Below are 61,991 nucleotides of genomic sequence, written 5' to 3' on the forward strand. Positions count from 1 at the left end.
AGTGCATTATTTTCTTTAGGGAAAGTACAATTTGTCAAAAATGTTAATAATAAAGTACAGATTCCCCAAAAAAACAACTTAAGTAGTACTTTAAAGTATTTTATACTGAAGTACTTAACACAACCTGTAATATACTGGCCTCACCTGAGAGAGAGGAGGTAGATAATATTCTAACTCAATGTTATTGTATATTAATGTCTTAAGTATACTCAATAATAATAATAATAATGTCTGCCATTCTGTATGAACAAGAAGTTTCCAACCAAGCCAATAGCACTGATATTGTCACGTTCCTGACCTGTTTTCTGTTGTTTTGTATGTGTTTAGTTGGTCAGGACGTGAGCTGGGTGGGAATTCTATGTTGTGTGTCTAGTTTGTCTGTTTCTATGTCAGCCTAGTGTGGGTTCTCAATCAGAGACAGATGGTAGTCGTTGTCTCTGATTGAGACTCATATATAGGAGGCTTGTTTTGTGTTGGGATTTTGTGGGTGTTTTTTTTTACCTGTCTCTGTGTTTGTGTTCTGCACCAGATAGGTCTGTGTCGGTTTTGCACTTTTGTTATTTTGTATGTTGTTTGTAGTGTTTCACTTGTTCTTAATTAAACATGTTTAACACTAGCCACGCTGCACTTTGGTCTTCTCCTTCACCCCTGGAAGAAAGCCTTTACAGATATTCGTAGAGATACTCTTGCTCGGTTTGTAATGGGACTGGAGGGACGAGTCTGAGTCTGTGTGTGGGGTTGTTGGCACTGTATGTAAACAGAAGACAAATTGTTATTTCAATAGTACACGATTACAATGCAATGTCGTACTCCTGTATACACCCCACTTGTATCCTGTGTATATGCCAAATAAACATGTATTATTTTTTTAAACATACTATGAATGCAATGTTGTTCATGTAACCAGGGTAACATGCTAATGTAACCATCCCGTGACTTCATGGCCCACCAATATGTCATGCAGATGAGCCATTGTTTACTTGATGAGCCATTGTTTACTTGATGAGCCATTGTTTACTTGATGAGCCATTGTTTACTTGATGAGCCATTGTTTACTTGATGAGCCATTGTTTACTTGATGAGCCATTGGTTACTTGATGAGCCATTGGTTACTTGATGAGCCACTGGTTACTTGATGAGCCACTGGTTACTTGATGAGCCATTGTTTACTTGATGAGCCATTGGTTACTTGATGAGCCATTGGTTACTTGATGAGCCATTGGTGACTTGATGCGCCATTGGTTACTTGAGCCATTGTTTTCTTGATGAGCCATTGTTTACTTGATGAGCCATTGGTTACTTGATGAGCCAGTGGTTCCTTGATGAGCCATTGGTTACTTGATGAGCCAGTGGTTCCTTGATGAGCCATTGGTTACTTGATGAGCCAGTGGTTCCTTGATGAGCCATTGTTTACTTGATGAGCCATTGTTTACTTGATGAGCCATTGTTTACTTGATGAGCCAGTGGTTACTTGATGAGCCAGTGGTTACTTGATGAGCCATTGTTTACGCTGGATATTCCTTCAGTGGATCTGGTGGATAGTTAAAACAAAGTTGGAATCAATGCAATGTGCAAAACAGGCTAAACATAGCTAACTATTTTGGTCGATTTACCAGCAAAATAATGATTGAATCCACCCCCCCAAAACATAACAAAGCTTACCTCTCAATGTCGGGGTTTGTACGACCACAACTAGTAGAGCCTCAGATTCACTCAAACGGTCTCCACCAGTATCACCCTGATAATGACATGTTGACTCTAAAGCAAACGGTCTCCGCCAGTATCAACCTGATAATGACATGTTGACTCTAAAGTAAACGGTCTCCACCATTATCACCCTGATAATGACATGTTGACTAAAGAGTACGGTCTCCACCAGTATCACCCTGATAATGACATGTTGACTCTAAAGCGTACGGTCTCCACCAGTATCTCCCTGATAATGACATGTTGACTCTATAGCATACGGTCTCCACCAGTATCACCCTGATAATGACATGTTGACTCTAAAGCGTACGGTCTCCACCAGTATCACCCTGATAATGACATGTTGACTCTAAAGCGTACGGTCTCCACCAGTATCACCCTGATAATGACATGTTGACTCTAAAGCAAACAGTCTCCACCAGTATCACCCTGATAATGACATGTTGACTCTAAAGCAAACAGTCTCCACCAGTATCACCCTGATAATGACATGTTGACTCTAAAGCGTACGGTCTCCACCAGTATCTCCCTGATAATGACATGTTGACTCTAAAGCGTACGGTCTCCACCAGTATCACCCTGATAATGACATGACATGTTGACTCTAAAGCGTACGGTCTCCACCAGTATCACCCTGATAATGACATGTTGACTCTAAAGCGTACGGTCTCCACCAGTATCACCCTGATAATGACATGTTGACTCTAAAGCGTACGGTCTCCACCAGTATCACCCTGATAATGACATGTTGACTCTAAAGCATACGGTCTCCACCAGTATCACCCTGATAATGACATGTTGACTCTAAAGCGTACGGTCTCCACCAGTATCTCCCTGATAATGACATGTTGACTCTAAAGCAGGGGTGTCAAACTCATTCCACGGAGGGCCTAGTGTCTGCAGGTTTTTGTTTTTTCCTTTCAATAAAGCCCTAGACAACCAGGTGTGGGGAGTTCCTAACTAATTAGTGATGTTAATTCATCAATCAAGTATAAGGGAGGAGCGAAAACCCGCAGACACTCGGCCCTCCGTGGAATGAGTTTGACACCTGTGCTCTAAAGCGTACGGTCTCCACCAGTATCACCCTGATAATGACATTCTTGTGTGATGTTACTGTACTGATTTCTGGGGTGGTCCTGGGACGGGGTGAAAATGCTGTCGACCACCTAGCTAGCATTATCATCAACACAACTTATTTTCCTCTTTTGGGTGGAGATGATTCAGATCCAAGACCAGAGAATGATGCTTGTTGGCTTTGTCTGCTCTGTTTGTTTCTGACAGCTGTAACATGTGACTTTCACTTCCTCTCCAGCTCTGGGGTCAGCAGGGTCATTAGAGTAGGCGGGATTAGAGCAAAGACACACCTAGCCCAGAAGCCCAGCCCAAGGTGGCTCAGGGCTCAACCAAAGACACACCTAACCCAGGAGGCCAGCCCAAGGTCGGCTCAGGGCTCAGCCAAAGGCACACCTAGCCCAGGAGGCCAGCCCAAGGTCGGCTCAGGGCTCAACCAAAGACACACCTAACCCAGGAGGCCAGCCCAAGGCAGCTCAGGGCTCAACCAAAGACACACCTAGCCCAGGAGGCCAGCCCAAGGCCGGTTCAAGGCTCAACCAAAGACACACCTAACCCAGGAGGCCAGCTCAAGGCCGGTTCAAGGCTCAACCTCCTTATTTTAGTTCAAAGTGAAAACACAACACATGAAGTGGGGCGGCATAGGGTCATCCACTACCTGCAGATTCCTGCTTATATGGAGATTCTATAAAGTGAATGAAAGTGAATGAACCAACTGTGATAGACCCCTGAGGTACAGCTGCATAATGAAGCCTAATACATCTGGGACTTACATACACACGTAGATTATCACCAGCAGAGTCCATAGAGGGGCTGTAGATCCAGGAAGGGAGCATAACCAACCAACCTACCAACTGACCAAACGTCATACCTATTGTACCTACCTACCAGTGGAGGCTCCTAAGAGTAGGAGGGGTAGGACCATTCCTCCTCAGTGAATCCTCAAATATAAAAATAGAGAAACATTAAAAAAGTTATCCTTCATAGACAAAACGATACTAAATATATTCACGTCACCAAATAATGGATTAAAACACTGTTTTGCATCGAAGGTCTACAGTAGCCTCAACAGCACTCTGTAGGGTAGCACCATGGTGTAGCCGGAGGACAGCTAGCTCCCGTCCTCCTCTGGGTGCAATGACTTCAATACTAAACCTAGGAGACTCATGGTTCTCATCTCCCTCCATAGACTTACACAGTAATTATGACAACTCCCGGAGGACATGCTCCAACATATCAGAGCTCTTGCAGCATGAACTGACATGATGTTCACCCAATCAAAGGACCAGAGAATGAATCTAGTACTGAAAGCATAAGCTACAGCTAGCTAGCACTGCAGTGTATAACATGTAGTGAGTAGTTGACTCAGAGAGAGAGAAAGACAATAGTTGAACAGTTTTGAACAAATTCATTTATTCCTAAATTAATGAGATTCGAGTGGGAGCAAGTGTCACGCCCTGGCCTTATTATTCTTTGTTTTCTTTATTATTTTAGTTAGGTCAGGGTGTGACATGGGTAATGTTTATGTTTTGTTGGATTTGGGTGTTTATTTGGTAAAGGGGTTATGGGGTGTAATATATGGTTTTGTGTTGAGTGTAGATGTCTAGCGTTGTCTATGTTGGTGAGTGATCTAGGAGAGTCTATGGTTACCTGAATGAGTTCCCAATTAGAGACAGCTGATTTCGGTTGTCTCTGATTGGGAGCCTTATTTAGGGTAGCCATAGGCTCTCATTTGTTGTGGGTAATTGTCTATGTAAGAACGTTTGTAGCCTGTTTGTATGTGCACAACGTTTGTAGCTTCACGGTTGTTTTGTTAAAGTGTTTTTGTGTCGTGTTCATCTTCGTGTTGTTTAATAAAAGAAGATGGCTTATTTTCCAAAAGCTGCATTTTGGTCCGTCAATCCACCACACGATCGTGACAGCAAGCTATGTTTGGTGTATTTTTTTAGTACTTTCACTTAGCTAGTAGCTAGGTAGCTACTTTAGCCTACTCAAACACCCGGCTCAAACAAAGAGGGATGCTATGTTAGCTAGCTGGCTAAGTTGGCTAAGTTTTCAGTTTTTTGTCTTATTTCTTGTTTGTTTCACAACAAAAAATATTTTGCATCTTCAAAGTATATGTGTTCAAAGTGGTCGGCATGTTGTGTAAATCAAATGATACAAACCTCCCAAAAAATACATTTTAATTCCAGGTTGTAAGGAAACAAAATAGGAAAAATGCCAAGAGGGGTGAATACTTTCTCAAGCCACTGTATGAGATCTTCAGTTTCTTGGTAATTCCTCGCATGGAATAGCCTTCATTTCTCAGAACAAGAATAGACTGACGAGTTTCAGAAGGAAGTTATTTGTTTCTGGCCATTTTGAGCCTGTAACCAAACCCACAAATGCTGATGCTCCAGATACTCAACTAGTCTAAAGGCCAGTTTTATTGCTTCTTTAATCAGAACAACAGTTTTCAGCCATGCTAACATAATTGCAAAAGGGTTTTCTAATGATCAATTAGCCTTTTAAAATGATAAACTTGAATTATGTTACGCCCTGACCTTAGAGATCCTTTTTATGTCTCTATTTGGTTTGGTCAGGGTGTGATTTTATTTTCCATGGGACAAAAGATGTAACCCACAAATGTTTGCTTAGGTTTTTTTTTTGCCAAACTAACAATGTCTTACTGTATTTAAATTATTTTATTTGATTTCAACTAACTTATGTTTTAATTCAATTAAGTAATTCAAATTCTACATCAAACAATACACTCACTGGTACAAAATCTTGTCCGCAATATTATCACTTAAGTTAAAGGAAAACACTTGTCGTTCTCATACATTTTGTTTCTGATTCATAATCTTGCAAAAAAGGCAGATGGCCTATTCTATTATTTGTATTTTTATGTAGTGGCCGGGTATGGTTCTCAATCAGGAACAGCTGTCTATCGTTGTCTCTGATTGAGAACCATACTTAGGTATCCCTTTTTCCCACCTTTCAGTGTGGGAAGTTGACTTTGTTTGTGGCACAAAGCCTTAAGCTTCACAGTTTGTTTTGTACTACTTATTGTTTTGTTGGCGTCATTTAAAATGGAAGAAAATGTACGCTCACTACGCTGCACCTTGGTCCACTTCATTCAACAGCCATGAGAGAACTTCCCACCACCAAGGTACCAAGCAGCGTGGTAAGGGGGAGCAGCGCTAACTGGAGAAATGGACATGGGAGGAGATACTGGACGGTAAGGGACCCTGGAGGCAGGCTGGGGAGTATCGCCATCCACGGGAGGAACTGGAGGCAGCGAAAGCAGAGCGGCAGCGTTACGAGAGAACACGGCTAGCAAGGAAGCCCGAGAGGCAGCCCCCCCCCCCAAAATTGGGGAGGGGACACACGGGGAGTTTGGCTGAGTCAGGTTGGAGACCTGAGCCAACTCCCCGTGCTTACTGTGGCGAGCGTCGTACTGGTCAGGCACCGTTTTATGCGGTGGAGCGCACGGTGTCTCCAGTACACGTTCTTAGCCCGGTGCGCTACATTCCAGCTCTCCGCATCTGCCGGGCTAGGGTGAGCATCCAGCCAGGACGGGTTGTGCCAGCCCAGCTCTCCAGACCTCTAGTGCTCCTCCTCGGCCCAGTATATCCTGCGCCGGCTCTGCGCACTGTGTCTCCGGCACGTCTGCACAGCCCAGTGCATCCTGTGCCAGCGCCCCGCATTTGCAGGGTGAAGATAACCACCCAGCAGGTTCCAAGCGCGAGACCTCCAGTGCTCCTCCACGGCCCAGTGTATCCGGTGCCTCTGCCAAGGACAGGGCCTCCTGTATGTCTCTCCAGCCTGGTGAGTCCTGTGCCTGCGCCCAGAACTAAGTCTCCTGCTGCCCTGTGGCAGCTCCACGTACCAGACTGCCCATACGTCTCCTCACTCCAGTGATGATCCATGGCAAGAAGCCTCCACTGATGATCCATGGCAAGAAGCCTCCAGTGATGATCCATGGCAAGAAGCCTCCAGCGATGATCCATGGCAAGAAGCCTCCAGCAACGAGTCATGGCAAGGAGCCTCCAGCGACGTTCTCCAGTCCGGAGCCTCCAGCGACGGTCTCCAGTCCGGAGCCTCCAGCGACGGTCTCCAGTCCGTGGCCCCCAGCGACGGTGCACAGTCCGGGGCCCGCAACGAGGGTGCCCAGTCCGGGGCCCGCTACAAGGGTCCCCGCAGTGGTGGAGCGGGGTCTGAGCCGCCACCGCGGATAGTTGCCCACCCAGACCCTCCGCTATAGGTTCAGGTTTTGCGTCCGGAGTCCGCAACTTTGGGGGGGGGGGGGGGGGGGGGGGAGTGGTACTGTCATGTCCTGACCTTAGAGATGCTTTTTATGTCTCTATTTGGTTTGGTCAGGGTGTGATTTGGGGTGGGTATACTACATTCTGTTGTATTGTTTGTATTTCTATGTTTTGGCCGGGTAGGGTTCTCAATCAGGGACAGCTGTCTGTCGTTGTCTCTGATTGAGAAGTGGGAAGTTGACTTCGTTTGTGGCACATAGCCTTAAGCTTCACGGTTTGTTTTGTATGTATTTAAATGTATTTAAATAAAAATAAATAAATAATCAAATAAAATGTACGCTCACCACGCTGCACCTTGGTCCAACAGCCGTGACAGATTAGCTAACACAACGTGCCATTGGAACACAGGAGTGATGGTAGCTGATAATGGGCCTCTGGACACCTATGTAGATATTCCATAAAAAATCTGACATTTCCAGCTACAATAGTAATTTACAACATTAACAATGTCTACACTGTATTTCTGACAAACTTTATGTACTTTTAATGGACAAAAAATGTGCTTTTCTTTCAAAAACAAGGACATTTCTAAGTGACCCCAAACTTTTGACCGGTAGTGTAAAAATATGGACGAGCAATGTCAGTGGCTTAGACTTAAGATACAGTAAAATAGTATAGACAGTATTGTCACGACTTCCGCCGAAGTCGGCTCCTCTCCTTGTTCGGGCGGTTGACGTCACCGGCTTTCTAGCCATCGCAGCTCCATTTGTCATGTATCCATTTGTTTTGTCTTGTTCCCTGCACACCTGGTGTTCATTCCCCAATCAATCTACATGTATGTATTCCTCTGTTCCCCATCATGTCTTTGTGTGAGATTGTTTGTGTTACGTGTGTATTGTTGACGTGCCAGACTGGTTTGTTTTTTCCGTGTTCTTTTTTCACGAAGATGTTTATTGTTAAACATAATTCTTGTGGCTGCTTTTGCGTGTTTTGCACTTTTGCCTCAATAAAATGTGCGCCTGGTTACAAATCTCTGCTCTCCTGCACCTGACTTCGCTACTGTTACGTTCCCCAGTTTCTGTGTTGTAGTTTGTATTTGAGTGTGTGTGTTTCAGGAGATGGCTTCCTGAAATTCTCCCCAAGCAGCTGATTGGTCGGCCCCAATTGATGATTGGAGAGCTGACCCTGCCCACGGGCTATAAAAGCCCGTGTTCTGTTCAGAAGAGAGAGAGATCATAGGCAGGCTTAGATCATTGTAGGCTGAGATCATTGCTGGAGAGATTGAATGTTATATAGATCATTGCTGAGAGAGGAAGTTGATGGCTGAGGGTTATAGCATGCTGGTCGTTGGTATGTACTGTGTTAGTTGTTGCTGGGAGCAGTTGGTATGTTCTGTGTGAGATTGTTGCTCAGATAGAGCTTATTTGATGTTCTTGGTTTCTTAGTTAGGAATACCTAGGATAGGATAAAGCAATCCTTCTGACACCCCCCCCCTTCCCTTAGAAAGATTTAGATGCACTATTGTAAAGTGGCTGTTCCACTGGAGGTCATAAGGTGAATGCACCAATTTGTAAGTCGCTCTGGATAAGAGCGTCTGCTAAATGACTTAAATGTAAATGTTAGTTTGTTTGAGTATTGTTTGATATTCTGTTTCATTTGTTCCCAGGGGGGAAGGGGAATGCTTAGGGAAGATACCCGCGGGCATACATATACCCGTAGTATATTCACTGTCTAGGCACGCTAGGTAAGACCTGGGCGGACCACCCCCTGTATTTTGGTTAGCGCACCAGGCGGTGCTAAGTTAAGTGGGTAGGCAGGTTAGATAGGAGAGGGGGAAGCTTTGACATTTACTTTCTTTGCTTTGGTTCCGTCCAGCCCCTTTTCCCCATATTACCGTGTAAAGGAAATAAATCCTAGTAACGGTAAATTCTGCCTTTGTCGTCCTTTCTCACACCTACAGTCCCATACCTCTTTCACTTGACGGGGAGTTGAGTTGTAGCAGGGTGTTGCGTTCCCTCTTCTTAGAGGCGTGCGTAACAGCTACCAGTACACACACATCTGACAAGTATATACAAATGAGATGAGTGCAATATATGAAAGATATGTAAAACATTTTAAAGTGACATTATTAAAGTGACTAGTGTTCCATTAATTAAAGTGGCCAATGATTTCAAGTGAGTGTATATAGGCAGCAATATGCTGTAATAAGGCCATACATTTTTTTATCATCCTCCCTCATCTTAAACGTCACCGACCGCTTCTGCCACCTACCTACATACCTTCCGTGCTGTTGCCTAGCAACACATCTGCAAATAATACCACTACAGTATTTAGTTCCTGCTTTGATTTTCCACTCAGTTAATTAAGTAGCTATCCTCTTTCTTGTTGACTAAGGTGAGTCATGAACTCTCTTATAGATGATGTAATTTATCATAATGGATTGTTGTTGTGAAAAACATCCATTGAATAGTTATCAATTATACGATCACAGATAACAACATCAACAACAACAACAACTGTCTTCTATGAATAAATTTCATGGGTAAATAGATTATGCAGTGAAAAATGTAATCTCATTTTCTGTCTCTCTATGAATCCGTCAGTGGTGTATTGAGGACCAGGCAGGCAAGTGGGCTGAGGACGGCTGAGGGATGGCTGAGGCTGGCTGAGGGAGGCTGAGAATGGCTGAGGGAGGCAAAAGGTGGCTGAGGGTGGCTGAGGGAGGCAAAGAGTGGCTAAGGATGGCTGAGGGAGGCTGAGGGTGGCTGAGAATGGCTGAGGGTGTCTGAGGGAGGCAAAGGATGGCTGAGAATGGCTGAGGGAGGCTGAGAGTGGCAAAGGATGGCTGTGGATGGCTGAGGGAGGCTGAGAATGACTGAGGGTGGCTGAGGGAGGCTGAGGATGGCTGAGGATGGCTAAGGGAGGCTGGGGGAGGCTGAGGATGGCTGAGGATGGCTGAGGGAGACTGAGGATGGCTAAGGGAGGCTGCGGATGGTTGAGGATGGCTGAGGGTGGCTAAGGGAGGCTGAGGGAGGATACAGGGGCAGAGAAAGCCTCCTATCTGACCGACTGCCTCCTAACTGACCGACTGCCTCCTACCTGACCGACTGCCTCCTACCTGACCGACTGCCTCCTACCTGACCGACTGCCTCCTACCTGACCGACTGCCTCCTGACCGACTGCTTCCTACCTGACCGACTGCCTCCTGACCGACTGCCTCCTACCTGACCGACTGACTCCTACCTGACCGACTGCCTCCTGACCGACTGATATCTGCTACCTACCTGACCAACTGCTACCTACCTGACCAATTGCTACCTGCTACCTACCTGACCAACTGCTACCTACCTGACCAACTGCTGTCTGCTGCCTACCTGACCAACTGCTATCTGCTACCTACCTGACCAACTGCTGTCTGCTGCCTACCTGACCAACTGCTATCTGCTACCTACCTGACCAACTGCTATCTGATACCTACCTGACCAACTGCTATCTGATACCTACCTGTCCAACTGCTATCTGCTACCTACCTGACCAACTGATATCTGCTACCTACCTGACCAACTGCTGTCTGCTGCCTACCTGACCAACTGCTATCTGCTACCTACCTGACCAACTGCTATCTGCTACCTACCTGACCAACTGCTATCTGATACCTACCTGACCAACTGCTATCTGCTACCTACCTGACCAACTGCTATCTGCTACCTACCTGACCAACTGATATCTGCTACCTACCTGACCAACTGCTATCTGCTACCTACCTGACCAACTGATACCTGCTACCTACCTGACCAACTGATACCTGCTACCTACCTGACCAACTGATATCTGCTACCTACCTGACCAACTGCTACCTACCTGACCAACTGCTACCTACCTGACCAACAGCTACCTGCTGCCTACCTGACCAACTGATACCTGCTACCTACCTGACCAACTGCTATATGCTACCTACCTGACCAACTGCTACCTACCTGACCAACTGCTACCTACCTGACCAACAGCTACCTGCTGCCTACCTGACCAACTGATACCTGCTACCTACCTGACCAACTGCTATCTGCTACCTACCTGACCAACTGCTACCTGCTACCTACCTGACCAACTGATACTTCCTACCTACCTGACCAACTGATATCTGCTACCTACCTGACTAACTGATACCTGCTACCTACCTGACCAACTGATATATGCTACCTACCTGACCAACTGATATCTGCTACCTACCTGACCAACTGATATCTGCTACCTAACTGACCAACATCTACCTCCTACCTACCTGACCAACTGCTATCTGCTACCTACCTGACCAACTGATATCTGCTACCTACCTGACCAACATCTACCTGCTACCTACCTGACCAACTGCTACCTGCTACCTACCTGACCAACATCTACCTGCTACCTACCTGACCAACTGCTATCTGCTACCTACCTGACCAACTGATATTGGCTACCTACCTGACTAACTGCTATCTGCTACCTACCTGACCAACTGCTACCTACCTGACCAACTGCTACCTGCCTGACCAACTGCTACCTGCTACCCACCTGACCAACTGATATCTGCTACCTACCTGACCAACTGATATCTGCTACCTACCTGACCAACTGCTACCTACCTGACCAACTGCTACCTGCTACCTACCTGACCAACTGATATCTGCTACCTACCTGACCAACTGATATCTGCTACCTACCTGACCAACTGCTTCCTACCTGACCAACTGCTACCTGCTACCTACCTGACCAACTGCTACCTGCTACCTACCTGACCAACTGATATCTGCTACCTACCTGACCAACTGCTACCTACCTGACCAACTGCTACCTGCTACCTACCTGACCAACTGATATCTGCTACCTACCTGACCAACTGCTATCTGCTACCTACCTGACCAACTGCTACCTGCTACCTACCTGACCAACTGATATCTGCTACCTACCTGACCAACTGCTATCTGCTACCTACCTGACCAACTGCTATCTGCTATCTACCTGACCAACTGCTACCTGCTATCTACCTGACCAACATCTACCTGCTACCTACCTGACCAACTGCTATCTGATACCTACCTGACCAACATCTACCTGCTACCTACCTGACCAACTGATATCTGCTGCCTACCTGACCAACAGCTACCTGGTGACTACCTGAACCAACAGCTACCTGCTGCCTACCTGATCAACAGCTACCTGGTGACTACCTGACCAACAGCTACCTGGTGACTACCTGAACCAACAGCTACCTGCTGCCTACCTGATCAACAGCTACCTGGTGACTACCTGACCAACAGCTACCTGGTGACTACCTGATCAACAGCTACCTGGTGACTACCTGATCAACTACTGCGTTGTTTCGACGTGATGATTACTTGGTGAAATCTTTTGTTGATTTCAAATTGAATTCACGTTAGGTGACAACTCAACAAAAGGTAAGTCAAAACTAAACGTGGAACTGGTGTCTGTGCCGAGTGCAACTACAGGATGACGTTTAGGACACAGCCTGTTAAGTCACGTCAATAGAGCCCAAGCCTGGTCTTAATCACAGCCTGTTATGTCATGTCAATACAGCCCTAGCCTGGACTTAATCACAGCCTGTTATGTCACGTCAATACAGCCCTAGCCTGGTCTTAATCACAGGCTGTTATGTCATGTCAACACAGCCCTAGCCTGGTCTTAATCACAGCCTGTTATGTCATGTCAATACAGCCCTAGCCTGGACTTAATCACAGCCTCTTAAGTCATGTCAATAAAGCCCTAGCCTGGTCATAATCACAGCCTGTTATGTCATGTCAACACAGCCCTAGCCTGGTCTTAATCACAGCCTGTTATGTCATGTCAATACAGCCATAGCCTGGTCTTAATCACAGCCTGTTATGTCATGTCAATACAGCCCTAGTCTGGTCTTAATCACAGCCTGTTATGTCATGTCAATACAGCCATAGCCTGGTCTTAATCACAGCCTGTTATGTCATGTCAATACAGCCTGTTACGTCACGTCAATAGAGCCCTAGCCTGGTCTTAATCACAGCCTGTTATGTCATGTCAATACAGCCTGTTACGTCACGTCAATAGAGCCCTAGCCTGGTCTTAATCACAGCCTGTTATGTCACGTCAATACAGCCCTAGCCTGGTCTTAATCACAGCCTGTTATGTCATGTCAATACAGCCCTGGCCTGGTCTTAATCACAGCCTGTGATGTCATGTCAACACAGCCTGTTACGTCACGTCAATAGAGCCCTAGTCTGGTCTTAATCACAGCCTGTTATGTCATGTCAATACAGCCCTGGCCTGGTCTTAATCAAAGCCTGTTATGTCATGTCAACACAGCCTGTTATGTCACGTCAGTGATGTCATCATGTCTTCCACAATACTTTGCTGAAATGCGTATTCATCCAGACAGTCCTATTGTAATATAAATATACGTATGGAGTATCAAAGGTCTATTTGTGTATTTATATATGTGTATATGTGGATATTTGTCCCAAACCTCTCTCCAAGTTAGTGTGGCTAGCTCATAGGCCCTCCTTCTGAGTTACATTTCCATATATCATCAGTTTTTTTAAACACAGCTGATTTTGTTGCAAACTACTGTCTTCATAGATATGTTAAATGTTAATTATCATTAGGAGTAAATTCTCTCTGCCATTTTCCATCTGCTTGTGTTATGACGGAAAACCCCATTGGTGATTCTACTGGCGTCGACGTGGGATCGTTTTGCACCAACGGTGGGTATAGCTGAATACCAAAAAAGACCTCAGAGAGATGAGATTATCGCCACCTACTGTAATTATATGGTTCAATGCACAGTGGCACTATCACGTGCCCCACCACCAAACGCTTGCCAAACACTTTGAGTCTGTGACATTACGCATCCCAAGTGACAACCTATTCCATACATAGTGCAGTACTTTACACCAAGGCTGGCACTCTATTCCCTATATAGTGCACTACTTTCGACCAGAGCCCTATTCCCTATATAGTGCACTACTTTCGACCAGGGCCCTATTCCCTATATAGAACACTACTATAGACCAGGGCCCTATTCCCTATATAGTGCACTACTTTCGACCAGAGTCCTATTCCCTATATAGTGCACTACTTTTGACCAGAGCCCTATTCCCTATATAGTGCACTACTTTTGACCAGAGCCCTATTCCCTATATAGTGCACTACTTTAGACCAGGGCCCTATTCCCTATATAGTTCACTACTTTAGACCCTAGCCCTATTCCCTATATAGTGCACTACTTTCGACCAGGGCCCTACGCAAGAAATAGGGTTCCATTTAGGACGGCAGCAGATGGGAAGCCAATGAGGGGTGAGCTAACCTACTAATGATACGAAATTAAATGTAGCATTTCTAAACCCCACATGGTTGTTTCTCCCTCTGGGGATGGGGTTAGCAGAGCAGAGCAGAGAGAGAGAGAGAGAGACACCACCGCCACATGCCGGCCCACCTGGTGCCCACCTGCAGCCAGCCAGAGGACGTGTCCCAAACGGAAACCTATTCACATAGGTAGTGCACTGCTTTTGACCAGGGCCCAGAGGGAACTATGTAGGGAATAGGATTGCCAGTACTGGTGTAAAGTAGTGCACTATGTAGGGAATAGGGTGCCAGCCTTGGTGTAAAGTAGTGCCAGCCTAGGGTGTCAATTGGGATTTAGTCTACACTTCTATGCCTTTATAGTGCAGCAGATCAGAAACCACAGCTATTGGCTTCCTACACTACTACACCACGGGAAGAGTCTATTGGCTTCCTACACTACTACACCACGGGAAGAGTCTATTGGCTTCCTACACCACTACACCACGGGAAGGGTCTATTGGCTTCCTACACTACTACACCACAGGAAGGGTCTATTGGCTTCCTACACTACTACACCACAGGGAGGGTCTATTGGCTTCCTACACTACTACACCACAGGGAGGGTCTATTGGCTTCCTACACTACTACACCACAGGGAGGGTCTATTGGCTTCCTACACTACTACACCACGGGGAGGGTCTATTGGCTTCCTACACTACTACACCACAGGGAGGGTCTATTGGCTTCCTACACTACTACACCACAGGGAGGGTCTATTGGCTTCCTACACTACTACACCACAGGGAGGGTCTATTGGATTCCTACACTACTACACCACTACACCACAGGGAGGGTCTATTGGCTTCCTACACTACTACACCACAGGGAGGGTCTATTGGCTTCCTACACTACTACACCACAGGGAGGGTCTATTGGCTTCCTACACTACTACACCACAGGGAGGGTCTATTGGCTTTCTACACTACTACACCATGGGGAGGGTCTATTGGCTTCCTACACCACAGGGAGGGTCTATTGGCTTCCTACACTACTACACCACGGGGAGGGTCTATTGGCTTCCTACACTACTACACCACAGGGAGGGTCTATTGGCTTCCTACACCACTACACAACGGGGAGGGTCTATTGGCTTCCTACACCACAGGGAGGGTCTATTGGCTTCCTACACTACTACACCATGGGGAGGGTCTATTGGCTTCCTACACCACTACACCACGGGGAGGGTCTATTGGCTTCCTACACTACTACACCACAGGGAGGGTCTATTGGCTTCCTACACTACTACACCACGGGGAGGGTCTATTGGCTTCCTACACTACTACACCACAGGGAGGGTCTATTGGCTTCCTACACTACTACACCACAGGGAGGGTCTATTGGCTTCCTACACCACTACACCACAGGGAGGGTCTATTGGCTTCCTACACTACTACACCACAGGGAGGGTCTATTGGCTTCCTACACTACTACACCACAGGGAGGGTCTATTGGCTTCCTACACTACTACACCACGGGGAGGGTCTATTGGCTTCCTACACTACTACACCAAGGGGAGGGTCTATTGGATTCCTACACTACTACACCAAGGGGAGGGTCTATTGGCTTCCTACACTACTACACCACAGGGAGGGTCTATTGGCTTCCTACACTACTACACCATGGGGAGGGTCTATTGGCTTCCTACACTACTACACCACGGGGAGGGTCTACTGGCTTCCTGCACTACTACACCACGGGGAGGGTCTATTGGCTTCCTACACTACTACACCTCGGGGAGGGTCAATAGGCTTCCTACACTACTACACCACGGGGAGGGTCTATTGGCTTCCTACACTACTACACCACAGGGAGGGTCAATTGGCTTCCTACACTACTACACCACGGGAAGGGTGTATTGGCTTCCTACACTACTACACCATGGGGAGGGTCTATTGGCTTCCTACACCACTACACCACGGGGAGGGTCTATTGGCTTCCTACACCAGGAAGTAGGAAACTACATCTCTGTGTTAGGCTGTGAAGGCATCGTGCTACATCACACCGTTCAACCAGGAAACTACATCTCTGTCCCCTTCCTCCCTACCTTATATCTACATTAGTGGGCACCGCTAAACTAACAATGCGTTTAAACCCTCCACCATAAAAAAATATATGTGGAAAAAAGTGAACAAGGATAGAAGCAAGAAAGTAAGTAAGGACAGTGCCCTCCACACAGCCTCCCAACTACAAACACTCCCAGCATGCACTGAGAGAGAGAAGTAGATGTTATAACAGCTGTCGTGGTAGGTTATATCAGCTGTCATGGTATGCTATAACAGCTGTCGTGGTATGTTATAACAGCTGTCGTGGTAGGTTATAACAGCTGTCGTGGTAGGTTATAACAGCTGTCGTGGTATGTTATAACAGCTGTCGTGGTATGTTATAACAGCTGTCGTGGTAGGTTATAACAGCTGTCGTGGTAGGTTATAACAGCTGTCGTGGTAGGTTATAACAGCTGTCGTGGTAGGTTATAACAGCTGTCGTGGTGGTATATAACAGCTGTCGTGGTAGGTTATAACAGCTGTCATGGTAGGTTATAACAGCTGTCATGGTATGTTATAACAGCTGTCATGGTATGTTATAACAGCTGTCGTGGTAGGTTATAACAGCTGTCATGGTATGTTATAACAGCTGTCATGGTATGTTATAACAGCTGTCTTGGTATGTTATAACAGCTGTCATAGTATGTTATAACAGCTGTCGTGGTATGTTATAACAGCTGTCGTGGTAGGTTATAACAGCTGTCATGGTAGGTTATAACAGCTGTCATAGTATGTTATAACAGCTGTCGTGGTAGGTTATAACAGCTGTCATGGTAGGTTATAACAGCTGTCATGGTATGTTATAACAGCTGTCATGGTATGTTATAACAGCTGTCTTGGTATGTTATAACAGCTGTCATAGTATGTTATAACAGCTGTCGTGGTAGGTTATAACAGCTGTCATGGTAGGTTATAACAGCTGTCGTGGTATGTTATAACAGCTTTCATGGTATGTTATAACAGCTGTCGTGGTAGGTTATAACAGCTGTCATGGTAGGTTATAACAGCTGTCATGGTAGGTTATAACAGCTGTCATAGTATGTTATAACAGCTGTCGTGGTAGGTTATAACAGCTGTCGTGGTGGTATATAACAGCTGTCATGGTATGTTATAACAGCTGTCGTGGTAGGTTATAACAGCTGTCGTGGTGGTATATAACAGCTGTCATGGTAGGTTATAACAGCTTTCCTTGTATGTTATGACAGCTGTCTTGGTAGGTTATAACACCTGTCATGGTATGTTATAACAGCTTTCGTGGTAGGTTATAACAGCTGTCATGGTATGTTATAACAGCTGTTGTGGTATGTTATAACAGCTGTCGTGTTTATCTTTCCACATTGGTTTTAAATCTGTGCTTTGTAGTCCAATGAAATGAGTTCCTATCAGAGATGAAGGACCAGAAGCTGTGATAAGGCAGAGAGAGTGGTACATACCTGAATAAGACCTCACAATCCAAATGAGTGGGTGACTGTGGGTAGGAAATTAGAAACATTGTTGGCGCCAGGTGATTTGGGCAATCGGGTCATAGATGAAATCATCTATTCACCATTTGGTATGCATGGACTTCAAGCTTTGAAGAATAGAGAGTGGATAAAACACCTAATCCCCATTCTAGCTGAGTGAGCCAATCAGAATGGAACACAGCAGAGGCCATCTTTCTGTTTTAGCTTTTAATCTCTTCGTCTCTGCACTTTTCCAAGTCTCAAACTCACTGAGGCCCAATCTCCCTGTGAGACACTATAGTGTCTACTAATCAATATATTAATTTGTCTCAACATTTTTGGGGTTCAAATCAGCTTTTAATGTCTGTTTTTCCTCTGTCGCCGGGGATAATATATTTCATGAGACAGCGGATTAAAAAGATTACAGGCGCAGTTTTTTTTCAATTTATCTCCCACCCTCAGACTAGCTTTTATTGACGGGTTCCTCTTATCACAATTTGCCAGCAACCACAGCATGATTGGCATCTGCCTCCATTTCTGCCACTCTGGGAATGGTTGGTTTCTCTGACATAAACAGAGGAAAAACTGTGGACGCACAACCAGGTTTCGAAATTGCACCTGCTGTATTCTACTATTTTAACTCTCAACGGTAAATTGAGACCCCGACTGAATTCATTGGGGGGTGGGGGGGGGGGGGGGGGGGGGGGGATTATGTGCAGGGAGACGCATGTGCCCAACCTGGAATAAGTCCCCAATGTGTAAATATCCCTCCCCCATCAGAAATTACAAAGTAAAGCTTTTCAACATCATAAAACTAATATTTAAAAAAAAATGTAAATCCAAATACCATTCCAAATGAAGTGGATTAATGGAACAATAAAATTGTTTCTGGGAATATCAACACGGTTAAGGGTATGATACCTTTACTATATGTGAGCAATAACGTAAAGCTAACAAAATGTTAAGTCATATAACTGTCTGTGTGTCACCCCATCAATTCGTGTAGAAAAAATAAATCTCCAAGTTGATGAAAAGAGACTATGCAAATTAAACCACGAGACAATAAGATGCTCCTTTCTCAAAACCACAGCGATCTCAGTGGTGGAAATGTTGGACACGGGGAGGGTCGACTTACAGATGACATTGACGCTATGTAGATGAGAACGGGGGATTTGTGCTCCGTGTAACCACCCTGGCCGCTGAAGATAGACGGTGTTACGAGGTGAAGCTGCTGCCTTTTTTTCGTGGTGTTGGTTCTCCGCTCTGCTCTCCTCTGCTTGGCTCTCTCCTTCGGCGTCACCAAGCTAACGGACAGCACCACTCACACCTTATTCCTGCTTTCCTGCAAACTCACCTTTCCCATCAGGATCGTCGTTTAGTTCTGCTTATCTATCTCTAAAAAATATTTTGATTTTGGTCTGCCCGGTTAGAAGCTTCACGAACACAACTTTTAGAAGAACGTACGGAATACTATACCATGTCCCACAATTCTGGTTGTCACAGCAGTTTGATTGTAAGTACAGCATTTACCGTTTAACAGTGTGGGAAAACTTCATTGTGATGGTCAGAACAGTGTGAACCCATTTGGAGATGCGGAGTTGCGTCTCTGTGGGGAAAAACGGTGTTTCAGATGTTTGCGCACTGAGTAGCCGAGATGATTCGCCTACATTTGATAAATCAATGATATATATATATATTTTTTTTTTTTATCCATGCAACTTCAAAGAGAGTGATAAATCACATCCTTCTACATTTGATTCGTTTTTTTGAAGTTCCATAATTCATGGAATATCATCAGCAAATGTGAAAGGAAGCGTCGGAGAGTGACTGACGCGTCAAGCTTGTCGCTTTTGTTTCCGGGCACTTATCCATCTCCATCTCTTTCCATAAATGTCAACTAGCTGATGGGAAAAACGGGGAATATTTCACCATTATACTACAGATATAGAGGCACGGTATTATTCAAACAAATAAATGCCTAAAAACACCAAAAGCATGACGTTGCCTAGCCAATGTTTCCACAATACGCACAATGCGTTTTGACTTGTAACAGGAACGATTTTTTTTTATTTTTAAATCAACCAGTTTACTTTTGTCTCACATTTATTATGAATAATTCAAGAAAACTATATTAAAAGTATTTAACCTCGGATAATTAACAGACAAGCTGATGTATGTTAATATGAATGCTTTGCATTCCGTTTTTATTTATAACGTTACACTCATTTGGAGGCATACATTCTAAGCCATAGCGTGTGCATGAATGTCATTTATCTTATGTTTTTGTCAAATTGATGGTTGAGTTCCGCTACAATTAACCATTCAAATGGTGAATAATTGGACAGCGGTGATGGTCTCCTCCTCTTAACAGTATTAAATAACCTGTCAGCGGAATGTGTGCTGTTTAAAAGTTGTATAAGGGACACATTGAGAGTAACGACGCTGTAAATCAACGGTCCCTGGCTGTTTAAAAAGCACCACAGGGTCCTCGTGTGATCTCTTGTCCCCTGCGCCAACAAAGTGACTCAATTAAAACTCTTCAAAACGGCCCATTTTCAGCGCTATACTTTAATTTGGATAAATCCCGTGTTAATGCAATATTATGTAAATATTTAGTGTCCTATCATTATTTTAAATGTCCTATTTGGTAACATTCTCTTGTTCTTTTTTTCCAGGTTCGCTTTTAACTTCCTCCGTGTTCCCGCTCCTTCACATCCAACGGTCCATCGGTAAAGAACCGCGGAGCTGCTGTCTACGTGGATCAGTGGGGTTAAAATCTTCCAACCGCCTGCCAGCCTTGCCAGGAAATCTAAATCTAATCAGAGAGACATGGCGACTAATGGAACTAAAGCCTCGGATGGACACGTTTTAACGGAGGTGAATGCGGAGCCTAATGACAAACCCAAAACCTTGGTCGTTAAAGTCCAGAAAAAGGAACTTCCCGAAAGAGAAAACTGGAGTGGAAAATTTGACTTTCTCCTGTCTTGCGTCGGGTACGCAATTGGACTCGGAAATGTCTGGAGATTTCCTTATCTATGTGGGAAGAACGGAGGAGGTAATCAAGATGTCGGCGCTTTTCCGTGTTTTCAAAAACAGAAGGAGGCTTAAAACTTGACCCTTCAAACAGGAAATGTATTCTGGGTCACTCATTTAAATAATCTAAATGGTCCTTTTTCTCTCCAGATTGAGCGTAATTATCATTAATTTTAGGCGCAGCAGTGTGATGCAAAAATATTGTCTTAATCTCTTAATCTCTTTGTATGATTTTAAATGTTCCCGGTATATCAATGCAAATGGTCACTTTTATTCACCATTACATTTTTTTGTTTACTTACCTTTTCACCTTCCATTCAGGGGCCTTCTTGATTCCATACTTTTTGACGCTCATATTTGCTGGCATGCCCCTGTTTCTGCTCGAAACGTCCCTCGGTCAGTACACATCGATTGGAGGGCTTGGGGTGTGGAAACTGGCTCCCATGTTTAAAGGTAAATCAAAAGCCTACATTTAGAGGTTCAACTGAAATACTTCTCAATATATACCGACAATTAGCTCTCCTCATCCAATACTCTTTTTGCTGGTTGTCAATAAACAGATACAAATATCTTTAATTTCAGTGCATGTCTCCTCTCCCCGTTGTATTACAAATCAAACCACATATTTAATATAACTAGCTAAAGCTATTTTATGTATTTTTTTTTCTTCCAATTATTCAAGGTGTCACATCATTTCATGTTATATTACCTGACGGTATATTACATTCCTAATTCTACGCTTCCCTGCTGTTCTAGGTGTTGGCCTGGCCGCTGCAGTGCTTTCTTTCTGGCTAAATATTTATTACATTGTCATCATTTCCTGGGCCATATACTATCTCTGGTCATCCTTTACTTCTGTGAGTATGATGGATATTACTGCTTTTCTATGAAAAAGTTATAAAGTACAAAAAATAAAAAATAAAATAAAAAAAACGAATTAATGTGAGGTTATTGCATTTCGTTCACTGGGAGGTTTTAAAAAGGAAAAGCACATTTCCCTGATGAATGTCTTTAAGTAGCATGACTGAGGACTGAACGAGCAGGGGGCATAGGCCCCCTTTTCGGTGTTATCCATTTGAATGCTGAAAAGAAAGAAATACTGTTTCTTTTATGTATAGTGAATTCAAAAGATATCGAATTTGGCCATCAGTACCCTTTCAACAAAAAAAATGTGGTGCATGTCGCCTGGGTGAAAAGAGATGGGCAAAATGACAACACGTGAGAGAAAGAAAAAGAAAAAACTCTGTCTTTGTTATTCCAGGAGCTGCCATGGCAATCGTGTGGAAATTCTTGGAATACAGAGCGTTGTTACACCAACTACAGCATCCCGAACGCAGCCAACCTCACCAGCGCCGTTCAGGAATTCTGGGAGTAAGAACATGTATTTTGTAATATTTATTAAAAGTTTGGTTGTCTTTTTGGCTCTGGTTAGACCAAACCAGTGTAGAAAATAATGAATGGGGTTGATGAAAAAGGATGTATAAACCAATTGTATTGATTGGTCGATTGATTGGTTGGTTGATAGATTGGTTCATTGGTTGATTTGTCCTATAGACGTAACATGCACCAATTGACGGACGGTCTGGAGAAGCCTGGGGAAATCAGAGCGCCTCTCGCCATCACGCTGGCCATCGCCTGGGTCCTGGTTTATTTCTGCATCTGGAAAGGTGTGGCATGGACCGGCAAGGTAAGAGGCTGCCACCGACTAAATCCAGAGAGTAGAGGCTAAACCGCACTGAGGAATCTTGACATTGGATTTTGGCAGCCATATTGGATTTTGGCAGCCATATTAGATTTTGGCAGCCGTATTGTATGTTGGGGGGGGGGGGGGTCCAGCATGTCCCCTGGCTTATTTGCAAAAGTAAGAGACATGGCTTTAGATTCAAAATCGATTTAAGAAACATTTGACTGGAAAAATGGCAGTTAGTCCATGCATGGGTCCTAACTATAGTAATGACGTAAGGTGGGTGCCATAGCTCCATTGTCTTGTATTTTAACAAGTCTCTCCCTCCCTCCCTGTATCAGGTGGTGTACTTCTCAGCCACCTACCCCTACGTCATGCTCTTCATTCTCTTCTGCCGTGGCATCACTCTCCCCGGAGCCATCGATGGAATCCTCTTCTATATCACGCCCAACTTCGAAAAGCTCAAGGAATCAGAGGTAGCTAGTCTTTATCAGTGAGCAGATACAGAGGTAGCTAGCCTTTATCAGGGAACAGATACAGAGGTAGCTAGTCTTTATCAGTGAACAGATACAGAGGTAGCTAGCCTTTATCAGATACAGAGGTAGCTAGTCTTTATCAGATACAGAGGTAGCTAGTCTTTATCAGATACAGAGGTAGCTAGTGTTTATCAGATACAGAGGTAGCTAGCCTTTATCAGGGAACAGATACAGAGGTAGCTAGCCTTTATCAGATACAGAGGTAGCTAGTCTTTATCAGATATAGAGGTAGCTAGTCTTTATCAGATATAGAGGTAGCTAGTCTTTATCAGATACAGAGGTAGCTAGTCTTTATCAGATACAGAGGTAGCTAGTCTTTATCAGATACAGAGGTAGCTCGTCTTTATCAGATACAGAGGTAGCTAGTCTTTATCAGATACAGAGGTAGCTAGTCTTTATCAGATATAGAGGTAGCTAGCCTTTATCAGGGAACAGATACAGAGGTAGCTAGCTTTTATCAGGGAACAGATACAGAGGTAGCTAGCCTTTATCAGATACAGAGGTAGCTAGCCTTTATCAGTGAGCAGATACAGAGGTAGCTAGCTTTTATCAGTGAACAGATACAGAAGTAGCTAGTCTTTATCAGTGAGCAGATACAGAGGTAGCTAGTCTTTATCAGATACAGAGGTAGCTAGTCTTTATCAGGGAACAGATACAGAGGTAGCTAGTCTTTATCAGGGAACAGATACAGAGGTAGCTAGTCTTTATCAGATACAGAGGTAGCTAGCCTTTATCAGCGAACAGATACAGAGGTAGCTAGTCTTTATCAGATACAGAGGTAGCTAGTCTTTATCAGATACAGAGGTAGCTAGTCTTTATCAGATACAGAGGTAGCTAGTCTTTATCAGATACAGAGGTAGCTAGCCTTTATCAGATACAGAGGTAGCTAGTCTTTATCAGATACAGATACAGAGGTAGCTAGTCTTTATCAGATACAGAGGTAGCTAGTCTTTATCAGATACAGAGGTAGCTAGTCTTTATCAGATACAGAGGTAGCTAGTCTTTATCAGATACAGAGGTAGCTAGCCTTTATCAGGGAACAGATACAGAGGTAGCTAGTCTTTATCAGATACAGAGGTAGCTAGTCTTTATCAGATACAGAGGTAGCTAGCCTTTATCAGATACAGAGGTAGCTAGTCTTTATCAGATATAGAGGTAGCTAGTCTTTATCAGATACAGAGGTAGCTAGCCTTTATCAGATATAGAGGTAGCTAGTCTTTATCAGATACAGAGGTAGCTAGCCTTTATCAGTGAACAGATACAGAGGTAGCTAGCCTTTATCAGTGAACAGATACAGAGGTAGCTAGTCTTTATCAGTGAACAGATACAGAGGTAGCTAGTGTTTATCAGATACAGCGGTAGCTAGTCTTTATCAGTGAACAGATACAGAGGTAGCTAGCCGTTATCATATACAGAGGGGACTAGTCTTTATCAGGGAACAGATACAGAGGTAGCTAGTGTTTATCAGATACAGCGGTAGCTAGTCTTTATCAGTGAACAGATACAGAGGTAGCTAGCCGTTATCATATACAGAGGGGGCTAGTCTTTATCAGGGAACAGATACAGAGGTAGCTAGCCTTTATCAGATACAGAGGTGGCTAGTCTTTATCAGATACAGAGGTAGCTAGTCTTTATCAGGGAACAGATACAGAGGTAGCTGGTCTTTATCAGATACAGAGGTAGCTAGTCTTTATCAGATACAGAGGTAGCTAGTCTTTATCAGATACAGAGGTAGCTAGTCTTTATCAGTGAACAGATACAGAGGGAGAATGGATGCTGATTGCTGTATGTGATGCTGTGAGTATCAGTGTGTTTTGACTTGCAGTGAGTTTTGACTTGCAGTGAGTTTTGACTTGCAGTGTGTCTTGACTTGCAGTGTGTTTTGACTTGCAGTGTGTTTTGACTTGCAGTGTGTTTTGACTTGCAGTGTGTTTTGACTTGCAGTGTGTTTTGACTTGCAGTGAGTTTTGACTTGCAGTGTGTTTTGACTTGCAGTGAGTTTTGACTTGCAGTGAGTTTTGACTTGCAGTGAGTTTTGACTTGCACTGCGTCTTGACTTGCAGTGTGTTTTGACTTGCAGTGTGTTTTGACTTGCAGTGTGTTTTGACTTGCAGTGTGTTTTGACTTGCAGTGCGTATTGACTTGCAGTGTGTTTTGACTTGCAGTGAGTTTTGACTTGCAGTGAGTTTTGACTTGCAGTGAGTTTTGACTTGCAGTGCGTTTTGACTCTCTGTCTCTGTTCTCGTCAGGTGTGGTTGGATGCTGCCACTCAGATCTTCTTCTCCTATGGGCTGGGGCTGGGATCACTGATTGCTCTGGGAAGCTACAACCCATTCAATAATAATGTTTACAGGTAGGTTATAATCTACGACACCGTTCAATAATCATATTTACAGGTAGGTTACAATCTACAACACCGTTCCATCCAGCTCTCTGCTATCGGTTTATATTCTGCCTCTGCCAATGAGAGAGCAAGTGAGACAGAAAGCGAGACAGAGAGACAGAGAGAGACAGAGAGAGAGAGCAAGTGAGACAGAGAGAGAGACAGAGAGAGAGACAGAGAGAGAGAGAGACAGAGAGAGAGAGAGAGAGACAGAGAGACAGAGAGAGAGAGACAGAGAGAGAGAGAGAGAGACAGAGAGAGAGAGAGAGCGAGAGAGAGAGAGAGAGAGAGAGAGAGAGAGAGACGGAGACAGAGACGGAGAGGAGAGAGAGACTTTTGAGAGTGTAGTGTTTACTAATGTTTTTCATGTTTGTTTCCCTTTTTCTTATTGTCTATTCTATTTGCTTTGGCAATGTAAACATATGTTCCCCATGCCAATGAAGCCCTTTTGAATTTAATTGAATTGAGAGGGCGGGAGAGAGAGAGAGAGAGAGAGAAAGAGAGAGGGGGTAGGAGAGAGAGAGGGGGTAGGAGAGAGAGGGGGTTTTAGAGAAAAAGAGATAGAAAGGGGGTGGGAGAGAGAGAGAGAGAGAGAGACAAAGAGAAAACACATCTCTCAGCTGTCACATCATCTCTGTCTCTCTCCTATGTTCAACCCTGGCACCGAATGAACAAACACCCCATTTCTGAAATGAATAGGTCAGTCCATTGACATTGCAGTAACACTCGGCTATAGAACGCAAAACACTGCCTCCGTCCTTCCTTCCTTCCTTCCTTCCTTCCTTCCTTCCTTCCTTCCTTCCTTCCTTCCTTCCTTCCTTCCTTCCTTCCTTCCTTCCTTCCTTCCTTCCTTCCTTCCTTCCTTCCTTCCTTCCTTTCTTCCTCCCTCCCTCCCTCCCTCCCTCCCTCCCTCCCTATTTTAAATGTGCTGTGGTTTGATAAGGCCTTCCATATCAGTGTGACAACAGACGTTCCAAAACCCCCATGCTTTTTTGTCTTTCTCTCCATCTCCCTGCAGAGATTCTATCATTGTGTGCTGTATCAACTCGTTCACCAGCATGTTCGCTGGCTTAGTCATCTTCTCCATTGTGGGCTTCATGGCCAACGTGACTAAGAGACCTATAATAGAAGTAGCAGCCTCAGGTAATTACCGTTCACTATTGATATAGATTTTAATGAAACAATACAGGACTTAGCGTCTTAATCAAATGGCCACGTGGACTATTTACATTGACAACCCCCCCCCCCCCCCCCCTTTGTTTTCACACTGCTGCTGCTCACTGTTTATCATCTATGCATTGTCACTTTAACCCTACCTACATGTACAAAATAACTGGACTAACCTGTACACCCCCACATTAAAAATCTGTACCGGTACCCTCTGCATATATCCTCGTTATTGTTATTTTTTAACTTTTTATTTTTTTAGTTGACTATTTCTTACTTTTAGTTTATTTAGTAAATCTTTTCTTAACTATTTCTTGAACTGCGTTGTTGGGTAAGTATGTCTACACTTGTATTCAGGAGCACGTGACAAATAACATTTTGATTTGAGCAAAGAAATAAGAGCAAGTCTTTGAAGAACAGTAGGACTCACTGTGAAACAATGGACATTGAAACACTTCTCTTTATGGGTATTTCAACAGGAATAGGATGTGTTGTCAGATCCCATCTCTAACTGTCTGTCTGTGTTGTCTGATCCCGTCTCTAACTGTTTGTCTGTGTTGTCTGATCCTGTCTCTAACTGTCTGTCTGTGTTGTCTGATCCCGTCTCTAACTGTCTGTCTGTGTTGTCTGATCCCGTCTCTAACTGTCTGTCTGTGTTGTCTGATCCCGTCTCTAACTGTTTGTCTGTGTTGTCTGATCCCGTCTCTAACTGTCTGTCTGTGTTGTCTGATCCCGTCTCTAACTGTCTGTCTGTGTTGTCATATCCTGTCTCTAACTATCTGTGTGGTGTTGTCAGATCCCGTCTCTAACTGTCTGTCTGTGTTGTGTTGTCAGATCCCGTCTCTAACTGTCTCTCTGTGTTGTCTTGTCAGACCCCGTCTCTAACTGTCTGTCTGTGTTGTGTTGTCAGACCCCGTCTCTAACTGTCTGTCTGTGTTGTGTTGTCAGACCCCGTCTCTAACTGTCTGTCTGTGTTGTGTTATCAGATCCCGTCTCTAACTGTCTGTCTGTGTTGTGTTGTCAGATCCCGTCTCTAACTGTCTGTCTGTGTTGTGTTGTCAGACCCCGTCTCTAACTGTCTGTCTGTGTTGTGTTGTCAGATCCCGTCTCTAACTGTCTGTTTGTATTGTCTTGTCAGATCCCGTCTCTAACTGTCTGTCTGTGTTGTGTTGTCAGACCCCGTCTCTAACTGTCTGTCTGTGTTGTGTTGTCAGACCCCGTCTCTAACTGTCTGTCTGTGTTGTGTTATCAGATCCCGTCTCTAACTGTCTGTCTGTGTTGTGTTGTCAGATCCCGCCTCTAACTGTCTGTCTGTGTTGTCAGATCCCGTCTCTAACTGTCTGTCTGTGTTGTCAGACCCCGTCTCTAACTGTCTGTCTGTGTTGTGTTGTCAGATCCCGTCTCTAACTGTCTGTCTGTGTCGTGTTTTCAGATCCCGTCTCTAACTGTCTGTTTGTATTGTCTTGTCAGATCCCGTCTCTAACTGTCTGTGTTGTGTTGTCAGATCCCGTTTCTGTCTGTGTTGTGTTGTCAGATCCCGTCTCTAACTGTCTGTCTGTGTTGTGTTGTCAGATCCCGCCTCTAACTGTCTGTCTGTGTTGTGTTGTCAGATCCCGCCTCTAACTGTCTGTCTGTGTTGTGTTGTCAGATCCCGTCTCTAACTGTCTGTCTGTGTTGTGTTGTCAGATCCCGTCTCTAACTGTCTGTCTGTGTTGTGTTGTCAGATCCCGCCTCTAACTGTCTGTCTGTGTTGTCAGATCCCGTCTCTAACTGTCTGTCTGTGTTGTGTTGTCAGATCCCGTCTCTAACTGTCTGTCTGTGTTGTGTTGTCAGATCCCGCCTCTAACTGTCTGTCTGTGTTGTGTTGTCAGATCCCGTCTCTAACTGTCTCTCTGTGTTGTGTTGTCAGACCCCGTCTCTAACTGTCTGTCTGTGTTGTGTTGTCAGACCCCGTCTCTAACTGTCTGTCTGTGTTGTCTTGTCAGATCCCGTCTCTAACTGTCTGTCTGTGTTGTGTTGTCAGATCCCGTCTCTAACTGTCTGTCTGTGTTGTGTTGTCAGATCCCGTCTCTAACTGTCTGTCTGTGTTGTGTTGTCAGACCCCGTCTCTAACTGTCTGTCTGTGTTGTGTTGTCAGACCCCGTCTCTAACTGTCTGTCTGTGTTGTGTTGTCAGATCCCGTTTCTGTCTGTGTTGTGTTGTCTGATCCCGTCTCTAACTGTCTGTCTGTGTTGTGTTGTCAGATCCCGTCTCTAACTGTCTGTCTGTGTTGTCTCGTCAGATCCCGTCTCTAACTGTCTGTCTGTGTTGTGTTGTCAGATCCCGTCTCTAACTGTCTGTCTGTGTTGTGTTGTCAGATCCCGTCTCTAAGTGTCTGTCTGTGTTGTCAGATCCCGTCTCTAAGTGTCTGTCTGTGTTGTGTTGTCAGATCCTGTTTCTGTCTGTGTTGTCTGATCCCGTCTCTAACTGTCTGTCTGTGTTGTGTTGTCAGATCCCGTCTCTAACTGTCTGTCTGTGTTGTGTTGTCAGATCCCGTCTCTAACTGTCTGTCTGTGTTGTGTTGTCAGATCCCGTCTCTAACTGTCTGTCTGTGTTGTGTTGTCAGATCCCGTCTCTAACTGTCTGTGTTGTGTTGTCAGATCCCGTTTCTGTCTGTGTTGTGTTGTCAGATCCCGTCTCTAACTGTCTGTCTGTGTTGTGTTGTCAGATCCCGCCTCTAACTGTCTGTCTGTGTTGTGTTGTCAGATCCCGCCTCTAACTGTCTGTCTGTGTTGTGTTGTCAGATCCCGTCTCTAACTGTCTGTCTGTGTTGTGTTGTCAGATCGCGCCTCTAACTGTCTGTCTGTGTTGTCAGATCCCGTCTCTAACTGTCTGTCTGTGTTGTCAGATCCCGTCTCTAAGTGTCTGTTTGTGTTGTCAGATCCCGTCTCTAAGTGTCTGTCTGTGTTGTGTTGTCAGATCCTGTTTCTGTCTGTGTTGTCAGATCCCGTCTCTAACTGTCTGTCTGTGTTGTGTTGTCAGATCCCGTCTCCAACTGTCTGCCTGTGATGTGTTGTCAGATCCCGTCTCCAACTGTCTGTCTGTGTTGTGTTGTCAGATCCCGTCTCCAACTGCCTGTCTGTGTTGTGTTGTCAGATCCCGTCTCCAACTGTCTGTCTGTGTTGTGTTGTCAGATCCCGTCTCTAACTGCCTGTCTGTGTTGTGTTGCAGGTCCTGGCTTGGCGTTCTTGGCCTATCCCGAGGCAGTAACCCAGCTGCCTATCTCTCCTCTCTGGGCGATCCTCTTCTTCTCCATGCTGCTCATGCTGGGAATCGACAGTCAGGTGAGGAAACAACAGCTATTTGTTTTTCTTGTTTCTGTTGTTGTTTTGTGTTGTTGTGGTTTTTGTTGTTGTGTTATTGTATGATGTGTTGTGTTGTGTTGTTGTGTTGTTGTGTTGTTGTGTTGTGTATGTTGTTGTGTTGTTGTGTTGTTGTGTTGTTGTGTTGTGTATGTTGTTGTGTATGTTGTTATGTTGTGTGTTGTGTATGTTGTTGTGTTGTTGTGTATGTTGTTGTGTTGTGTGTGTTGTATGTTGTTGTGTTGTGTATGTTGTTGTGTATGTTGTTATGTTGTGTGTTGTGTATGTTGTTGTGTATGTTGTTGTGTATGTTGTTGTGTTGTTGTGTTGTTGTGTTAATTTGTTGAGTTGTTGTTGTGTTGTTCTGTTGTTTTGTTGTGTTGTGTTGTGTTGTTGTGTTGTTGTGTTGTTGTGTTTGTGTTGTGTTTGTGTTGTTGTTTGTGTTGTGTTGTTGTGTTAATTTGTTGAGTTGTTGTTGTGTTGTTGTGTTGTGTTTTGTGTTTGTTGTCTAGTTGTTGTGTTAATTTGTTGTGTATGTTGTTGTGTTGTTGTGTTGTTGTTGTGTTGTTGTGTTGTTGTGTTGTGTTGTTGTGTTGTTGTGTTGTTGTGTTGTTGTGTTGTGTTGTTGTGTTGTTGTGTTGTTGTTTGTGTTGTGTTGTTGTGTATGTTGTCTAGTTGTTGTGTTAATTTGTTGAGTTGTTGTTGTGTTGTGTGTATTTTGTCATGTTGTTGTTGTGTGTTGTGTTGTTGTGTTGTTGTGTATGTTGTTGTGTTGTTGTGTTGTTGTGTTGTTGTGTTGTTGTGTTGTTGTGTATGTTGTTGTGTTGTTGTGTTAATTTGTTGTGTTGTTGTGTTGTTGTGTATGTTGTTGTGTTGTTGTGTTAATTTGTTGAGTTGTTGTTTTGTTGTGTTGTTGTGTTGTGTTGTTGTGTTTGTGTTGTGTTTTGTGTATGTTGTCTAGTTGTTGTGTTGTTGTGTTGTGTTTTGTGTATGTTGTCTAGTTGTTGTGTTAATTTGTTGAGTTGTTGTTGTGTTGTGTGTATTTTGTCATGTTGTTGTTGTGTGTTGTTGTGTTGTTGTGTATGTTGTTGTGTTTTTGTGTTGTTGTGTTAATTTGTTGAGTTGTTGTTGTGTTGTTGTGTTGTGTTTTGTGTTTGTTGTCTAGTTGTTGTGTTAATTTGTTGTGTATGTTGTTGTGTTGTTGTGTTGTTGTTGTGTTGTTGTGTTGTTGTGTTGTTGTGTTTGTGTTGTGTTGTTGTGTATGTTGTCTAGTTGTTGTGTTACTTTGTTGAGTTGTTGTTGTGTTGTGTGTATTTTGTCATGTTGTTGTTGTGTGTTGTTGTGTTGTTGTGTTGGACAATGAATGTAGTATTATCCATCTAATGCAGTGCTTGACTTGGATGAGTTGCGTGATTGCCTGATTGCCTGATATTGCGTGTTTGCCTGATATTCAATAAGCGGTGCAGGAAGTCAGTTTCATCCAACTCTGATCTACTCTATCAAACCTGGTAGTGTTATTGTGTTAATGTGTTGTATAGTATTATATACTGTGTTGTATAGTATTAAATACTGTGTTGTGTAGTATTATATCATGTGTTGTATAGTATCAAATACTGTGGAGGTATAGTATTATATAATGTGTTGTGTAGTATTAAATACTGTGGAGGTATAGTATTATATAATGTGTTGTATAGTATTATATAATGTGTTGTATAGTATTAAATACTGTGTTGTGTAGTATTATATCATGTGTTGTGTAGTATCAAATACTGTGGAGGTATAGTATTATATAATGTGTTGTGTAGTATTAAATACTGTGGAGGTATAGTATTATATAATGTGTTGTGTAGTATTAAATACTGTGGAGGTATAGTATTATATAATGTGTTGTATAGTATTATATAATGTGTTGTGTAGTATTATATAATGTGTTGTATAGTATTATATAATGTGTTGTATAGTATTATATAATGTGTTGTATAGTATTATATAATGTGTTGTATAGTATTATATAATGTGTTGTATAGTATTATATACTGTGTTGTGTAGTATTATATAATGTGTTGTATAGTTTTATATCATGTGTTGTGTAGTATTAAATACTGTGGAGGTATATTATTATATAATGTGTTGTATAGTATTATATACTGTGTTGTATAGTATTATATACTGTGTTGTATAGTATTATATAATGTGTTGTGTAGTATTATATAATGTGTTGTGTAGTATTATATCATGTGTTGTGTAGTATTATATAATGTGTTGTATAGTATTATATAATGTGTTGTATAGTATTATATAATGTGTTGTGTAGTATTATATAATGTGTTGTGTAGTATTATATAATGTGTTGTATAGTATTATATAATGTGTTGTATAGTATTATATAATGTGTTGTGTAGTATTATATAATGTGTTGTATAGTATTATATAATGTGGTGTATAGTATTAAATACTGTGGAGGTATATTATTATATAATGTGTTGTATAGTATTATATAATGTGTTGTATAGTATTATATCATGTGTTGTGTAGTATTAAATACTGTGGAGGTATAGTATTAAATCATGTGTTGTATTGTATTATATAATGTGGTGTATAGTATTATATCATGTGTTGTGTAGTATTATATAATGTGGTGTATAGTATTAAATACTGTGGAGGTATATTATTATATAATGTGTTGTATAGTATTATATAATGTGTTGTATAGTATTATATCATGTGTTGTGTAGTATTAAATACTGTGGAGGTATATTATTATATAATGTGTTGTATAGTATTATATAATGTGTTGTATAGTATTATATCATGTGTTGTGTAGTATTAAATACTGTGGAGGTATAGTATTAAATCATGTGTTGTATTGTATTATATAATGTGGTGTATAGTATTATATCATGTGTTGTGTAGTATTATATAATGTGGTGTATAGTATTAAATACTGTGGAGGTATATTATTATATAATGTGTTGTATAGTATTATATAATGTGTTGTATAGTATTATATCATGTGTTGTGTAGTATTAAATACTGTGGAGGTATAGTATTAAATCATGTGTTGTATTGTATTATATAATGTGGTGTATAGTATTATATCATGTGTTGTATAGTATTATATAATGTGGTGTATAGTATTAAATACTGTGGAGGTATATTATTATATAATGTGTTGTATTGTATTATATAATGTGGTGTATAGTATTATATCATGTGTTGTGTAGTAGTGTACTGTGGAGGTATAGTATTATATAATGCAATTCTACTCATTTTAGTTTGGGGCTGAGAGGAATATGAGTTTTCAATACCCGGGAGGTAATTCCACCATGACTACTAAGTTTAGATAGCTGGCCGCTAGCCTAATTTACCAATCCCCCCCAAAAATGTGGCTGACGTGGGTTAATTGTGGGACTGTCCGTGACTGACATAACATGAGAACAACCTACTGCAGCACAGCCACATTTATTCTACTATTCTACCTAGCAACAGTAAATTGAGACCCCAACTGAGTTCCTGCGGGAAATTGATCCGAGAGCCTTTGAAACGGGAGTGGGGCGGGCCTGATCTAACATGTTGTACGTTCTGGGTAGTTCTGCACGGTGGAGGGCTTCATCACTGCGTTGGTGGATGAGTTCCCCAGGGCTCTGAGAGGAAGAAGAGAACTCTTCATCGCTGCCGTCTGCCTGGTCTCTTATATCATCGGCCTGTCCAACATCACACAGGTACAGCACGCACACACGCACGCACGCACGCACGCACACACGCACGCACGCACGCACACACACACACACGGTCCAGTCCAGTTCACTCACGTCCAGTCCAGTTCAGTCACATCTAGTCCAGTCCAGTCACGTCCAGTCCAGTTCAGTCACATCTAGTCCAGTCACGTCCAGTCCAGTTCAGTCACATCTAGTCCAGTCCAGTGACGTCCAGTCACGTCCAGTCCAGTTCAGTCACATCTAGTCCAGTCACGTCCAGTCCAGTCCGGTCACATCTAGTGAAGTCCAGTCCGGTCACATCTAGTCCAGTCCAGTCACATCTAGTCCAGTCACGTCCAGTCTAGTCCAGTCACATCTAGTCCAGTCCAGTCCGGTCACATCTAGTCCAGTCCAGTCACATCTAATCCAGTCCAGTCCGGTCACATCTAGTCCAGTCCAGTCTGGTCACATCTAGTCCAGTCCAGTCTGGTCACATCTAGTCCAGTCCAGTCTGGTCACATCTAGTCCAGTCCAGTCTGGTCACATCTAGTCCAGTCCAGTCTGGTCACATCTAGTCCAGTCCAGTCCGGTCACATCTAGTCCAGTCCAGTCCAGTCACATCTAGTCCAGTCCAGTCCGGCCACATCTAGTCCAATCCGGTCACATCTAGTCCAGTCCGGTCACATCTAGTCCAGTCCAGTCCGGTCACATCAGGTCCAGTCCGGTCACATCTAGTCCAGTCCGGTCACATCTAGTCCAGTCAAGTCCGGTCACATCTAGTCCAGTCAAGTCCGGTCACATCTAGTCCAGTCCGGTCACATCTAGTCCAGTCCAGTCAGGTAACATCTAGTCCAGTCCGGTCACATCTAGTCCAGTCCGGTCACATCTAGTCCAGTCCAGTCCGGTCACATCTAGTCCAGTCCAGTCCGGTCACATCTAGTCCAGTCCAGTCCGGTCACATCTAGTCCGGTCACATTTTGTCCAGTCCGGTCACATCTAGTCCAGTCCGGTCACATCTAGTCCAGTCTGGTCACATCTAGTCCAGTCACATCTAGTCCAGTCCAGTCCGGTCATATGTAGTCCAGTCCAGTCCGGTCACATCTAGTCCGGTCACATCTAGTCCAGTCCGGTCACATCTAGTCCAGTCCGGTCACATCTAGTCCAGTCAGATCTAGTCCAGTCCAGTCCGGTCACATCTGGTCCAGTCCGGTCACATCTAGTCCAGTCCGGTCACATCTAGTCCAGTCCGGTCACATCTAGTCCAGTCACATCTAGTCCAGTCCAGTCCGGTCATATCTAGTCCAGTCCAGTCCGGTCACATCTAGTCCGGTCACATCTAGTCCAGTCCGGTCACATCTAGTCCAGTCACATCTAGTCCAGTCCGGTCACATCTGGTCCAGTCACATCTAGTCCAGTCCGGTCACATCTAGTCCAGTCCGGTCACATCTAGTCCAGTCACATCTAGTCTAGTCCAGTCCGGTCACATCTGGTCCAGTCCGGTCACATCTGGTCCAGTCCGGTCACATCTAGTCCAGTCCGGTCACATCTAATCCAGTCCAGTCCGGTCACATCTAGTCCAGTCCGGTCACATCTGGTCCAGTCCGGTCACATCTAGTCCAGTCCGGTCACATCTGGTCCAGTCCGGTCACATCTAGTCCAGTCCGGTCACATCTGGTCCAGTCCGGTCACATCTAGTCCAGTCCGGTCACATCTAGTCCAGTCCAGTCCGGTCACATCTAGTCCAGTCCGGTCACATCTAGTCCAGTCCGGTCACATCTAGTCCAGTCCAGTCCGGTCACATCTAGTCCAGTCCGGTCACATCTAGTCCAGTCCGGTCACATCTAGTCCAGTCCAGTCCGGTCACATCTAGTCCAGTCCAGTATTTTCAATGACCAGTTGGCATTTCATTTCATAATTCAAAAAGCCTAATTACACCAGAAAAAAATGTGTAAGAAGTGAAATAATAAAAGAATGTGGAATAACAGTAGTGTTCTTGCTGAGATAAACACATGAATTAGTCTCTACTTTAGTCCACTGTAGGGGATGGGAATTGTTCTAATGACTATCAGCTATTGTGTAAGACCAAATAAATTAAACAGATTAAATCTCCTGAAGACGAGATGACATAGCCTAAATCTGCTCCGCCTTACATCCAACCCAAATTATCTTTCAATGTGTTGTCCACCCCCCACCCCCCCCCCCCTCCACCTGAATCAGTTACACATTTGGGTTCACAATCTGTTTGAGCAAAATAATGTTCATTATTGCAGTGAGAGAAATCAGGTCACCAGAATCCCTGCAGAGCTAGTGACCAAAGGAGGTGAAGAATGTCCTGTGGATCTGGGTTAATGCTACAGGGTTAATGCTACTGGTTAAATCAATAGTATAGCCTATTATCATATGCTGCCATGAGGAAGCATTCAGCGACAGTGCGGTGGCAGAAAGGTGGCAGTCCGGAGGCAGTCGGGTGGCAGAAAGATGGCAGTCCGGTGGCAGTCGGGTGGCAGAAAGATGGCAGTCCGGTGGCAGTCGGGTGGCAGAAAGATGGCAGTCCGGTGGCAGAAAGGTGGCAGTCCGGTGGCAGAAAGGTGGCAGTCCGGTGGCAGAAAGGTGGCAGTCCGGTGGCAGAAAGGTGGCAGTCCGGTGGCAGAAAGGTGGCAGTCCGGTGGCAGAAAGGTGGCAGTCCGGTGGCAGAAAGGTGGCAGTCCGGTGGCAGAAAGGTGGCAGTCCGGTGGCAGAAAGGTGGCAGTCCGGTGGCAGAAAGGTGGCAGTCCATTGGCAGAAAGGTGGCAGAAAGGTGGCAGTCCATTGGCAGAAAGGTGGCAGAAAGGTGGCAGTCCGGTGGCAGAAAGGTGGCAGAAAGGTGGCAGAATGATGGCAGTCCGGTGGCAGAAAGGTGACGGATCTCCCAGGTGAAGCTGGCGCTGTTACAGTGCTCGCGATATAGAACAGCAGATTTTCTAAAAGATTTGGAGGCACAGTTGAAAAATGAACTCACTGACTATTCGCCAGATTAATTAGGAAATAAAAGCAGTATTTTTCAATGAGAAATAAGAGGCGTGCCGTGTGACGAGTGTCCAATCCGTGTGAAGGGGGTCCAATCCGTGTGAAGGGGGTCCAATCCGTGTGAAAAGGGTCCAATCCGTGTGAAAAGGGTCCAATCCGTGTGAAGGGGGTCCAATCCCTGTGAAAAGGGTCCAATCCCTGTGAAGGGGGTCCAATCCCTGTGAAAAGGGTCCAATCCCTGTGAAAAGGGTCCAATCCGTGTGAAGAGGGTCCAATCCCTGTGAAAAGGGTCCAATCCGTGTGAAGGTGGTCCAATCCCTGTGAAAAGGGTCCAATGTGTGTGTCTCATGCCCCATGCATGAGAGTCTAAGGCACTGAGATGCAGTGCCTTAGACCGCCGCGCCACTCAGGAGACCCACAATAGAGGGAGATAAGCAAAAAAGTGCTCTGTCATGGTTCGTTCACCATGAGGGAACTGGGTTGTATCGTTGTATTATGATGTAATGACAGTGTAGTTAACTAGATCTGCTTCGTTACGGTCTACCGATACGTACTTACATACACTATCTTCATCTACTATGTCTGTCTGTTTCTACTAGGTGTAGGCTTTTACAACTGGTGACAATTAGATCATAAACATCGAACCTTTAAGTCCCTTAACATTGAACCTTTAACCTGTTTGGGATAGGAGGCAGCATTTTCACTTTGGATGAATCGCGTGCCCATAGTGAACTGCCTCCTACTCTGTCCCAGATGCTAATATATGCAGTATAATTTCTAATTTCTTTACAGGCTGTGTTGACATCCCTGTATCTGATCAGTTGATGTTATTTAGTCAGTCTACCGCTTCATCCTAACTCCTCGACCGAAAACGATGATGTCTTCTCCAGCTCCACATCCCAAACTCTGAGGTCAATAATTCTCCTCCTAAACCTGTACTGATGTAGCGGGGCCACTGAGACAGCATCACTGAATGCTCCCAGTCAACCCCTCTAGTCCTATGCCTGTATGGAACACTACCCACCACTCTCTACCCTACTGCACCGCTTTTCACAACATTATCACATCTGTCACTGGAGATTCATGTCTCGCATCCCTCTTGGATTGAAACAATCGGCCTAATCAGTTGTTCACCTCGGCTCTGCAGTACCAGTCTAGCGTTGCATCTCTCTCCACCCGTCACTAGCGCTGGGCTCCAGAGCCCTGAACATTCCCAGGGAGACAGACAGGATCAGCAACCCTCCACCAGCTACCACCACTGGTGCTCTCATCCCTTCACATTATTCCACGTCACCAGTTTAATAGGCTACATCTCATCTCAGTCGTTCTATCTCCTGTCCTCTATTCACATCCCCCCCCCCACCCCCCCATGACTCCCCGTCTTGCTGGTCTCGTTCGGCTTCTCTCTCTCTACACTTGGGAACCTGTGTCCAAACACTCTTTTCTCTGTTCTCTTCCTGTTCCAACAGGGTGGGCTGTATGTGTTCAAGCTGTTTGACTACTACTCTGCCAGCGGCATGTGCCTTCTCTTCCTGGTCTTCTTCGAGTGTGTCTCCATATCCTGGTTCTACGGTGAGTCAGTGACATCGCTTCCTGTTAGAGCTACGGTGACATCGCTAACCTGACTGATGTACAAAGATGTTGGGGCCTGCTCATTGTAACAGTCTATGCAAAAAGGTTTGGGTGTTGGGCAGCTCATACCAAATTCCGTATCTGCTTCCGATGAGTGCAGGTTCTTGTCTTACATCACAGGACCTTTGACCTCCTGTCTTGTATATGTTGCAGGTGCTGATAAGTTCCTTGCCAACATCGAGGAGATGATCGGCTTTAGGCCCTGCCTGTGGTGGAAGCTGTGCTGGGTGGTGTTCACTCCTCTCATCGTGGCTGTAAGTACTCTCTCTTCTTCTTCTCTCTCTCTATATATCTCTTCCCCTTTCTCTGTCTTTCAAAAGTCTCAAGCAGAGCATTAAACATCAAATAGATTCAAATGTTATTGTTAGCAGGTGTTATTGTTCACATACAGGTGTTTAGCAGGTGTTATTGTTCACATACAGGTGTTTAGCAGGTGTTATTGTTCACATACAGGTGTTTAGCAGGTGTTATTGTTCACATACAGGTGTTTAGCAGGTGTTATTGGTCACATACACGTGTTTAGCAGATGTTATTGTTCACATACACGTGTTTAGCAGGTGTTATTGGTCACATACACGTGTTTAGCAGGTGTTATTGCGGGTGTAGCGAAATGCTTGTATTTCTAGCTCCATCAGTGCAGTAATATTTAACAAGTAATATTACAATATTACAATATTACAATATTACAATATTATAATTACACACAATACACGTACATCTAAGTAAAGGAATTGTAAGAGGTGCTTAACTGGTGGCAGGGACGTCAAACGCAGGAGAGCAGAATGTGGTGAATAGCCGGAGTATAAAACTAACGACAAAACAACAAACACATGGGCACAAAACCCGTAGCGCACCAGTAACACATGGGCACAAAACCCGTAGCGCACCAGTAACACATAGCACGAGAGTACTTACAAAATAAACAATTCCCGACAAGAACATGGGGGGTAAACAGAGGGAAAATATACAACATGTAATTAGGGAATTGAAACCAGGTGTGTGTGTGAAAACAAGACAAAACAAATGGAATATGAAAAATGGATCGGCGATGGCTAGAAGACCAGTGACGTCGACCGCCGAACACCGCCCGAACAAGGCGAGGAACCGACTTCTACAGAAGTCGTGACAGGAATGGAATTAAGAATATGTAAATATATGAACGAACAAAGTCAGAGCGGCATAGACTGAGATACAGTAGAATAGAATTGAATACAGTATATCCATATGAGATGAGTAATGCAAAACATGTAAACATTATTAAAGTGGCCAGTGATTTCAAGTCTATGTATATAGGACAGCAGCCTTTAATGTGCTAGTGATGGCTATTTAACAGTCTGATAGCCTTGAGATAGAAGCTGTTTTTCAGTCTCTCTGTCCCAGCTTTGATGCACCTGTACTGACCTCGCCTTCTGGATGATAGCGGGGTGAACAGGCAGTGGCTCGGGTGGTTGTTGTCCTTGGTGATCTCTTTGGCCTTCCTTTGACATCAGGTGCTATAGGTGTACTGGAAGGCAGGTAGTTTGCCCCCAGTGATGCGTTGGGCAGACCGCCCCACCCTCTGGAGAGCCCTGCGGTTGCGGGTGGTGCAGTTGCCGTACCAGGTTGGGATACAGCCCGACAGGATGCTGTCAATTTTGCATCTGTAAAAGTTTGTGAGGGGTTTAAGTGCCAAGCCAAATTCTTCAGACTTCTGAGGCTGTCTGTGTGGGTGGACCATTTCAGTTTGTCAGTGATGTATATGCTGAGGAACTTGAAGCTTTCCACCTTCTCCACTTCTCTACTGAAAGTCGATGTGGATAGGGGGGTGCTCCCTCCGCTGTTTCCTGAAGTCCACGATCAGCTCCTTTGGTTTGTTGACGTTGAGTGAGAGGTTAATTTCCTGGCACCACACCTCCAGAGCCCTCACCTCCTCCCTGTAGGCTGTCTCGTCATTGTTGGTAATCAAGCCTACTACTGTTGTGTCGTCTGCAAACTTGATGATTGAGTTAGAAGCGTGCGTGGCCACGCAGTCATGGGTGAACAGGAGTACAGGAATTCCCTAATGACAAGCATACCCATAACATGATGCAGCCAGTAATGTGTTGTGTTGAATTTGCCCCAAACATAACACTTTGTATTCAGGACATAAAGTTAATTTACAAATCAATGTAAAGCATTAAATGAGTTATGAACTCTCAACGTATAGAGAAATGAACTCTCGAGTGTTTTTGTATGGAGAGCTGTAAGATCAAATTATACAACATATTTTTTGGGCATTAATAACCCTCCATATTCCTTCATCCTTGGTGTCTGTGATGTAACAAGGGTTGACTTTGATTAATTGATCACATGTTTTAAACAATGGAAAGTAGTAGTCTTTTCCAGCCAGATACATTACATACATTTAAAAACATTATCCAGGATGAAAAACACAATTGATCCCTAAGGCTTATTTTCCCATTGTGTTGTGACCAGGTTGTTCTTCTGTCTTCTCTTCCAGGGCGTGTTCCTGTTTAGTGCTGTCCAGATGGTTCCTCTCACTATGAACAACTACGTGTTCCCAGCCTGGGGCCAGGGAGTGGGCTGGTGCATGGCCCTATCCTCTATGCTCCTGATACCTGGATACATGGTCTACATGTTCCTCAACCTCAAGGGGGATTACAAAGAGGTAACACCTTCTGTCTTCCTCAGCTGCCTTCACAAAGTCACACCGCTTGGCTTTTGACACATTTTGTTGTGTTTTAAGGTTGGATTAAAATGGATTAAATTGTCATTTTTTGGGGGGGGGGGGTCAAGGATCTACACAAAATACTCTGTATGTCAAAGTGGAAGAAACATTTCTGAAAAATAAAACACTAATATCTCTTGATTACGTAAGTAGTCACACCCCTGAGTCAACACTTGTTAGAAACACCTTTGGCAGCGATTACAGCTGTGAGTCTTTCTGGGTAAGTCTCTAAGAGCTTTGCACACCTTGGTTGTACAGGATTTGCACATTATTCTTTTAGAAATTCTTCAAGCTCTGTCAAGTTAGTTATTGATCATTGCTAGACAGCCATTTTCAAGTCTTGCCATAGATTTTCAAGCCGGTTTAAGTCAAAACTGTAACTTGGCCACTCAGGAACATTCAATTTTGTCTTGTTAAGCAACTCCAGTGTATATTTGGCATTGTGTTTTAGGTTATTGTCCTGCTGAAAGGTGAATTTGTCTTGCGGTGTCTGTTGGAAAGCAAACTGAACCAGGTTTTCCACTAGGATTTTGCCTGTGCTTAGCTCCGTTTCTTTTAATTCTAAAAAAAATCTCCCTTGCCGATGACAAGCATACCCATAACATGATGCAGCCAGTGATGTGTTGCTCCAAACATAACACGTTGTTTTCAGGACATAAAGTTAATTTCTTTGCCACATGTTTTGCAGCAGTATTTAGTGCCTTGTTGCAAACAGGATGCATGTTTAGAATATTTTTATTCTGTACAGGCTTCCTTCTTTTCACTCTGTCATTTAGGTTAGTATTGTGGAGTCACTACAATGTTGTTGATCCACCCTCTCCTATCACAGCCATTAAACTCTGTCACTGTTTGAAAGTCACCGTGGGCCTCATAGTGAAATCCCTGAGCGGTTTCCGTCCTCTCCTGCAACTGAGTTAGGAAGGACGTCTGTATCTTTGTAGTGACTGGGTATATTGATATACCATCCAGTGTAATTATCAACTTCACCATGCTGAAAGGGATCTTCAATGTCTGCTTTTTCTTTTACCCAATATGTCTAAAAACATAATTTCGCTTGGACATTATGGGGTATTGTGTGTAAGCCAGTGAAACAAAATCTAAATTTAATCCATTTTAAATTCAGGCTGGAACACAACAAAATGTGTTAACATTCAAGGGGTGTGAAAACTTCCTGAAGGAGTGTATATGTATATCTCATTTAGCAGACAATTTTATCCAAAGTGACTTACAGTCATGCGTGACTAAATGTTTTACTCATGGGTGGTCCCGGGAATCAACTATCCTGGCAATTCAAGGGCTCTCCTCACATACTGTGTAGACAGAGTCGACCTTAAAGGCGACCATTTTATGTTCAACAACTCCCAACTCTTCCCAAGATTAACCATAGCATGTGTCTCAGAAAGAGATCTGCCTGCAGCAGAGACTTTGTCACAGGCTGTGGGGTTTTGTACACTTTTAAATAGATGGGATGGCACTTAATCCAAAATTAGTTTGGAATATTGCTCTTGGCGATTACTGTTTTTATATTAATCCGCAAAAATAATCGTTGGTTCTCACAGAAATTCGAAGAGAGAGAGAGAGAGAGAGAGAGAGAGAGTTTGAGTTTTTATAAAACCTTTATTTTCTACTCAATTGTTAACATAAATAATGACACACTGCCTTTTCAGAAATGAAACAATGAATGTAATTCCTACACAAAATAAATAAAAATAAAAATACAAAAGAACATATACATTCAACTTATTTCCTCAACAAAAAATAATTTCCCCTCCTCTACAAAACAAAGCGCTCCTTCATATGCCCACTTCTCCTCAAACAATGGGAGATCTTTTACAGCTGAGAAAAACTCAAAATCCACTTTTATTCTTGCTTTCACTAATCCTTTAAAAACACATCTTATATCCTTCTCATATCCCGTGTCTATTTTATGTTTCCTACTCAAAAAAATTGACATCTTAGCTTGTCCCAAAATAAAATTTAACATTTGACATTTTCTTTTCTGTTGCTTACTATATTGAAACCCCAAAATAAAAACATTGTTATTAAAAATCTCACCTACAGCTCTAAACAATGATTCCAGTATTTCCAATAAAGGTTTTATCCTCTCACACTCCATAAAACAGTGAAAAATGGTTTCTCTTATATTACAAAAAGGACATCCATCTCTAACATCTGAATTAATGACAGATACAAAAGCATTAACTGCAATAATGCCATGTAACACCCTCCATTGCATATCACCAGTACCCTTTTGTAACGGTGGTTTGTACAGTGCTCTCCATGCTGGCTTTACCTTGTCATCAATTCCCAATTTTACCCTCCATGGAGTGTCTTTTCTATTTTTCAATTTCTCTTTGTTTAACACCTTAACACACCCCCTATACAAATCCTTCCCATTCACCTCATCCAAACCCACCTCCTCCAACCCTCTCAAATCCAACAATATACCCTTTCTCTCTGACTCTGTGATATTTGGTGTAATCCCTAATCTTGGAAATGAGACGTCTTCATCTTGTTCCTTCTTCTTGTGGCTATTAAGCATTCCCCATTCTTCCGCTGACAGAGCTTTCCTGCAGCTTCCCAGCATTTGTCCAACAATCCTTTCCGACCTCACCCCCAAATGTTCAGCCAACCGTCTTCCATCCATTAAGTCGGGCCCAGCCATTGCCATTAACTGTCTTAAGGTGATTATTTTTCCCTTCACCAGAATCTTGGAGAAATGTGGAACAGCTGCAGTTGTACAATCCAGTCTTGCCCCACACACCAGAGGTTCCTCCAACAGCCAATGCACTGACTCCGCTGAAGTTCGTCTGGACACCTTCATTATGCTCCACACTCTGAGAAGGCCTCTGTAAAACGGAGGTACTCCCTCCCTAGAAATCTGGCTACTATCAACCAGAAATAAAGCCTTCTTTAAACCTAAACCTCCAACCCTCTGTAACACAAGGCCTGCTACCCCCCTCCACACCACATTTTCCTGTCCATAAAGCAACCTTTGAATAAACTGAAAACGGAAAGCAGCAGCCCTACTAGCAAGATGTACCAGACCTTGTCCCCCCTCCTCTTTTGACAAATACAAAACACTTTGTCGAACCCAGTGATATTTATCCCAAAAAAAATCTACCATAATTGCCTGTATCTTAGCCAGAAGACCAGAAGGTGGTTCTAAAACTGCCAACCGATGCCATAATGCAGAGGCAATCACATTGTTAACTATAATAGTTCTCCCCCTATATGACATTCGAGATAACAACCAACGCCATCTCCTCATCCTCCCTTCCACCATTTCAACCACCCCAATCCAATTTCTTTCCATAATCCCCTCATCTCCTAAGTACACTCCAAGATACTTAAACCCTCCCTTACACCATTCCAATCCCCCTGGCAAAGCCATGATCCCTCCAGACCATTCTCCAATCTGTAATGCACAACTCTTTTCCCAATTTACTTTTGCCGAGGATATTCCCCTAAACCGATCAACCATTAGACTCAAACTATCCACCTCCGCTTGATTTTTCACTAAAACAACTACATCATCAGCATAGGCTGAAAGACGAATAGGAGGAATATCCTTGGAAAGGTACACCCCTTCAATGCGACTTCTAATGCTATTTAGTAGTGGCTCTATAGCAATGGCATACAGCATCCCTGATAAAGAACATCCCTGCCTAATACCTCTACACACTTTAAAAGGAGCACTCAAACCACCGTTAACTTTCAATACACTTTCAATGTCACCATATATCACCTTTATCATGTCAATAAAACCAGAGCTGAACCCAAACGCCTCAAGCGTATGCCATAAATATTGATGTTCAACTCGGTCAAATGCCTTTTCCTGATCAATTGAAATTAGACCTGCATCCACCCCAATAGCCCTAGAGATGTCCAAAAAGTCACGAATCAGAGAAATGTTATCCCCTATCTGCCTGCCAGGAACACAGTAGGACTGGTCCGTATGTATGATTTGCCCCATCACCTCCCTCAGCCTGTTGGACAAAGCCTTGGACAGGATCTTATAATCAGTGCACAATAAAGCCACCGGCCTCCAGTTTTTCACCTCCCTAGGGTCTCCCTTTTTGGGCAGTAGGGTGAGGACAGCCCTTCTGCAGCTTAATGGTAGTAACCCTCCGGTTAAACTATCATTAACCACTGCCAGCCAATCTTCTCCCAACATAGTCCAAAAAGACTTAAAAAAGTCAACGGGAAGCCCATCAAAGCCTGGTGCCCTTCCATTTTCCATGCCTTTTAATGCAGAGTATAACTCCTGCAAAGACAATGGTTGCTCAAGCTCAACCTGAGCTTCTGCATCCACCTTTGGGAGCCCATCAAGGAACTTCTGTGTCACTGTTTTATCCTCTTTGTACTCACACTTGTAGAGCTCAGCATAGAACTCTACTGCCCTCTTTCTAATTTCACTAGGGCTAGTGAGCTCTTGTCCAACAGCTGATTTGAGACAATGAATAATTTTTCTTTGTCCATTCTTTTTCTCTAAACCAAAGAAAAATTTGGATGAGGCATCCATTTCAGATATTCCCTGAAACTTACTTCTCACCAATGCCCCCTGTGCTCTGATACCCAGCAGATCTGCCAATTCAACTTTTTTTTTCTTGAGTGCCTGCGTATGGCCCCAATCTCCTGTGGTCTCAACCAACGTCATGAGTTCCACTATTTCAAACTCTAGGGCTTTCATTGATCTGATGATATCCTTGGTGACATTCCTCGTGTATTGATTACAAAATTGTTGAATCTGGATTTTCCCTATATCCCACCACTGTTGAATGGATATAAAACTGTCCTTTTGAGACCTCCACCTCTCCCAGAAAAAACAAAAACATTTCCTGAAGTGAGCATCACTCAATAAAGTTATATTAAAATGCCAGTATGCGCTTTTGGGTTTTACATTATTAATGAACACCACCTCTGTTATTAAACAATGATCAGAAAATCCCACTGGGGTTATCACACTTGATTTACAGACCTGAGATTGATGCTCAAAACAATAAAACCTATCTAACCTTGCCATAGAGATGATGTTCTCTCTCACATGCGCCCAGGTGTACTGCCTTGTGCCTCCATTTTGTCTCCGCCAAATATCACACAATTCATGCGTTACAATGAGGCGTTTTAAAAAGGTCCTTGAGGCTATATGAGGTTCTTGATGATTTCTATCTAAATCACTGACTGTGCAGTTAAAATCCCCAGCAATAAATAAATAATCTTCATTGTTACATTTCTCAATGGTATTTGATAATGTCTCTAAAAAACATACCCTCTCAACTGCCACCACTGGGGCATAGACATTTATCAGACACATAGTGATGTTTTCATACCTTGCTCTAACTTTTAATAACCTCCCCTCAACTACCTCTTCAACCTCATAAGACAAAGGCAAAAACCCCCTTGAGAACAATATAGCCACACCCCCACTTTTAGAATTTTTATGACTACACACCACTGTCCCCCCCCACTCCTTTTTCCACATAACTTCATTTTCCAAATTACTATGTGTTTCTTGTAGAAAATTTATGTCACTTCCCTTTCCCCTAATTAACTCATACACTATCGCTCTTTTTTTAACATCTCTTCCACCATTTATGTTTAAAGAAGAAATCTTAAAACTGCTCATGAATGAAAAAAATATACAGAGGAAAATACAGATATCCCATCTCTTTACAGGGTTAAAACTGCAACTAAACCCTTTCATTTTCTTTAGAATTTACATCACTTATCACTCTCGTGACCACCTTCTTAAGTCTAGCAATTTCAGGGCTTGTCAAACCTCCCCCTGTTATTTTTGACATCAAAAACTTTGCTGATTCAATAAACAATTCACTTTCAGGGAAAAAATCAGTTATATTGTAATCCTGCATATATTTCTTCCCTTTTGTCAACTTCAGAAATTGGCGTACCTTCTTAATTCCATACCTTCCTTCCTCCCCAATTATCTCACTATTTTGTTGCGACGCGTCAGATGACTCACTCCCGCTCTCCTCCCCAGAGGAAAACTCCCCTAAATCTTCAACCTTTTCATCTTCAACTAATTTATCAATCTCTACCTTCCTCTTAGAATTAGACCCTTCACCCCCCCCTACATTCTTTCTCTTACTTCTCGGTACTTTGAAAACAGCTTCTTCCTTTCCTGTTATTTCAATTTCCTCTTTATCTCCAATTTCACTTTCCAACACCACCTCAGCAACGGCAGTCGCAATCTCACAGACTGCTTCCCCTCCCTCCTTGTTCTGATCCACCACAATTGTCCCCGTATCCACACTGCCTTCCTCTCCCCCTTTTCCAACCACATCTGCCCACCTTCTTCCTTCCCCCGTACTTTTAGCAGTTTCATCTCTTTGCGTAAATGCATTATCTGTACCATCACTATAACTACTACCGGGCTCTGCGCGCTCCTTCTCAGGACAACTACGCACCAAATGCCCCTCTCTTCCACACCCAAAACATTTCATTGATTCAGTAGAAGCGTAAAACACATAATCAAATCCATCAATCTTAAAACTAAACGCTAAATTCAGTTCATCAACGTCCTTTTTTAAGATCATATACACTTGCCTCCTATGAGACACGACATGTTTCAGCAACGGAGATTTGCATCCAAAAAGAACTTTCTTTATTGTAGACACAATTTGACCATGACGCGATAATTCTCTCTCCAACACTTCATCTCTAACAAATGGTGGTACGTTAGACAATATAACCTTCTTAGCCGGATTCATAAGTGGAAATACCTTCGTCTGTGTCTCCCTCAAAACAACACCGTTCTCCACCATCGTATTCACTTTTCCAATAGAATCTAAGAATATCACTACTGCGCTATTCATCCTTGAGGCTGATTTAATGCTATCATACCCAATCATACTACCTACCGCTAAAACACATTCTTCCACTGAACATCCAACCTCTGCCAAAATCTTAATTCCATTGCGCCGACTAAGTTTTTCATACTCCAAATTCTCACGAGCGGACATTTTAACCAGCCTCAACCAGCTGGTTGTGCCCTCGCGAAAACAAACAACCTCAAACTATCCCACCACCCCTCTACTTGTTAATTAATAATTAGAACAATTATCTTTAAACCAACTAATCAATATATATATATTTACATACCAAAACCCAATAGAATGAAAAGAAATCCAGTCGCTCTCACAAACACTCCTGCTTAACGACTCACTTCCCAGCATGCACTCCGAAGAGAGAGAGAGAGAGAGAGAGAGAGAGAGAGAGAGAGAGAGAGAGAGAGAGAGAGAGAGAGAGAGAGAGAGAGAGAGAGAGAGAGAGAGAGAGAGAGAGAGAGAATAAGTTGAAAGTGATCATTGCTAACGTAAATTCATTTTAATAGGCTACAGTAGGCTGTAGTTTAGGTATGAGATCTAATGAGAGAAAGAGAACTGCAGGTTTTCAGTCAATTTATGTAAGACGTTCAGTTGAAAAGGTCACAGAAAGGAATGTGCCAATGCCGCTACGTCTGTTGAGGTCAGAGAAAAGAGTGTGAGGCTGGTCGACCCCATGCCCCTACGTCTGTTGAGGTCAGAGAAAAGAGTGTGAGGCTGGTCGACCCCATGCCCCTACGTCTGTTGAGGTCAGAGAAAAGAGTGTGAGGCTGGTCGACCCCATGCCCCTACGTCTGTTGAGGTCAGAGAAAAGAGTGTGAGGCTGGTCGACCCCATGCCCCTACGTCTGTTGAGGTCAGAGAAAAGAGTGTGAGGCTGGTCGACCCCATGCCCCTACGTCTGTTGAGGTCAGAGAAAAGAGTGTGAGGCTGGTCGACCCCATGCCCCTACGTCTGTTGAGGTCAGAGAAAAGAGTGTGAGGCTGGTCGACCCAATGCCCCTACGTCTGTTGAGGTCAGAGAAAAGAGTGTGAGGCTGGTCGACCCAATGCCCCTACGTCTGTTGAGGTCAGAGAAAAGAGTGTGAGGCTGGTCGACCCCATGCCCCTACGTCTGTTGAGGTCAGAGAAAAGAGTGTGAGGCTGGTCGACCCCATGCCCCTACGTCTGTTGAGGTCAGAGTAAAGAGTGTGAGGCTGGTCGACCCCATGCCCCTACGTCTGTTGAGGTCAGAGAAAAGAGTGTGAGGCTGGTCGACCCCATGCCCCTACGTCTGTTGAGGTCAGAGTAAAGAGTGTGAGGCTGGTCGACCCCATGCCCCTACGTCTGTTGAGGTCAGAATAAAGAGTGTGAGGCTGGTCGACCCCATGCCCCTACGTCTGTTGAGGTCAGAGAAAAGAGTGTGAGGCTGGTCGACCCCATGCCCCTACGTCTGTTGAGGTCAGAGAAAAGAGTGTGAGGCTGGTCGACCCCATGCCGCTAGGTCTGTTGAGGTCAGAGAAAAGAGTGTGAGGCTGGTCGACCCCATGCCCCTACGTCTGTTGAGGTCAGAGAAAAGAGTGTGAGGCTGTTCGACCCCATGCCCCTACGTCTGTTGAGGTCAGAGAAAAGAGTGTGAGGCTGGTCGACCCCATGCCCCTACGTCTGTTGAGGTCAGAGAAAAGAGTGTGAGGCTGGTCGACCCCATGCCCCTACGTCTGTTGAGGTCAGAGAAAAGAGTGTGAGGCTGGTCGACCCCATGCCCCTAGGTCTGTTGAGGTCAGAGAAAAGAGTGTGAGGCTGGTCGACCCCATGCCCCTACGTCTGTTGAGGTCAGAGAAAAGAGTGTGAGGCTGGTCGACCCCATGCCCCTGCGTCTGTTGAGGTCAGAGTAAAGAGTGTGAGGCTGGTCGACCCCATGCCCCTACGTCTGTTGAGGTCAGAGTAAAGAGTGTGAGGCTGGTCGACCCCATGCCCCTACGTCTGTTGAGGTCAGAGAAAAGAGTGTGAGGCTGGTCGACCCCATGCCCCTACGTCTGTTGAGGTCAGAGAAAAGAGTGTGAGGCTGGTCGACCCCATGCCCCTACGTCTGTTGAGGTCAGAGAAAAGAGTGTGAGGCTGGTCGACCCCATGCCCCTACGTCTGTTGAGGTCAGAGAAAAGAGTGTGAGGCTGGTCGACCCCATGCCCCTACGTCTGTTGAGCTGCAGCTTGCAGTGAAAGGAACAGTAATTGCTGGTTCTGGTGTTGTCAAGGATGGAGTGCTGCTGTCGTCACTGGCAACGAGATGAGCAGCTGTCCGCCCCTTTGTGTCAGTCAGTGCAGTCCTGATTGCTTAAATTGTAGCAATCAATTCCTTGGTTAGTGTGTGCCAAGCACCAGGCGGAAAGGCTTGCTCTTACAGACACTGACGCCAGCTAGCTATCTAGTGCACGATACAATGTAATACACAGCCATGTGAAAGGCAGAAAGATGCGTAACATATCATTTCCTTACAGCATCTGCATATAGCACGGCAATGTGGTAAACTTACAGCCTAAAGATGTCAGCACAGCAGTCTGACGTATTTTTTTTTGAATGTATCGTTCTCTCGCACATTGCAGCGTCTGCGGATAATGATCCAACCCCCGATAATGGTGAAAGGAGAGCGTCAGGAGAACGGCCCTGAGCAGACACCGGCAGCAGCCACGGAAGAGGCTTACATCTAAACCCTGTTCTATTCAGCCTGTCTCCGAGGACAACTCTTTGCAGAAAACAACGTAATCAAGGTGAAGCACAACCGAGGGTGTGCGTCCCAAATGGAACCCTATTCTATATATAGTGCACTACTTTTGACCAGGGCCCATATGGACTACTACCCAATATAGACCCTGGTTAAAAGTAGTGCACTACATAGGGAATAGGGTGCCATTTGTGACGCAGTTAAAGAACTTCCATGTCTGATATCTAATTACCTACCTCCAGGGGAAACGTGACCAACCTGATTACAATTTACTTTCATTTATTTTTTTATTTTATTTTATTTATTTTATTTTTTATTTTAATTTGTTTGTCAACAGAAATAAGAAAGTCAACCAGCTGTTATTGTGATAGTTTTGTGTTTCATATGCAAACATGTTAGTCTTTCTAAGATTGTTACCTAGAAAGTTACTATAAATTGAATTATAATTAAAATTTGGAGGCCCACTGTGATTCAACACTAACGTGCTAATTTAGGATATTGACTTAATTAATCTATAAAAAATTTAGTTATTGTAAACAGAGCCGTAGCCAGGGTCTGAGTTTTAGTGTGTCCGGAAGGGGGGGGGGGGGGGGGGGGGGCGTTAGGAATGACTTCAGCCGTTATCACATTGGTTATTGGAGCTTCATTCACCTCAGTGGATCTACAAACACATAGCCTGTTAGCTATACAATTAGCCGCGACACATTAACTCTTATTAACTCAGCACCGGGATAAAAAAATATAATTGAATACGTACAGAGGTATCTGACAGCAAAAAACTATTTTATTAACAAAGGTCAACAAATAAGTTTGCTTTACAGAATATATTTTTATGCAGTTTTACAGCTAATTAATGACCTGCAATTCTACACATTTTGCCATGCGGTGGAGAGACATTTTTACGGTTTTAAAGCTAATTTCCAACAATTCTACACATTTTGCCATGTTAATATGGTATCTGAGCGAGTGAGCAAATAAAATCAATTGGGAACCCCTGGAGATCAAGGCCCCTGGAGGTCAAGGCCCCTGGAGGTCAAGGCCCCTGGAGGTCCAGACCCCTGGAGGTCATTAACCCCTGGAGGTCAAGGCCCCTGGAGGTCAAGGCCCCTGGAGGTCAAGCCCCTGGAGGTCAAGCCCCTGGAGGTCAAGGCCCCCCTGGAGGTCATTGCCCCTGGAGGTCAAGCCCCTGGAGGTCAAGCCCCTGGAGGTCAGGCCCCTGGAGGTCATTGCCCCTGGAGGTCATTGCCCCTGGAGGTCATGCCCCTGGAGGTTAAGACCCCTGGAGGTCATTGCCCCTGGAGGTCATGCCCCTGGAGGTTAAGACCCCTGGAGGTCAAGCCCCTGGAGGTCAAGCCCCTGGAGGTCAAGCCCCTGGAGATCAAGGCCCCCCTGGAGGTCATTGCCCCTGGAGGTCAAGACCCCTGGAGGTCAATGCCCCTGGAGGTCAAGGCCCCTGGAGGTTAAGGCCCCTGGAGGTCATTGCCCCTGGAGGTCATGCCCCTGGAGGTTAAGACCCCTGGAGGTCAAGCCCTGGAGGTCAAGCCCCTGGAGGTCATGCCCCTGGAGGTTAAGACCCCTGGAGGTCAAGCCCCTGGAGGTCAAGCCCCTGGAGGTCATGCCCCTGGAGGTTAAGACCCCTGGAGGTCAAGCCCCTGGAGGTCAAGCCCCTGGAGGTCAAGCCCCTGGAGGTCAAGGCCCCCCTGGAGGTCATTGCCCCTGGAGGTCATTTTCCCTGGAGGTTAAGACCCCTGGAGGTCATGCCCCTGGAGGTTAAGACCCCTGGGAATGTGCCCTGCATGCCCTGTCAGTAATTCAGCCATGATTACTACACATTTAGATAACTAGTTAGACTAACTACACGAATTAACCAATCTCAAAAGGTTTAACTGAATTGGGCTAATTGAGTGACTGTCGCTAGGTAGGTTTCCATCAAACTGGGCAACAGATTTTCATGCGAATACTCTAGAATCCACATAAAGAAAATATGCACATTTTCACACCAGTGGTGTGTTTCCACCAAATGGACTGGTGTTTCCACCAATGGACTGGTGTTTCCACCAATGGACTGGTGTTTCCACCAATGGACTGGTGTTTCCACCAATGGACTGGTGTTTCCACCAAATGGACTGGTGTTTCCACCAAATGGACTTGTTACGGATGAAAAATCAGCATGTGATAGAATAGTGCACTTAATAAGATGTCCTTTTTCGTTTAAGTTTTCACGTACCGAATTTAAAAAAAAACTAATGTTTCCGTTGTATTTTCAACTCTACCAATAGTTTTGTCACAAAAATAAATGGCTGTGTTAAATACAAATACCAACAGCTCCCAGGATGCAGTGCGGTTAGGCTAATCTACACAATGAGGTTATTATGGATAAGAGCGAGAATATTTGTTATTTGTCAAACAGCAGTCCAGCATCGATCATCACTTTTGCACTTCCTGTGAAGTTCATCATCATTTATTTAATATTCAGCCTAATAAACTGCACGCTTTCCCGAGTCGTAGTGGGAGGACCACACGCGCCATATCATCGCGTGACTCCCAAGTTTATTTCAATATGACGGTTATTAAATCAATATTTTAGCATCAACGTAATTTCCACCACCATTTCTCACAAAATACATTTTACAGACACAAAAACATCCCACCTACGTCGAACGAAGAAATGATCTGTCGGCATTTATACAAACTGAAACTTCCTGTTTACATCACATCCTGTCATGATTTCTTTTTTTTTTTACATGGTAAGACTTGACTTGAATAACAACCTTGGATGGAAGTATGGTTAGTGACACATAACAAGAGAGAACCTGCTGATACACAACCAAGGTTCAAAATGTCACCTCGGGTATTGAACTATTCTAATTCTAAACTGTAATTTCAGACCCCCAAAACAAGAGTTTAAAAAATAAATAAAATTAAACAAATAAAAATCTAATTTGAAATAATTATTGAGGTTCGGACCTCGGTGTCCTCAGATGTTGCTATGGCCCTTATTATAAATAGCAAAGATATACATTATAATCCGTAGGAAAGAAATACATAGAAAACTATGTATTAAAGTCGGCAAATTAATTCAATATGAAAACTGCATAGTGGAATTGTATATTGACCAACTATAAGCGATGACCATTATGGGAAAGTGCAACCGGCAAGGCAAATGTCCATATCTTTGTATAATATTATCACACACATGTATATTAACCTTTGAAAAGCACAAGGCCAGTATGGATCTCAAACCATCTGGCATGACATGACTGAAGTACCTGTTACAAAACAAAAAACGCAGATTACCGTTACGCACGAGAGACTGTTCTAATTGTATCTTTGTTTTCTAAAGAACAATAACTTTGTATGTGTCTATAACTTGTTTTTAGAATCCTCTGGTAGGATGTTTTCTATGTAAGAGTGAGACGGACCAAAATCATACGCATGTGAAAAGGGATTAGCACAAATACAAACGACATGTGACACGGCCTAGATTTACAAACCGAAACGAAAAGCGTCCCTCATATCCCCTCACTGCAGAGAACAGGGTACAACGAGCATTATTATCACAGACGCAGCATTTGAGCAGTGATTGTCTAACTACTCCTAATAACCCAGATATACTGTTTTACTGCAATCATGTTTACCACATTTAGTGTCCAACTCCTCAGGAACAGCCGTGAAAAGCGACCAAATGATCTACTGAAACTACCGTGATGAGAGTTGTGAAAGAAGACTTCCCTTCCTTCCACCAGTCAGTCAGTTAGTCAGTCATTCTAGTCGAAGCCAGAGCCATGTATTTAGAGAGATGAGGTTTCTGCAATATGAAGCATTAACTTGACCCTACAACATTCTATAACAGCCATGTTAGAACCCCATTAACATGACACTACAACATTCTTTAACAGCCATGTTAGAACCCCATTAACATGACACTACAACATTCTTTAACAGCCATGTTAGAACCCCATTAACATGACACTACAACATTCTATAACAGCCATGTTAGAACCCCATTAACATGACCCTACAACATTCTTTAACAGCCATGTTAGAACCCCATTAACATGACACTACAACATTCTTTAACAGCCATGTTAGAACCCCATTAACATGACACTACAACATTCTTTAACAGCCATGTTAGAACCCCATTAACATGACACTACAACATTCTATAACAGCCATGTTAGAACCCCATTAACATGACACTACAACATTCTATAACAGCCATGTTAGAACCCCATTAACATGACACTACAACATTCTTTAACAGCCATGTTAGAACCCCATTAACATGACACTACAACATTCTATAACAGCCATGTTAGAACCCCATTAACATGACACTACAACATTCTATAACAGCCATGTTAGAACCCCATTAACATGACACTACAACATCATATAACAGCCATGTTAGAACCCCATTAACATGACACTACAACATTCTATAACAGCCATGTTAGAACCCCATTAACATGACACTACAACATTCTATAACAGCCATGTTAGAACCCCATTAACATGACACTACAACATTCTATAACAGCCATGTTAGAACCCCATTAACATGACACTACAACATTCTATAACAGCCATGTTAGAACCCCATTAACATGACACTACAACATTCTATAACAGCCATGTTAGAACCCTATTAACATGACACTACAACATTCTATAACAGCCATATTAGAACCCCATTAACATGACACTACAATATTCTATAACAGCCATGTTAGAACCTCATTAACATGACATTACAACATTTTATAACAGCCATGTTAGAACCCCATTAACATGACACTACAACATTCTATAACAGCCATGTTAGAACCTCATTAACATGACACTACAACATTCTATAACAGCCATGTTAGAACCCCATTAACATGACACTACAACATTCTATAACAGCCATGTTAGAACCCCATTAACATGACACTACAATATTCTATAACAGCCATGTTAACTCTCCTTTAACATTACATGGGTAATATTTAAATAATGCTATCTAAAATTAATGTGTAGAATTAGAACAATTATTTTAAATTCTTACTGTTTAAATATATGGCTCTGTTAATAGCCATAGTCTGTTGTAATGACTGTACAAGGTTTCAACGTCATGAGAGAGAAACCTTATAGATGGACTACAGCCTAACCTGACCAGAAACCAACAGCAGGCCAATATTATTACTGAAAATATACCTTGTTTTTCTTTCATTGAAAGACGAAATATATGAATTATCAAGTTGTTTGGCAATATATATATATATAGAAATAGATGAATATATACAGTATACGTATACATATATTTAGTTTGATTATATATTAATTCCACAAAATGATCAAAGTTGTATTTCTATAAGGATACAACTTGTTTGTTTCCATGGCAGCTACAAATGACAAGGATCTGGTCATTTTAGTCTCCGCAAAGATTATATAACTAAAATGTGGAATGAATAAGGGTTCCATTCATTTTTGTATAAAGTTACCATACTGCAGTTTTCTGTCTTAAATGATGTTGTACAACTCCACCGTGTTATAGGTGTAACTGTGGCCTCTGTGACTTGTCCGTATGACCTGATCTGTACGTCTACGTGTTTTCTGCAATAATATGATAATCTCAGAAACTAAAGCACATACGGTGTATTTCTGATATGTAAAATAATAAATTGCAATAATGATAATAGTATAATTTAATGAAATAATATATACACTTGTCTAGTCAAAATAATCTTGTTTTATATATTTCTAGCAGTTCTAATGTAAAATATTATATGTAAAAAAAAATCCATAATAAATGTCTTTAGATGGTGTTATATGAAAAAAAAGCATGATTGCTGTATATGTTTTCTGCAGAAGTAAATAAAATAAATAAAGAACTGTAGATTATAACGTCTGTTTTTCATCATGTCTATAGTTGGGGGGGGGGGGGGGAAATATCTTTTTGGTTTTAGATTAACGATTTTAGTAAATGTATCTAATTAAAATGGTATTCTATTTTGTATTACAGAGATTGAGTATATATATATCTGTAAAATGATTATAACTTGACTCTGAGACTCGAGGACAGTATAGTAAATCCGATGCGTAATAAAACACAGTTTTACTGTGCCTAAGGACAATGGCATTCTTCTACAGTGGGAATCCTTTTATGCAAATTATACTTCTGATTTATAGTGGTGTGATTGGGAGTTCACATTGTAGTACATTTCCTTTGAGTAATGACATCGTTCTTAAATGGTTAAATCAGTTTAAGGGATCGGTACATTTAACAGGGGACATGGACCACATGATGTAAAGACCTGTTTTCATGTCTGATTATTTAATCCCAGTGATGTGTTCACTGTCTTTGTTATTTACTCAATGTTCACGGGTCTGATGGACACACAACATCATTGGGTTTTTAAAACAATACAGCCATAACAATTTACATCAAAAAATACTTCATACTTAGATGTTGACTTATATCAATTACAAGCAATAGAGACAGCATACCTTTTTTTTTAAATATTTTCCATTTACCTGCTAGATCACATTTATCAATGAAAACACTATTCATTAAAAAAATGTAAAAGATTTTTGGAAACAATAATCTATGATAATCAGGGCATGGGTGAAATAAATCATGTTTATCTTGAACAAATATAATTGAAACCAGGTTTTCATTACTATCAATGTTTACTGCTTTGAACTGAACATGTTGGAAGGACATATTTTACACATGGTATTTTATGGAAATGACAAATGAGCCCCATTGAACACAAATTAAGGAACACCACATGAGGGACAGAGTTTTACTGTGTGTGTGTTGCCAATGTATTTCTTGCACTTGATGCATGTGTACCGTGTCGTCCTGTTCTTCTTGAACACACATCGCAGCGCTTCTTCTTGTTGCTACCGGCTGCAATCTAGAACGATGAAAACACTTAGTTCAGGAATTTTATTAACAACTCACTCACATATATAGTTACAGCAGGCCATGGTAGGAGAGTCAGACACATCTCACTCACATATATAGTTACAGCAGGCCATGGTAGGAGAGTCAGACACATCTCACTCACATATATAGTTACATCAGGCCAAGGTAGAGAGTCAGAAACACATGCAACAACATCACTCACACTTACTTCCTGTATTGGAGTTGTTGGTTCTGTGGGTCGGGCGGACGGGGCCCCAGCATCCTCCTCCTGAATCCTCCTCACCATGGCTGCAGAAGCTGGGGTCCTCTGGATATGTTGCCTTCTCTGGATTTGAGGTCTTACCAATGCCTTGCCCAGCTCCTCGAGAAAGAGACGTCTCCTCTGGATTTGAGGTCTTACCAATGTCTTGCCCAGCTCCTCGAGAAAGAGATGTCTCCTCTGGATTTGAGGTCTTACCAATGCCTTGCCCAGCTCCTCGAGAAAGAGCCGTCTCCTCTGGATTTGAGGTCTTACCAGTGCCATGCCCAACTCCTCGAGAAAGAGACGTCTCCTCTGGATTTGAGGTCTTACCAATGCCTTGCCCATCTCCTCGAGAAAGAGCCGCCTCCTCTGGATTTGAGGTCTTACCAATGCCTTGCCCATCTCCTCGAGAAAGAGACGTCTCCTCTGGATTTGAGGTCTTACCAATGCCTTGCCCAGCTCCTCGAGAAAGAGATGTCTCCTCTGGATTTGAGGTCTTACCAATGCCTTTCCCAGCTCCTCGAGAAAGAGACGTCTCCTCTGGAGCTTCCCTCTGTTCCAATCTGGGTTCAACGCCATCCAGATGACAAATGCATTGTACGCCGAGATGTCCAAGATGTTGAAGAATATCACAAGTGGCCAACGTAGTGTTCTTCTTTTGAACAGTTCAAAGGAAGACTTTATGTCCTAGACATGAGTAACCGGCCCTGGTTGCATCCTTATCACATTGGCAGCCATGCTGGGTGGCTCATTCCTTGGGCAAGAAGACCATTCATTATCACAATATTTTGACATCCATGTATCTCCTCCTGCAGGTTGCTGACAGGCTGGTTCTGGTCCTGGCTGCTGATGGGCTGGTCCTGGGGATAGTTGCTGATGGGCTGGTTCTGGGGCTGGTTGCTGATGGGCTGGTCCTGGGGATAGTTGCTGATGGGCTGGTTCTGGGGCTGGTTGCTGATGGGCTGGTCCTGGGGATAGTTGATGATGGGCTGGTCCTGGGGCTGGCTGCTGATGGGCTGGTCCTAGGGCTGGCTGCTGACGGGCTGGTCCTGGGGCTGGTCCTGGGGCTGGCTGCTGACGGGCTGGTCCTGGTTGCTGATGGGCTGGTCCTAGGGCTGGTTGCTGATGGGCTGGTCCTGGGGATAGCTGCTGATGGGCTGATCCTGGGGCTGGTCCTGGGGCTGGCTGCTGACGGGCTGGTCCTGGTTGCTGATGGGCTGGTCCTAGGGCTGGTTGCTGACGGGCTGGTCCTGGGGATAGCTGCTGACGGGCTGGTCCTGGGGATAGTTGCTGATGGGCTGGTCCTGGGGATAGTTGCTGATGGGCTGGTCCTGGGGCTGGCTGCTGATGGGCTGGTCCTGGGGCTGGCTGCTGACGGGCTGGTACTGGTGCTGGCTGCTGACGGGCTGGTCCTGGTTGCTGACAAGCTGGTCCTGGGGCTGGTTGCTGATGGGCTGGTCCTAGGGCTGGTTGCTGACGGGCTGGTCCTGGGGATAGCTGCTGACGGGCTGGTCCTGGGGCTGGCTGCTGACGGGCTGGTACTGGTGCTGGCTCAGGGTCAATCTCTTCCTCTGCTTCCAACACAGACTCCCAGTTGACAGAGACATGATCCTCATATTCAGAAAGTTCTTAATCTTCCAAAGTGGAAGACGCTCCTTCCACACCAGCTTCTCTCTCTGCAAAAATTTTTTCTAAGGGCCTCTGAGAAGAGATTATTGTTGCCATACTGATTGATTGGTGTAAGGAGCCACACAGGCAAAGCTATTTCTTTGTTGTGTCCCTCCCCCAATTTGCACCAGGCTGGGGAAGAGTACAATTCATTATTTCGATACATTGCAAATAAAAAAATACAGTATTTCAATAACATTGTACATGTTCCCACAATACATTGTGTAGTTTCACACATTACAAAGTGTAAATAGTGTGAGAAAAGCGTGAGACAGGCTGACAGACAGACAGACAGACAGACAGACAGACAGACAGACAGACAGACAGGGAGACAGGGAGACAGACAGGGAGACAGGCTGACAGGCAGGGAGACAGGCAGGGAGACAGGGAGACAGGCTGACAGGCAGGGAGACAGACAGGCTGACAGGCAGGGAGACAGACAGGCTGACAGGCTGACAGGCTGACAGACAGACAGACAGAGAGACAGACAGACAGACAGACAGACAGACAGACAGACAGACAGAGTGACAGGCAGGGAGACAGACTGACAGGCTGACAGGCTGACAGGCTGACAGACAGACAGACAGACAGACAGACAGACAGACAGACAGACAGAGTGACAGGCAGGGAGACAGACAGACAGACAGACAGACAGACAGACAGACAGACAGGTTATTGGTGCTATGTTGAAACAGCAGGACCAGGGAGGAGGAAAGCAGAGTGAAGTCACACAGCAAAAGAAAAATGTTTACATTTTAATTGTTTTCACCTACACACACACTTTTCCACACTTTTATTACCCTCAGGTCCAGTGGACCAGAACACCACATATGTAATATAAATGTGTAGGGGGGTGCACAGTGTGCACTCAATGAAAAAGTGTTATTTGACATGTTCTTCACAGAAAATGAGCCATAGGCCAATGAGTCTCAAGTTGAACAAGATAATTCACTGTATCATTTTTCTTTGAGTAAACATTGAAAATGTGTCCCACAGACACGAACACCACACAAGTGTTAAACAGAGCAGATACAGATCGACACTGGCCTTGTGATTGGCCGCATTAAAGCAGAGCAGATCCAAGACACAGACCAGAAGAATCTCTCCGACAGACACCCAGTGTCGTTCATTGCCATTTAATAAAAAATATCAGAAACGCAAAACAAAACATCAGGAGACTTTAAAAAAGACTACTGTCGATTTCCGAGGCAGTATTAATCTGCATGCCATGAAAAGATTGGTTGAGCTTTCAGCTACAGTACCTCACAATAGTTTAACCCGTGGCAGTAGTACCGTGACCTACTTTCAGTGTTACTGCTTTTACAATGACATCAGAAAGTGGCTCTACATTGGAAATGACATAAGACTAACAGTGGCTCTACATTAGAAATGACATAAGACCACAGATACTATAAAATAAACTCCTGCTCAGACAAGACGGAGGTTTGTGAGAGAATGTGGAGAGAGGAGGAGCGAGGGAGAGAGAGAGAGAGAGAGTCAGAGAGAGAGGGAGACAGAGAGAGAGAGAGAGGGAGAGAGAGAGAGAGAGAGAGAGGGAGAGAGAGAGAGAGGGAGACAGTGACAGAGAGAGAGAGAGAGAGAGAGAGAGGGAGGGGGGGGTAAACTAAAAACAATCCATTTAGGTCAGAATTAGGCCAATATCCACTAATAATAAAAATTGGGGAAAAATGGCAATAATCGTGTTTTGGAAACATCTAAAAACAGTGACCGCCTCTCATATCATTACCAAGCCCTGCAATACCAAGAGTCCCCTCATCCAGCTGGTCCTGGGGCTGAGTTCACAAACCTGTTCTACTAACACACTGAAGCCTCAGGACCAGAACATCCAATCAATCAGAATAAACCAAATTACAACACAGTCAAATCAAAATCACATTACCTTCTGGGAAACACAAGCACAAGCACAGAGCAAAATGCAGTTCTATCTGGCCATAAATCGACAGTACACCGTGGCTAACTATTTGACTATGGTTACTGATCAAAACCTTAGAAAAACCTTGACAAAGTACAGGCTCAGTGAGCACAGCCTTGCCATTGAGAAGGGTAGACACAGGAAAACCTGGCTCCCTGTAGAGGAAAGGCTGTGCAACCACTGCACCACAGCAGAACCTGAGACGGAGCTGCATTTCCTGACAAAATGTCAAAAATATAAAACAATTAGAGAGTGCCATTTCCCCAAATTTGAAACTCTTATTCAAGGTTTCAAAGACCTCTCTGATGAGGATAGGCTACCCGTCCTGTTGGGGGAGGACGCAGAGAGCTGTGGGTTGGCAGCGCACTACATTGCTGCCTGCCATAAGTTGAGGGACAGTGTCTGACAGACCAATCAACCTGCACATGTACTCTACTGTATGTTTATTGTTATTGTTGAATGTGTTGGTTATTTTGACACTTAGTTATTGTTGTTACTGTTGTCCCGTTGACAATTTTCATTCTCATTTTTATATTGTAAATAAGCTTTGGCAATATGTACATTGTTACGTCATGCCAATAAAGCAAATTGAATTGAATTGAATTGAATTGAGAGAG

General features: G+C 43.7%; 2 protein-coding genes across 2 annotated transcripts; both read left to right on the forward strand.

Moving 5' to 3' along the window:
- Positions 1 to 18,952: 18,952 nt before the first annotated feature.
- Positions 18,953 to 56,505, forward strand: LOC129851333 (sodium- and chloride-dependent GABA transporter 1-like). The gene is made up of 16 exons (XM_055917800.1): positions 18,953 to 19,396; positions 20,559 to 20,938; positions 21,238 to 21,369; positions 21,673 to 21,773; positions 22,178 to 22,287; positions 22,471 to 22,603; positions 22,942 to 23,076; positions 25,386 to 25,489; positions 26,538 to 26,662; positions 29,897 to 30,009; positions 33,618 to 33,749; positions 38,201 to 38,303; positions 38,517 to 38,617; positions 40,843 to 41,010; positions 50,495 to 50,659; positions 54,276 to 56,505. The coding sequence occupies exons 2-15, from the start codon at positions 20,713 to 20,715 to the stop codon at positions 50,597 to 50,599; spliced, it is 1,788 nt and encodes a 595-aa protein (XP_055773775.1). The 5' UTR covers positions 18,953 to 19,396; positions 20,559 to 20,712; the 3' UTR covers positions 50,600 to 50,659; positions 54,276 to 56,505.
- LOC129851334 (spidroin-2-like) lies at positions 51,197 to 56,505 on the forward strand. Its single transcript, XM_055917801.1, has 2 exons — positions 51,197 to 52,072; positions 52,120 to 56,505. The coding sequence occupies exons 1-2, from the start codon at positions 51,918 to 51,920 to the stop codon at positions 52,385 to 52,387; spliced, it is 423 nt and encodes a 140-aa protein (XP_055773776.1). The 5' UTR covers positions 51,197 to 51,917; the 3' UTR covers positions 52,388 to 56,505.
- Positions 56,506 to 61,991: the final 5,486 nt, after the last annotated feature.

The sequence above is a fragment of the Salvelinus fontinalis genome, chromosome 3 (assembly GCF_029448725.1).
Source record: "Salvelinus fontinalis isolate EN_2023a chromosome 3, ASM2944872v1, whole genome shotgun sequence".
NCBI lineage: Eukaryota > Metazoa > Chordata > Actinopteri > Salmoniformes > Salmonidae > Salvelinus > Salvelinus fontinalis.

Coding starts and splice junctions, on each gene's coding strand:
- LOC129851333 (XM_055917800.1), top strand. CDS start 20,713: ATGGCGACTAATGGAACTAAAGCCTCGGATGGACACGTTTTAACGGAG. Junction 30,010..33,617: donor TGCTGGGAATCGACAGTCAG/GTGAGGAAACAA, acceptor CGTTCTGGGTAG/TTCTGCACGGTGGAGGGCTT. Junction 41,011..50,494: donor TCAAGGGGGATTACAAAGAG/GTAACACCTTCT, acceptor CGCACATTGCAG/CGTCTGCGGATAATGATCCA.
- LOC129851334 (XM_055917801.1), top strand. CDS start 51,918: ATGCCCCTGGAGGTTAAGACCCCTGGAGGTCAAGCCCCTGGAGGTCAA. Junction 52,073..52,119: donor GGAGGTCAAGGCCCCTGGAG/GTTAAGGCCCCT, acceptor ATGCCCCTGGAG/GTTAAGACCCCTGGAGGTCA.